This window comes from Amblyomma maculatum, chromosome 5, assembly GCF_055883805.1.
Source record: "Amblyomma maculatum isolate TAMU_Amacu chromosome 5, ASM5588380v1, whole genome shotgun sequence".
Classification (NCBI taxonomy): Eukaryota; Metazoa; Arthropoda; class Arachnida; order Ixodida; family Ixodidae; genus Amblyomma; species Amblyomma maculatum.
In genome coordinates this window covers 99570068-99642156 of record NC_139348.1, presented here as the reverse complement: position 1 = coordinate 99642156, position 72089 = coordinate 99570068, and the positions used below count along the sequence as shown (strand labels likewise).

General features: G+C 45.3%; 2 protein-coding genes across 4 annotated transcripts; both read left to right on the top strand.

Moving 5' to 3' along the window:
• Positions 1 to 24851: 24851 nt before the first annotated feature.
• Positions 24852 to 25682, top strand: LOC146189007 (uncharacterized). Its single transcript, XM_084605157.1, has one exon. The coding sequence runs from the start codon at positions 24852 to 24854 to the stop codon at positions 25680 to 25682; it is 831 nt and encodes a 276-aa protein (XP_084461283.1).
• A 7510-nt stretch (positions 25683 to 33192) lies between these two features.
• LOC146189006 (uncharacterized) lies at positions 33193 to 71177 on the top strand. Of its 3 annotated transcripts, XM_084603192.1 has the most exons (6): positions 33193 to 33297; positions 34340 to 34405; positions 46939 to 46980; positions 47608 to 47661; positions 51628 to 51701; positions 71043 to 71176. In XM_084603192.1, exons 1-6 carry the CDS (start codon positions 33229 to 33231, stop codon positions 71047 to 71049), a joined length of 312 nt encoding a protein of 103 aa, XP_084459318.1. In that variant the 5' UTR covers positions 33193 to 33228; the 3' UTR covers positions 71050 to 71176. The 3 variants fall into 3 exon arrangements, with proteins under 3 accessions (XP_084459318.1, XP_084459319.1, XP_084459320.1); XM_084603193.1 differs by lacking the exon at positions 51628 to 51701 and having other exon boundaries at positions 71043 to 71177; XM_084603194.1 differs by lacking the exon at positions 46939 to 46980.
• The last annotated feature ends 912 nt before the right edge of the window (positions 71178 to 72089 follow it).

The following is a 72089-nucleotide window of genomic DNA, read 5'->3' as shown; positions in this document are numbered from 1 at the left end:
TTGTACTCTGAGTCGGAATGTTATACAGTCACTAGTTACTTTGAGATAAATAACTGTGTTTGTTTCACACTTTTGCGGTAAGAGCATTCTCTTTGCAATATAAACCACTAGAACTCCCCCCCCCCTCCCAATTATTCATGCTTTTTGAAGGAGATATGTGCAACATATAAATTTCAGTATGCATTTGTCGACTGTAGCCACTCATATGAAGCAGCGGAGATAGCGATTTCCCATGTTTATATATATGATGAATAGTTTGAGCCCGAGGATATGGAAACAGTCTAAAAATATTTGCATTTGAAGTGTCAACACCCAAGGCTGTTAAAATGATTATGTAAGTTTAATATACCTAATATTCAATTGGGTAATTGAAGACAATAAAAACTGATTGGACAAAAAATCACGGGCATTCGTCACTTTTCTCAATATGACTGTTATCGCCTTTGCTTAAGTACAGGCTGCACCAATAATGGCTGCACTTCAATTGCGTAGTAAGTGCAACTAGTTACGCGGTTTCTCGTATCACCTTATTGATTCATTTAATTTTAAGAACTATGTCTGCCATTTGCACTAAACATCCTTGACGTATTCAGAAGAGATTGTTATTTCCAGTGCAGGCTCGCCGTACTTGGCTAAGGAATTGTAAGGTCTATGGATCGAAATTATTGGCAGCAGGATGAAGCGAACATGTCCCGCAGGTTGCCCGGACAGTCATGCATCTATGAAATTTGCGACAGCTCTTCGCGTAGGGATTGTCAGTCTTAGATAATTGAGTTCAGTGGTACTTGCAGCTAATTCGTGTAAGTGTACGACTCCAACAAAAATGTGGAAATGTTGGGTTTTCATGACAGGCTTTAACAATTTTATGGCGTAATTCAAGTGGAACAACGAGCAGCAAAGACCTCGAAGTGGCTGCGAAGTGCCTCACGTTTAGATTATTGTTGCGGTGACAAAGTGAGCAGCATGCGCCAGAAGACGCGTGTAACGGTGAGTTCTTAGCCTTCCAAATCTGCCATTACGTCGTAAACATGAGTGTAGAGTATCTGCAGAGCTTCCACATCAAACATGTTCATTGTTCCTAAAAAGGCATAAGCGTGATCGTTTTTTTTATCTCCAGGTGCTATTTCTATGGGCAGACACGAGAGGCAGTTGACATAAGTTTGACTTATGAAGCTGGTTTATAAACTATCGTTGTGTCGAATTCTAGCAGCCGAAATGCCCACAAAGCAAGTCGTCCCACAGGATCTGTGAGAGTGCTGACCCATATAAAAGTTGTGGTGGGTAGCCACCTGAAATTTGCTTTCGTATAAGTATGGCCAGTGCTTAGTAGGTGCTCCAACTACAGCGCAACATCCTTTTCCACTTGTCGAATTGTTGGTCTAGGCCTCTGAAAGTACGTGACTCCCATACGCGATGACATCCTCTGTGCCGTTCTGTTAGTGAAGACGCACAGCTCCGAGGTTCTTATTGCTGGCATACGTTTGAATTTCTGTTTGTGAATCCTGATCAACATGACCAAGTACAGGGAAATCTACAGACTCTTTTTGAGACAATGGAATATATGCTGCTCTTCCACAGACCACTGGAATGCGGTGTTCCTCATTGTGAGATGAGGAAGGGGGGCAGCAGCATGAATCGATGGTAGGCACAAAGTTCCATGAATCTCTGCACTGATTTCTTAATTTATGGCCTGAGGAACAAGGCGACAGCCATTCATTATCAACAATTGGACGGGCGCCCTCTGTAACAATGATGTGGCCAAGACATTTAAGTACGTCGCATGCAAACTAGCATCTTGACGGATGGATAGTCAGGCCTGCGCTCCTGAGAGCCCCTAGTACTAGTCGTCAACAAGCCTCAGTACTGCACATCGTGAAGGTAAACCATGCATGACTGCCACTTAACACCGGCCCGCACATTGTCCATAATGCATTGGCTTTAAACGTTTGCTGGTCCAATCGGAGGTCGAACCGCAGCCGCGGCAATAATGGCCAATTTCTCTTTATCGGGCTCGTCGACACTTATTTACCAGTAACCAAGTTTGAGATCTATGCATTTTACCCAGCGTGTTGTAGCTGATCACACGCGTCATATATATGCGGGAGCGGTTAGCCGACCTCCTTCAGGAGGTAGTTGAGGCGTAGACCCAGAACCCTTACGTATCGTTTTTATTCACTAGCAGCACCGGAGGGATCCACGAGCTGTGTGATGGTTAAACTATATCATCAGCAAGAAGTTTGCACACCTCGGTCTCAATAACTTCAAGTTCCTTCAAGAAAACCGGGTAGCGCGACAGACCAATGTGGCAAGCAGCAGCGTCTGTAATGATTGTATGTTTGGCAATGATCATCTGGCGAACTCTGGATGACGAAGACAACCATTAAAAAATACTTTGGGCAGTGCTACTACTTTGTCTTTCGCGTCCACAAACAGATTTCAAGCAGTACCTAAACCAAATGGCGCCTCTCTTTCCTGGGAAGTAGACGGAGAAGAATCATGTTCGGGCTGAGTTCTAACGTAAACTGAGCGGTAAAGAGCTAGATGTTATCGAGAGCTGCGCGTCTAGTAAGGTGCTGTAGGAGGTACTAGGTGGCAGGTAATTGACATGCACTTCGGGTTGTCTGACGTTCAGAGAACAAACTCAGAATATATTTGAGTTGACAGGCGCCACCAACTGGGGCTTCACTTCCGGGACATGAAGGTATTGGAATAGAGCGATGCGGGATCCTTGGGTTCCGAGCTATGACATGTTGCCTCCAAGTCTCACAGAAATGATTGTACTTCATGGTGAAAGCTGATATTAGTATCTCCCAGGCTCTTTTTGACGTAATGCGGTGTTTTACGTCTGGATCCGTATTCTTATAAATGTAATATTATATTAACAAAAATGATAGGTAATAAGTGAATAGTAAAGAATGGACAAGATAACTACGATCCACTAGGGGAGGCAACACAAAGCTCCATTCAGGCTAATCACTTCATGTACCTAAAGACTTTGTGATGAGTTGTTTATAGATTGTTTAAAAAGTACTAGAGGACACGGACTGAGAGAGCGAGCGAGTTTAAAAAGGATTAAAGGACACTTCCTGAGAGAGTGGAGCGAGACACGCCCATATTGCTCCGAATTGACAATTGAGATATCGTTCAGAAAGCGCTTCCTATTATTATACGGAGAAGAAACACTCCAAGAAACACTCCGGCCACATGTCATTTCTTCACCTGCTTCCTATCAAAATGACTATTTATTTGTGTTATGTGACATGGACGTTTTAATTGTGCTTTTTACTGTGAATATTGCAGGGTTTCATTCTAGACTCTAATGCACGCTCTCTACCCCCTTTTATTACAGATCTCCAGACATGTGGAAAACTCCTTTCCTGCCGCTCTTTCTTTCTTTGCTATAGCTTAGCACTCCTCCCCACCGGCAGGGTAGCCTACTGACCATTACCTAGTCGATATTTGTGTGTTTTTATTCTTCCATTTCTATCTCTTTTATTTGTTTTATGTACACAGATGGCTTAGCTGTGCATATTACGGTGCAATCAACATTCATCGTAACCACCATTTGTTTAACGTTTGGTGACGTTTTCAGCCCATTACCTCCGAATGTGGTTAGAATGATTCGCACCCATTTTCTTTACAAACAATGGGACGGTCGCAATCCCCTTTCCGCGTAACGATATTGTGCTTGCACAGCCGATCATTTAAACAACCCCCTTTGTAACCAGCATATGGTTTTCCACGTGTGAGTGGAAACTTGTACACAGCTCTTCCTTATTTTACCGTCAGCATTTTGTGCTTATATTTATCTTTTACCTTTTTATTTTTGGCGCTTCATACGTGGTAAGTTACTTGCACAATTTGGCCATTTCAAAATCGCAAACTCAAAAATGACCAACCATGCTACACAACTTACAACGTTGAAATCTGTAAAAAACTGGGGACATACCACGCCGTCATTTATGCTACGAAGCTAATCTTGTTTCTGGTTATAAATGGTGGAGAACAAAATCGAAATCTTTTCTTTGCCCTATGTACTGACAGAGATGTCGCGCTGAAGAATCAACATGCAATTTTTCTGATTGAAAACATCAAATAATCAATAACCCTATCTTTAGGGATTTGGATAAAGGTACGCTGTACGGACGCGGTACTTTTCTTCGACGTATTCGACGAATTCTTAGGGGCTTTGCGATATGCTCAGTGCCCCAGTATGACAGTATGCTTCCATCCACTAAAAGTCGTAACAGGGCAAATACAATTCATGTTATTTGCACAAGTGACGGCTTTTTTTGGCCGCGGTTTTTCCTTTGTATGCGCTAACCGAAAGGAGGCGATTGGTATCCGATGCGCGGATACTTCGAGTCTCCAAACAATAAACTGTTTGTGACAGTTCGTGCTCGTATAAACACTGGCGTGCAAAAAGGATGACTTTTCCATTTTTACGACTTAATTATCAATGGTCAGGGGGCAACAGCATTTGACAGACAAACCTACACTTACTCTTTTCGTGCCAAGACATCAATTTCTACCGCGCACTGAAATCCAGCATCAGATATATTCCCTCGTATGTGACGACGGCTGATTGGGCGCTGTTTGATCGGCTCACTCTAACCTCAAAATTCAAGTATACGAGAGAGAGACAAAAAAAAAACAAAAAAACTTTATTTGTCAGTCATTTAGATTGTTTCGGTCTAGGGTTCTACTTAGCTGCTCCATGTGGCCGGCCGTTGAAGGCTGTGAGCGACCTTTCGCGCTCTTGTCCAGGCCCGGGGACGGACGTCCAGGTGCCGGCTGGTGAGACTAGACTCCCATTGATCCATCGAGGGAGATGGTACTAGATCTGCCGTAGGCGGATGCTCCGCGCAGTCCCAGATTATATAGTGTAGGCGGCCGGCTCGCTGCGCTGTTGGCAGTACAGATTACAATGTCGGAAAAGATTTCGGCATGCGTCCAGGCAGCCGCCACTTAGCAGCCTATTGTCGGCTGAACGAAACGTGCGGAGGGGGCAGGCTTGCTATCATCTCCTTGTAGTAAGTGGTATGGCCTTGTACGTATCCAGTGCCTCACCAGGTCGGGCATCCCCCCCCCCCCCCCCCCCCACCTGCTCGGTTGACAAAGCCTAGATAATATTGGTGAGCTGCCTCGTCCCCGTGACGCCCGATTGCGCCAGGGCCAATACCAAAACCACTTCGTTCCTATCTTTTGGCAACGCGCTAAACATTGTGAATGTAGTGGCGGAGATACGACTCCCGTCAAAGTTGCGAAGGACCGTTTTGTAATCACTGCGAATGGTGCCGGTTCCGCTTTGAACAATTCGTAGGGCTACTGAGGCCTCTTCTGCCTCTTCTACTCGGCCCGTGACCAACATAGCTGCCACCTTGCGGGTGATTCTCCCCCCGCTCACAGCGAAAGCGTCCTTTCCTGTAATGTATTGTACCGCATCAACGTATGCGGAACTATCACCCCTTGATACTTTTTGCCTAACGTCTTCGCCCTAACCCTCCTCCGACTTTCGTGGCGATCCGCTTGCATGTTCTTCACAAGTAGTTTGAACCGAATGCGTTCCCGCATCTCTATCGGCAAATCACCTATCTTGAAGATGCCGCGCCCCTTTTACCTAAGCCTCTTAGGGCTGCACAGCCCCGCCTCACTCTGCAAGAGCTGTGCTCCTGCGATAGCAATTGTGCCTCAATGAGCTCTTCAGTGGGGTTTTAAGCCCCTAGCGACAGAAGACTCACGGTGGACGTGCTTCTGGGGAGACTGAGAGCCGCTTAGTATGCATGCCTTATCAGGCAATTGAACTTTTCACTTTCGGCCACATAAGGTTCAGGGACGGGGTGGCATACACGAGTATTTTAGGTCCAGGTACGGGTAGCATACACGAGCTGACATAGGAGCAAACCCTAAACTGACCGACATGCATCGCGCTCTCCTATACATTGTCGCCTAGACGCCATGCGCCTAATTAGCCGTATGGTCTGCTGTATCGAGGTGGACAATCTTTTCAGCTTAACCTTCTTGCGTCTATAAATATTCTAAGCGCCAATATTGTTTTTACCTCCAGGATATTGTTTCCGTGGATTTCTAGCTGTATCTTGTTCGGGTTTGTTGTACAAGCCCTTTCGTTAATACGGATAATCAACCGTTCAGATTTCTGTAGGGAGTATTCAAGTCTAACTGGTGGGCGTCCACGACGGCCGCCGCATCTTATAGGGCTTCCTCGATTAGCCCATCTGATTCCTGATCTGGCCCTGATCCCTGGTCATCAGTGTATAGGGATACCATCTAGACTCCAACCTTTTTGGGGAGCGTAATCGGCGCGGTGCTGAATTGAAAATGGGTTACCACCGTCCGCTGAGGCGTGTCCTTGTATCCGAGCGGTTGCGTTAGGACTTGAGTTCCTCTATGGTAAGCTCTGCATCCTGTTGGAAAACACTTTCTTATATACTCGATGGTGTGTCGCCCTACGTTTAGTTCCCAGGAGTTGGACAATATAGCCTCGTGGGAGACCTTTCGTGGGAGAGCTTTCTTTCTTCAAATCCAACCCCAGGATTGCCCGTATACCGTGGCCGTTTCACGGGTCTATGATTTCTCTAGAATGTTGAAGCTTCACGTCCTGCGGGGAGAGATGCAGCCTTAATCCGGTTATTGAGTGCGGCATGAGACGATGGATTTTTACGCAGTTCTGGAAACGCGTGAGAAACACGGCTTCTATGAACTGACCCATTCACGGCGTGAGAGTTAGGCCGAAGGTTTTCGACGTTGAGGCTCTTGACCGGTTCCGCTATAAACGTGAGTCTTGCATGTTTCCATGCCGATGGAAAGTTTCCCCCTTACAGCACTTGTTCATATAGTATGCAAAAGCCTAGACCACGTCGCCATCCAGATTTCTAACAATTTTGTTGCTATCCGATCCAACCCCACCACCGAGATCGTACGGAGTCTGTTCTCTTCCACGTGGGTACGACATCTGCCCCTATGCCTTATTCACCGCCCCAGCTTATCGAGGGGGTGAATTCCCGTGTTGTGTCGTGTTGAGGTTTGTACCCTTCAAGTCCTCCAGTAGTTTTTCGTCAGTCCCATAGCCCTTTTGTCTTGTTTTCATATTAAAAAATTAAAAACAGTGCAGAGTTAAAAACTATACGGCACATGCTGCGTATCCTATTATGCGGCAGACGCAGCGCTCATTGACAAAACATGTAATGCGCAGCTTAGATCGCGTATTTGTACTATTATGGTAAAGTCTATTGTGAATCTAGTAAAACTGTCACCTAAAGCCAGGCGAGCTAAGTCTGATGCATCCCGTTTATCAAAAATGCTAGTTAATATGAAGAACAAGAAACTGTTGTTCCCACATTTAACGAAGGACATTCGGCAGTTAAGAAAAAATCCAGCGGCAGTTAGTCGCAATATAAAGCAAGTTAAGCACAGTAAGCAGTCATTTTATTTGTTTTGATATGTTGAGCGACGTCCACAACCTGAAGACCTTTGCATCGATGTTGTTAAGAAATGTTATGAAATCTCTTATCTGATAATGAAGTTACTCACCGAGAGGTGCCCTACTGCGGCATTTCAGTGCTGTTTAGGGCGTTCGACTTCTCTGCCCAAGGATGCGAGACCAATGGCGGCCGCAGTGGCCGCATTTCTGACAGAGAAGAAATAAATTCGCCGGTGTGTATACTGTGATTTCAGTGCTGCCTGAAAAATCCCAGCTTGCCTAATAACCTTAAACCTTCACAGAGTCGTCTCATGCCCTGTGCCGCTTTGGGGCGTGAAACCCTAAAAAACTTAACCGAAAGGTATAACGTGGGGCTGAAATATTCCCATGATAAAAATGTCTATACATTTCATAGTAACATCAATATTTAAAAAGGTGAAAATCTAAAGAGTACGTTAGAATTTCAATCTCAGGTACCCTATTTCAGAAAACAAAAATACACTGTACACAACTGCATTCCCCAGTGCTTGCTAACTTCTTGCAAGCGCTTATAGTAATACTGGCACATAAGTACCTGAATGTAACAAAATCGAACACTGGCTACAGGCCTGAAATTGTTCCACTTTGGTTGGTATGAATGAGTTTTGGGCGCCGGTATTGTCATGCCGTTTTGTTGAATTAGAGGCCGCTGATACCAGATGGTGCATGTTAAGTACGAGACGCACCTATTTGTCAGAAAAATTGCATTTCGTGCAGGTTGAGAACCCACGAGTGTCCATTTATGTGCTGAGGCCTGCTCTAGTCGACCAATGCGACTTTTTGCCAATATTTTAGTAGATCTCCGTATATGCAGACAGTGTATGCATTTGGGCATGAAGTTTGACTCGCCCTAATCTTGGTGCGAGATTTCAAAATGCGATATCGACGTTTATGTCACATCTTCGTTATCAGAGTCAAAATATTTCTAACATGGAGAGCTTTTATGCGATCGACAAGAAACCAATATCATGTTAGATCATACGTTCCCATAGGGAAGCATTCCATAAAAAAAAGCTACCCTCCCTTTGAATTTTCAATGATAGGAATCTCTGGCGGGGACCACACATCTTCGACAGGAGAAAGAGAATAATACCGATTGTCTATGATATCTCCTTCCTTGCTGGAAATTCATGGGGCGCATCAGTGCCTTCGATGCCGCAGCTCTACTATTCACCTTAATGAACTGCGCATTGCTGCTGGCCGGCAGCATATAGATGTTTTGATGGGTATCCGATGTTGCTTGCTATGCAAGAAATAATTTTGTTGTTGGAAACTTGCTCCTTGCTACATACATTGGCACCATAAGATTGAGTATTTGGCGCCTCAGATAGGTCATCTGTTGTCACTTCAAATATCTTCCAATAGTTAGACCATACCGAATTCGCCAAAGGTACCGAAGCCTATTGTGGTTATCTTCCTTCGTAGTTCACCCCTGCTTCAAGCCCGTGCTCACACTAAGGTGTCTACATGAAAGTCTGGTTCACTTTTATATTCCTGCAATTGCGAAGAAAGCTACTACATCTTTGGCTGCTTTGAAACAAATGCCGTTGGGTCAGCTGCATTCTAGCGCAGGTATAGGATGTATGTCTACACATGCGGCTTGGACAGCTGGACCTATTCTACGAGGTCTGCCATGAAAGCAGGCAGAGTGGCACCTGTTACATAAGACCTGCCAATAACAGGCATATTTCTAATAATTAAAATTAAATTGCCTATCTCATATCTACAACTCTGCGTAATTAGAGGCCCGACAGGCTGCAGTTCTGTTCATTAGTGAAGGTTTGCAACAGGACAGCTCGAGTTTCACTGATTTTAAAGCATTCGTACAGGCCGTTCAAGTTGCGCTACATACGGGTCACGTGACTAATTTATTGAACAGATATGCAAGATCTACGACAAGGCCATAATGAAAGGTCTCGGCAACATTTTTCAGTGGCTGTCTGAACACTGCCTCAATAAATGAAACTCCTGTGCAAACCAGGCTCCCCGTTCTGCCCACAGCTAGGTCATCAAGTAAGCATTTCTATTTACGAGATTATGCACGCAGTGCATACACTCGGGCTCTGTTGAAAAGCCTGCTTTTTCAGCGTGGAACACAAGAGAGTTTTGCGACCATGACACCGGTGAACTAGATTCTAAAATCTAGTTCGTCTTCTGCATATCATGGCGAGTCGCGAGATACCAACACAGCGACTACTTCCAAAGCGGCTCAGGCTATGAGAGACGCTATAGCCGAGGACTACAGAAATTTGGAACGCCTGCAGGTCTATAAAGCGTACACGGGGGGTCTTGCTTTTTTCGCCTATCTATCTGTGTTACATTTTAAATGCTTTCCCGGCGGAGACAGCAGAGAGCCCTGCTTGTGAATGATGTTGTTCGCATGAGAAAATCAATCATCTCCTGTGCCAGCGCCCAGCCTTTGCAGGCGAGAGATATTAGGTAAATTTTGTGGTGGACTATCTTAATGCCTACCCTTTGATAGATGATATGGCTCCCGGACTGTGGCCACACTAGTCGACTTGAAAGACTAGAAGACAATGTATTTACCTGAAAGCGACTTTCTTGGGTGACAGATGCTACTGTTATTGCTCCATCTCTATTCCCTTTCATATCCCGTTATTCCTCTTTCCAGGAGGAAAGTAACCAACCGTAGCACCAGTTTGCTATACAAAACTGTCATTCCTTCTCTGTGCCTGACGTGATCATGATCACCGGGACTATACCCACTGCAGGGCGACGGCCTTTCCTGTATTTCTGCATCCGCTTAACCCCTGTGAACATCTTGACCTTCTTCGCCCAGCTAACTTTCTGCCACATCCTGCTAGACATTCACTTCACTGGAATCTATATTATTATCCTAAACGACCATAATTAGTCCCCAGATCGCGATGCATGTCCCTCGTGCCACTTTATCTTGATTTTCATTAAGCTATCTTTAACTCTAGTTGTTTCTTTTACCCACCCTACACGCTATCTCCTAAGCCTCCGCTTAAAAATTTCCGTTCCTGGTCTGTAATGTTTAAATTCCTTAGCTTTACTTTTCCTATAAATTATGAAAGGGGATTCTATCTTCACATGAATTTATTATAAAGCTAGCTAGGGTTTAAAGTGTCCCTGTATTTTAGCGTAAAAAAGCTGTCATATATATCCATCTATTGCTTCAAGCCGACAAGGTTGTTGCCTCATATTAGGATATCTTATCAAAATTACTTGTCGAACCTATTACTTTTCCAATGGCTAAACATTATCGCAGCTTTGAAGAGCGATGACTTGCTACAGCGTTCTAGTGACACACCAATATAGTTGCATCTCGGTTTTTCCATATTTAATTTCTAAGTGCACAGTTGTAACAAGTGGGCAAGGCTGCTATTCCACTATTAATGAGCTTTGTTCTGTTTGCCGCATTGAACTGCACTGAACATTTGGCCCCATCATGTAATAACTGCATTTGAAATGACAAATTTGAGGTAGTTAAATCAATATTTTTCACAAAATGTGGCGCTCTCAGTGGGTGTTCGAAAATTCGTCTGCTACTGGTTGAAAACGTCCTTGGAAGATGCCGCCACAAGCGAAATTACGGTGCGTGTTCTTGACAGCTACCGCCATCTATTGCATAAGCCTGTCACAAATAATCACTATACATTGCCTCCGAGATAAGCTACGGCTGCGTGCCGATCGCGGAGGCTAAGAACTGCGCATGCGCAGCTTGGGTTGGTGGTTTGTTTTCAACCAGGGGAGAGGCGCTCATGCGCAGAGCGGCCTTGTGAAACAGGCGGTATATACTGAGAGACGAACAGTGATGTACATTGAAGTTCCACGTCGGATGACGTAGTACACATCATCTAAATGAGTAAATAGTGGCCCTGTGCAGAACATAAAAAAAACATTTTATTGCCGTGTTAGAATGGTAGGGGAATGAACTTTATTTATCGTATGTATTTGATAAAAATTATTAAACATCACATCGAAAGAATGACATATCCAATCGCAACAGACTTTTGAAACAAACGTCATCATAAAATCGGATTTTAGAAAATTGGATTGGATTTCAAAATCATAATAAAATAATAATAAAGCAGTCTGCCCAATATCATGCTGATTTCGGCTGTAATTTAAAGTAGAGGTTTGGAGCATAATCCCTCATGGTGGGGTATATTCACTATAAGGAAGTTTTCAGTCTTTCGCATTGATTGTCGCTCAGCTGTACAGCAAGAGATGAAAAACTTTTTGCAGTATTAAATGACAGTCCGGTCCGGGTTTCCAACACTGATTTCATCGGACGGAGCGCAGATCATAACTGCATGTCTGTCCCTCGAACAGTCCTTTCAACCTTAAATACTTTCGAATATTATTCATTGCGCTTATCTGCGCAGCAAAATAAGCATACGATTAGAAATGTTTGCTAATATAAATCGGCCCCAACAAACATTCTGCACGTCCCCAAACAAGGCTCTAAATTCCCTACAAAGTGAGAATAATAAAACAGTAACTTGTGAAATTATTTTTCATCTCAGGCTCACTTACAGGTGACCAGTGCTTTTGAAATGGAGATAAAACAAGAAATATTAGGATGTGAGAGTCAATTTTTTAAATTTAGTAGAATGTATTGTATGCAATCATTTTAACTCGGCATATATTCACACCACAGGTACGTTTTATATTGTTAGGTTCGTTAAAAATATTTTGTTCCTTCGAGATGTTCGCAAATAAATATTGTTTATTCGTGTCATGAATTTCGTGAACACCATGTCTTAAGTATAAAAAGGTGTTTTAAATTATACTCCTTTATCTTACATCTTAAATAATTTGTGCGAAATATATACTTAGATTATCGTTTGAGACGTTTTTAAGATATCCGTCGTATTTTAGTTAAAGTCCTCTTAGAGTAAAAACTAAAATTAAATTTGAACATAGCATGACATGTTTTCATAAGAATTAAATATGGCGTTGAACCATTTGTAAATACCATTTCATTACCGTTTTCTACATTAATCTGCTTTTCCAGAATTGTGCTCGTTTTCCCGAAAATTTTCACTGAAATGTTTTTGTGGTGCAATATGTCATGGCTCACAACACATATGTTTGTGTAAGAAGAGCATATCAATACCTAAAGTGTGATATATTTTATTCAAGAGTTATTTAGGCTCTGCAATGTGAAACAAAATTCTCAAAACAACTTTGAAGATCAGTACTTGTTCACGGTCCCTAAAGAATTAAATACAGCGCAAGGGATTTAAATCCCATCACTGTAAACCGAATCAGCAATATTTGCATGGCAGAGTACCATAGGAAAGGGCGTATTGATGCAATTTGAGTCGCAAACCATAATTCGCGTTAAGATCAGGAATAAATTAGGAAACATTTTGTCAGAATTATTACCCTGACCCTAGTTTCTAAATATGAAAATTGGCACCGTGGTTACGACATCAAAAGTTATGGCAACGAACGTTCTCTAAATTGAAATTTCCATTTACCATAAAGTGGACTAGCTGCTCGAAATACGCTTGTCCCTTATAGTCTTCACAATTTGTCACACCTTTACTTGGTCCTTGTCGGAATACCAAAACAAAATGCACTACAAGGACAATTTACCTTCGATTGAAAAGCTTACTTTTCGCTTCCGATATTTGAACACACGTGCGAAAAAACCCTTTTTAAAACCTAGATTTATGTCGAGTTGTATCTGCACTCAGTTTCACAAAGCAATATTGTACGCTGAGTCCAAAACTTATAATAATTAGTTTTTAGGGATAAAGAACTCTTTTTATTTCACACTTTTATGTGAACATTATTCTCCTTGCAATATTGCCACAGACATCGCTTGAGCAACCTTCTCGCTAAACCGTGACGGAAACGTAGTGGGCGCGCTCTGGTGAAGGTGAGTTCAAGCTGGCTCTGGTCTTGGCGTATACGATTGGGTTTCGTCTGGCCTGTAATATGTGGTGGAGATCGTTTGGTATACTCGGTTGATACTCCACCCTTCCTCGCAGAGGTGAAGCACATGCTCGATTCCTCTTGTGAGAACCCCCGTTCATTCTGTAGGCCACAGGCTCCACAGCGTATCGCCGCAATCGGGGTCCTGCCTCAACAAAGCCCACACATGGCTGTGCCGACGCAGAAAAGTCAGACGTCACCCCCTGCCTTCCTGCTTCTTTTGTGAGTCTGCAAAATCTCGGCTCCCAAAATCCTTTCACGGAGGCAACCAGGAGGACGACCACGCCTGGCTTGATCAGTTCGAGCGCGTTGCGCATTTCATCGGTTGGAACGATAATGCTCGATCCAGAATGTCTACAATAGCTTAGAAGAAGCCGCTCGAATCGGCATGAAGACCTTGAGGAGCATCTTTCGACGTAGCAGGAGTTTTCATCGCCAGCTATTGGAAACTGAGACGAGCAGCGACTGCCATGAGCGGGCTGAACATGAATTGACCACTCGCATTCAGCTCCCACATAAAGACGTAGCGATGAACGTGGAAGAAGTGAAGTGCCTCTGCAACCGAGGGGAACTGTTGGGCGAGGTCAATTACAGCTATACACACTCTCAAGAAATTTGTTCCCATAATAATATCTCGAGTATCGTTCTGTTTACGATGAAACTGAAAAGGCACGAGTGGCTGTTAATCTCAACACGAACAGATCACCTGCTTTTCGGTTTCACGTGGTGGCATCCAGGGATGCTTATTTTGGGGTCTTCCCATGGGCGACATTACTTGATGAAGTCGGGTGCAAAGCTCTCTGTTAAAAAGAAATAGTTTAGATCGGGGTCGACGAGCGCCGTTTCCTCGCATAGTATCCATCAACAATATTATCAATATTTATGGCACTCTGCCGTGAGGGTCTTCGGAAAAGTCATAAAAGAAGTGGAATGCTCATCAAGAATATCATCTAGAAGTTCGTCGGGAAGGTCGTTGGTTCGCGAGTAGGAGCTGGGCAACGCCCATGCAGGCTCTTTAACTCGTGTAGGTTCGGGAAGGCCACCTCCAGGCGTCACGTGTCTTACATAGCTTTCCGACGGGAGGAAAGGCTTTGCAGCCTATTGCGACGAAGGGGGAATCGTACCAACAGGGCGGGGATGAGCGAAGGTCAAGAGGGCGAGCCTCTTGGGCGGTGTTATATGGTCCAGATATTTAAATATGTAATGGGGCGTCACGGAGAACTCTGAGCGGGGAGCATTCCGCTAGAAGCCACTAAGGCCAAGCTCACGGTAAGGGCCATGACAGTAAACGTGGTCGGATTCTCCGCAGTGGAAGCACAGCGGGCGGCCGTCATTTGTCGTTCTTAGGTCGGCCTACCATACCCTGTGCTATTGAGGACAAAGTTCGTACGCCGTAGTATGTTGCTTTGCAGGCGGGTAATACTAACGAGAAGATGGTGAGTAGAGCTGCAGTGGCGCGAGCGACGAGCAAAGGACTGGTACGCATGTGCGGGTTGCTAAAGCGAAAAACCATGAAGCACTGTGCATAGAGGGCACGTTGTACTTCTTCGCTGACAGCCTGCAAGAGGGCTCAGGAAGCCGTGCGGACAGTAGACGGGAGCTGCTGCCGAAGCTCATCCCCTACGACTTTGCGGATGATCTCGCCTAGGTTTTGTGACGTTCAAGTGGTCGGCCGGAAAACGGGCAGCTGAATACTCCAAGTGGTGGGAATTCCCGCAAGGCAATGAGAACGGACCGCCTCCATGTGGCTTGTGCTCGTTCGATTTTTACTGCATTGGTTAAAATTCCTTGCCAATCGGATCTGGAAGCTGCATGCAATGGCTCGATATATATTGAAATCATCATGAAAACTAAATGGATCTACATTTAGCAGCTCAAAGTATAGAAACATTGCAAATTTTTTGATTATGTATGTGCTCTCCAGTCTTTATTATTACATTTTTATTGGGGCCTGGGACGATTCCTCAAAGCAGCGACCCATTCGTTTCCCGTTACCATGAAGTTTCCCTCTACGGCAGCTGAACCGGTCTGCGTGGGAGAGAGGCAAATGGTAACGGGAACAACATGAGACAATGCTTTGAGGATTCATCACAAAACAATTTTCAATGTTTGCTTGGGAGTAAAAGCAGCTATACACGAAAAATGTTACTTGGAAGCCATTCAAGTATGAGAAAATGATCTAAAGAGCGTCGTTATATGCGGCCAAGAGCATTGTGGTGTTTTAACTGCAGACCTCCCAGGTTTTACGATATAGTTTGAAGTTTTGTCAAAACCACAGGTTTATCATTACACTAGTACGTATAGCAGTCAGAACACATCAAATGCCAGTTTGGGAATTAACGGTTTTTACAACTCAACCTCTGAGCATCTACTTTGGTCCCGTAATCTCTCCGCAGAAACCTAGTTAATGTACGCGAGTGATATTTGTTGTACGCACTTTTGCAAGCTGTTGTCCCGTTAACAAAATAGCAAAATTGCATATAAAGTATGTTCGCAGATATGAGAAATGTTGAAGAGCCTACTATTTAGCATTTTATACCAGCCGTCACTCCTCACTTTATTTGACTTTAAGGCAGCCACAAGGAATTCCTTATTGAAAATAACGCTGTCAATGCGGCAAATTGTGACTTGAAAATTTCAAGCCAAATATCTTTGTGATGTTTCAAGGTTTCATTTTCCCTGTGGCTCTTTCAAAAACATATTTTCGTAGAGGAAGATATTCAAGAATAAAACATTGCCGCCCATTTCTGAAGAAAATCGCATTGAGGTAGGCATTCATAGTCCGGTATGGTCAGACTCTACCATAATTGCGTAAATTGTGTCCAATTTTAAAACTTAATTTACAAAAAACCTTAGTCCTTGTTCTGCTGAAATAAAACAATAAGCCAGTCTCATTTCTAACGGACGTAGGTAGACTGGCGGCTGCTTCTACAAAACAAGTTCGTTCAAAAAATGACATCAGATTTTCAATTGTCTGAAGCAGCCGTAGATCAAAATAGCTTTCACAATGCCCTATTTTTAATTTTCCTGCCACTTTTAACTTACGCGGATACAATGATAGCTTGCGGTGTCAGCAAACTTTAATTAAGCTTTCCTTTTCGTTCCAACTGTATTTCAGCCCAGGTTTTGCGATATATAAACTGAACTGCACAAGCAGCATTTCAGTACACAGTTCTTGTGTGAAGCCATTTAGAAACGCCACCACCCTTTAGGTAAGTTTTACTACTGTTCATAATCATTCCTTTTCTATCAGAGTAGTTTCCGTCTATAACATTTACCGAACCTATTCTGAAAAGACGCACCGCTGAGAGAAATCGGTGCTGCTGGAGCCGGCTCCTTGTATCTTCTCATCTCACATTGGACAAGATTAGGAGGCTCAGTGTAGCAGAAAGAATTATCATCTTTTCAAAGCTGTTCCCATGGAAGCTCTCGCATTGTTTCTGGCTTTTTAAATAAAGATCTAATTTCTTGCTTTCATATGTCATGAAATTATTTCACAATTGCCTTCGTACACTAATGCTCGGAGATAAAAATAGCCATGTGTCTTAGAGTAAAATCTTTCTGCATAACTACCGCTACGCGTTCTTTATGAGCGGTTCAGATAACAATCTACATCTTGATGGTACTTTCAATCCTTCGCAGTTAGCCACATAACGTACGTGGCCGCCTTCCACAACTGGAGGCCGAGTGAACGTAACAAGATAGACGCCACCATACGCAAGGCATATAAGGCGGCACTCGGTCTCCTCGGGGGCACGAGCACCGAAAAATTCATGGCGCTGGGAGTCCACAACACGCTGGACGAAATAGCCGAAGCACAGAGAACGGCGCAACTCGAGCGTCTCTCTGAAACGAGAACCGGAAGACAGATACTGCGGGACCTTGGCCTCGAACCGAGGGAAGGCAAGCAGCAGAAAGACGTACCTATACCAGATAGCATCAACAGAAAGCTCAGGGTCTTCCCGATCCCGAAGAACGTGAACCCCGAGCACAACAGGGAGCGGAGGTTGGCGAGGGCCAGGGCTCTCGTAGACCTCCACGCCAGAGAAGAAGGCGCCGCCTACGTGGACGCGGCGGAGTATCGAGGGAACACCGACGCATACGCGGCGGTGGTTGTCGGGGCATCGACGGGTGCAACGAAGACCGCGGTGAGCGTCCGGACTCGAGAAGCGCACCGGGCGGAGGAGGTGGCCATCGCCTTGGCCGTTTCCGACCCCGGATGCACTACAGTGTTGTGTGACTCTAGAACGGCAGTGAAGAACTACGCCAAGGGTAGGGTATGTAGTGAGGCCGCGCGCATACTGCGCAAGGCCGAAGACATCGAACGCAAAAGTCCTGTGGTGATCAAGTGGTTTCCGGCCCACATGGGCAGTGACGTGTCGGAACGCGGAAACGTGAACCACAACGAGACGGCCAACTCGGCCGCGCGAGGACTAACCAACCGCGCGGCTGCAAGCACGGCCGACTCGGAGTCTTGGTCGCGGCGCAGTGCCAAGGACAAGATGACCACCTTCAACGAAATAGTGAAGTGGTACAGACTGAACAGACAGACTATGCCGCCACCTCACCCGGGGCTTACCCGGAAGGAGGCAGTGTTATACAGACAGTTACAGACAGGGTCCCTGCTTACCCCGGTGCTAGCTAAGCACATGTGTCCGAGTGTGCACGCGAGCGACATGTGTAGACTATGCGCGAAGGAGAGAGCCACCGCGGCTCACATCCTTTGGGACTGTAGCGTAAATCCGCGCGAAGCCAGCGAGAAGACGACGATCCCGCCGCAGCTAGAGGCTGCAACGAGGAGCTGTGATCAAGAGACACAACTCAAGGCCGTCCAGCAGGTCTCGGCAGCTCTAGAGAGGCAGCGACCGAGCGAAACCGAGGAGAGGGGGGCAGCACCCCCAAGAAGGGGGCGGCGGCCCTCTCGAACCCGCGGAAGTAGCGAGGGACGTAACAAGACCTCAAGGAGCACAACGCACGAGACTGACGTAGTGGCCGCGTCGCGGTAAAAGCTTGTCCTCCCTGCGTGGAGGGAGCCTAACCGATTCTGCAGGCATTTTAAATAAAAGTTGTTCTCTCTCTCTCTCTCATAGATAACTGAATACAAAGGATTAGAAACTTTCACGAATTTAAGTTATGACCCTTTTTTCTTGCAGGACTTGATTGCCATGGCAGGCCTTTCAGGATACATATTTATGGGGGCATTGCTGTCAGGTATGCGTCTTAGATATTTTGTGTTTAAACTATTAGTGTTAATTATCCAAAATTACGAAATGGTAAAATCAGAAAAACAGAGGAACCTAATGTAGAGCCGCAAAAGGGACTTGCTGAGAAAGAAGCTGTTTGAACATTCTTCCTTCTCCAACCCAAATGGCACGAAAAGTGCTAGTCGTGGAGCATGGTTCTTTCCTAGCACGCAATAACCGAATGATACGAACTTCTTCAAAGAACACAATTACCCATGCCAAATAAGGTTACCCTTTTCTGTCTGACTGATATTAACAAATAAAAACAGTACAGAGTATAAAATATTTCTGCCGCATGCTGAGTACCCTACTAGGCGGCAACCGTAGCGATTATTGGCAAAGCATGCAACGCGCAGCTTATCGCGTATTTGTTCTCTTATGGTGAAGCCTTTTGTGATTTTAGTAAGCTTTTCACGTAAAGCAAGGCTAGGTTCGTCTGGTGCATCATGTTTGGCACAAATATTTGTTAATACTAAGAAGAACAAAGTGCTGTTCCCAACTTTGTCGAAGGAACGTCGGCAGTTAAGAAAGCACATAGCGGCAGTTAGATGCTGTCTAAAGCAAGTTAAACACAGCATGCAGTCATCTCATTTGTTTTGATATGTTGAGCAGCGTGAATTCTTTTTGTGGAAGGATTTCTTTTGATTAGAAAGTTTATTCCGAAAAGGACTTTGTGGAGTTCGTTTGAATATTCCGAACACTCATTAGATGGTACTAGTTAGTGCATTGTGCAACGCAATGCGTTACAAAATTGCTATGTGTCTGATTTATGCAAGTTATTCGTGAAGCCCAATGACCCCTCTAAATTTGGAATATAATTGTTCTCTCTTGCTGGGTGTTTTATGAGGGCTGATTGATATCACACTGCAAAGTATTCCCTTACAGCTGCTTTCTGTGCATGTGAAGCCACTTCGCACACGATGCAATGCAGTGCACAATGCAGTGGTGCGGCGCAAAACGAATGTTTTTCTTTTTTCAGCGGTTCTGCTGCAGTCACTTGTGGGGGCATCGTACTGGGGCGAGGAGCGGAGCTCCCCTGAATTCCAAGAAAGAGTGGACCATGTTGACACTATGTAGGATTTCATCTCCTAAATCTTGTATCCCGGACAAGCTCCAGCTCTGTTTCTGCGACGGCATGTGCTGCCTAAGATAGCGCCTCCGTTTTCTCGACACGGCATGCGCTCACTCTGTTTCGGAAATAAACAGTCTACTATAAGCTGCTGGCCCCATCTATTCGTTCCCTTGTCCCGAATACCGAAAATTACAGACGACCGGCGAGGACTCCCGTGTAGTTTTACGTTCCGAGGACCACGCTTTCTGAATCATTAGATTGGTAGCATTGCCGCTTTCTTAGGTGTTGCTGCCTATTCTAGACAAACGTGGAGTAACTTGGCGACAGTGGAAACTGGTGTTGAACTATCTAGAAGTGGCTGGAGGTGACCACTTGCAACCGAAGCATGGACATGCAATACTTATCAGTACCATCGGTGTCGAAGACCAACATAGGTACTGAAGCTTAGGCTTGTTCGTTTTGCGTGTTCACTTTGACTCTGTCCCTTACTATGGCTTGAACTGGCAAAACTGGGCATCAAATGGCCACGCTCTTCTGCTACTACAGGTACCGGCTGAGATTATCACAATTATTCTAAGATTATCAGATTATCACTTGTAATTTATGATTATGATCACATTATCAGTATCACTTGTGAGTTATGGATATGATGACATTATCAAATTATCACTTTGAATTTACAGGCTTCTGCGTGATCGCGTAAAAGCGGTGCTGCGTTATACGTATACAACAAACGTGCCATGGTAGTGATTTTTATTTAACCCAAGAAGGAATGCAGCGGGCGGTCAAAGCCGCCTTGGGGGGCTTCGAAACAGTAGACATTTGATAGAGCACTATGTACGTGTGGTAAAAACACTAACCACGACCATGAAATAAAGCAGCACCGGCTAAGGTTACAAGACAGCCAGGTGCTTATTAAGTGCCGGCTTCAGGAACTCTGTCATATACGAGTAGTGGTCGTTCACCTTAAACGTCACAAAGACTTCGATCAGATCACTTACTGGTGCACATAGCGAAAAATTAAGCTGAATACTGATAAGTATAAAACTGTGTCTTTTTCCCTCAAAACGAAACCTTCAGCTTTCACCTACTCATTTACTCACTCAACTTTAATCCTTGCACACACGTGTCCTCGTATTCTTCTAGGTGCTCCTACTATCCGAAATCTAACTTATCAGCCATTTTTCGCTCGCAACTTGAATTGGCCTCATCCATCTGGTCACCTCATCAAACCTATTTACTACAATAGCTCGAACGCATTCAGAATCGCACTGCACGTTTTATAACCAGGAAATATGAGCCACAAACAACCGTTCGTAATATCAAATTATCGCTAACAGCCCAGACGCTAAAGGTGCGTAGGAAGATGGCTTTGCTTTGTCTATTTTTTTAATATAATTCATAGTCAGGCTCCTAGCACTCACCCCTTGCCGAACCACATCGCATATCCAATGGCCTTTGTAACCACCAGAGCTTTAGGCACATAATCGGTGGAACCACAGCTTTTAATTCATCAGAGCTACTGTGTGCCTTAAGCTACTGGAAAGATCTTCCTAATCGTAATATTACCATTCATGACACGGCAGTTTCCAAAGAGCAAGCACTGCTATGGGTTTATTTGTTGTTTTATATGCTTCATTACATTTTATTATTCAACGTTTTGTAACAGTTGGCTGATGACTTTCTTAGTATTTGGCACCTGTTATGACTTACCGTCTGCTTTTTGTATCCTTCGCTTCTTGTGCTCGCCCTCCTTTCACAATACTCCTACACGTAGCCTGTTTATAAGTTGAATAATCAAATATTTATTGTACCGACTACCAACTCGCGATTCATGGGCACCACGCTGGTTCGCACCTCCTATAAAAGGAGTTGACCAGCAAATGCCAGGTTGTATTTACAATCTTCTCCCGCCTGAAAGAAAACGACCATCATAGTCGCAGGTTATCGATGAATTTTGGTGGATAAAGTTTCAATCGCGACACGTGCGCTACCGTGGTGCTGCGACATCGACGGTCACGAATAGGAGATGCAGGGACGTTTGGATAGGTCACCAGGGATGCTTGCTCTAGAACCGTGTAGAGGTCAATGAAGCGGGTCAGAAAATTTTCACACAAGCCGTGGATGCGAGTGGGATTCCAGTGCAATACTTTGTCGCCAGGTTAGAAGGAAACTGAGCGATGGGTCGAATTATATGTGCTTCTCTGGAAGATTCAGTAGCTCCATTTTGAAGGGCGGGCAAGTTCACGGCAGGGAGTGATACGAGAAACGAACTGTTCGTGGGCAGGTTCATCAGAACTTGTGCATGCTGAGAAGATTTCACTGAGAAGGTGGGGGGGGGGAGGGGGGAGGGCGGCCATAAGCAAGGAAAAACGGAGAATAGATTATGGTTCGTTGAACGGCGGTGTTGTAGGCAAAGGTGTGAATGGGGAGTATAGTGTCCCAGTTGTAGCGATGAGCGTGAATGAAAGTGGACAGCACGTCAAAAGGGTGCAATGAAAGCATTCTGTGAGGACAATGTCTGCTGGTTGTAAGTGGACGTACTTATCCGCACCGTGCCTGAAGCATGAAGCACTACTGCGAGTATGGAGGTGAGGAACAACTTCCGCAATCGCTGAAGGGAAAATGGGGCCATGGCGAAGAAGTACGGTGTGGAGAAATTTGCCATTGCAGAAGCAGAGCCGGAAGGAAGATCTACTGTTTCAGCGTGTCGAGTGAGGCGGCTGACCACACGTTGCAGCAGTTGCCCGATGTTGTCGAGGGCAGGGGCTCAAATAAGTCGATGCCGGCCACTTCGAAAGGCGTGAAAATACACCGGAGAGGCGAAAGGAGACCGACCGGAGGTGCCGTGGACCACCTGCGTTCTTGGCAATGGTTGCAAGACGCGACGTATTTCAATACAGAGGTTGAGAGGCCAAGCCAGAAGAAATGGCTCTTAATGCGGTCGTAGGTTTTCTGGTAGCAAAGTTGGCCAGAAGTGGGATCGACGTGAAAGGCCTGCAGAGTATGAGGGTGCAGATAGCGCGAGATTTTCTGAAACCTTGGCATGGCCCAGCGGGTAGTAGTTGTGACAAAATAGCGTGCCAACCCGTAACTTCAAAAGGTTGAGCTGGTGACGGAGAACGGCATATGGAGGTCTGGTAACACCACTTGGTCGATCCATCATTTTCGGCAATATGGGTTAGGAAGTTGGTGATGAGCGAGATCAAAGTCTATTTTTGGCGCGGGAACAACGGAAGCGGTGTTCAAAGGCTTGAACGGTGCTGAGGCGCAGGTGAGGAGCTCCGGAGGCGCAGAATGATCACATATGTCAGAACATTATCATTATTATTATTATTATTATTATTATCATCATCATCATCATCATCATCATCATCATCAGCCTGATTATACCCACTGCAGGGCGAAGGCCTCTCCCATATTTCTCCACTTAACCCGGTTCTGTGCTAGCTGCATCCACTTGACCCCTGCGAACTTCTTAATCTCATCCGCCCACCTAACTTTCTGCCGCCCCCTGCTACGCTTTCCTTCCCTTGGAATCCAGTTTGTTACCCTCAGCGACCATCGGTTATCCTCTCTTCGCACTACATGTCCTGCCCATGTCCATTTCTTCTTCCTAATTTCTACTAGAATGTCGATAACTTGAGTTATTTCTCTGACCCACTCTGCACGCTTTCTATCTCTTAATGTTACGCCTACCATTTTTCGTTCCATAGCACTCTGGGTTGTCCTCAACTTAAGTAGAACTCTCTTGGTTAGCCTCCACGTTTCAGCCCCATAAGTGAGTACAGGCAAGATGCAACTGTTGTATACTTTCCTCTTGAGCGATACCGGTAAGCTGCTAGTCATAATCTGCGAGTGTTTGCCAAATGCGGTCTATCCCAATCTTATTCTTCTTGTTATTTCCTTTTCGTGGTCCGGATCTGCGGTTACTACCTGTCCTAAGTGGACATACTCGCCTACTACATCCAGTATTTCGCTACCTAATGTAAACTGCTGTTCCTTCCCGAGGCTGTTGAACATTACCTTAGTCTTCTGCATATTGATTTTTAAGCCTACCTTTCTACTTTTCCTGTCTAGGTCATCAATCATTATTTGCAGTTCATCCCCCGAGTTGCTTAGCAAGGCAATGTCATCAGCAAATCGCAGATTACTGAGGTATTCTCCATCTACCCTTATCCCTAACTGCTCCCATTCCAAGTCTCTGAATACTTCCTCTAAACAAGCTGTGAATAGTACTGGGGAGATTGTGTCTCCTTGCCTAACACGTTTCTTTATGGGAATTTTGTAACTTTCTTTATGCAGAACTATGGTTGCTGTGCAGCCACTATATATATCTTCCAGCACTTTCACGTACGGCTCGTCTACCCCCTGATTTCGCAATGCCTGCATCCCCGCCGATGTTTCAACATTATCATGCTCAGTTAATTTATACGTTTCAGTGCATTAATAATCGCACCGTTACACGGTGGCCACAAGTACACATTTCTATCACGCGCAAGTGTCCGTGACAAGCAACAACGTTGCTGCAGCTTAACAACTTTAAGCGATACTTCGTCCAGGGACGCACGAACCAATTGATGCGTTGGGATGGCCTAGAAGGGAAAGGTATTATAAACATTTTTAAGGTCTGAAGATGCAAAGCAGAGCGCTGCCGTGAAACAATTTCTGCATAGTAAAGAACCACACACGTTTATGAATGATAAAGATCACTCTCGGGAGTTTGTCCGACAGTATTACACGGTGCTCAATAAGACTCCCCTACACTTGCACCGGTTTTACAGCCAGGACTCATCCTTTGTGCATGGGGGCCCTGAAAAGCAGGAGTGTGTCATGGGTCAGCTGGAAATTCACCAACGTATCATGCAGCTCAACGTCCGTGACTGTCATGCCAAAATCAAGCAGGTGGACTCGCTCACCACTTTGGGCGAAGGTGTAGTCATTCAGGTGACGGGAGAGCTGTCAAATGCAGGCCAGCTAATGCGTCGTTTCATGCAGACATTTGTATTGGCACCACAGCAGCCTCTCCTCTTAAGTACTATGTACGCAACGACATCTTCCGCTACCAGGATGAAGTGTTCATAGAGGAGGAGGAAGAGGAAGAGGGTACCTAGTCTCTGACATGGAGGTCTCCTCTCAAGCCTCACTTGCTACTGGTATCCCTCAAGAGCCACCATCTACAGCACCCACTGCTCCTACTACCAACGCAATGAACTGGAAAGATGAAGAAGCTCCTGCGCCACCTGCTGCTCCACAGGTCAACCACCAAGCACCTCCTGAGACAAAGACCTATGCCAACATGGTGAGCAAGAACTCGGCACCACTCTCGTCATCTGGATTCACGCCACTGAGTCCTGCGGCACCCTTTGGCGGTACACCAACTAGTGGAGCGGGTCACGGTCCATCGGGTGCAGGGCGCCCAGGCAGCCGTTTTGGAGGTGATCATCACATGGCAGGAAGCATGCCTGCAAGGCCGGACAAGAGGGGAGGGCCACAGCCACAACAGCAGGCGCGAACACAGCGCTCTTCACTAACACCAGCCCCCAAGCGAACAGAGGGCGGCCGCAATGATGTTGTGCTGAGTGGTGGAGATGATGGTCCTGCCCCACCACCCCTAAGGTTTGGTACCAAACCACAGTACCCTGACAACCAGCAGGTGTTTGTGGGAAATCTACCGCACACTATCCCCGAGGAGCAAGTGCGAGAATGCTTTGAGAAGTTTGGCTGTGTTCTTGAGTTTCGCATCAACTCCAAGACAACGGGCAAAATGACAACTGGTGGCAAGGCTATTCCTAATTGTGGCTTTGTCATCTTTGAAAATCCTGAAGCAGTTCAAGCGCTACCACAGAGAGTGGCTGCGGAACCGATCTTGATCGACAACACTCGTGTGAACGTTGAGAAGAAAACCAAGCAAAAAGGAAAAGAAAACCAAGACCCCGCGAGGGGTCTTTAAGGTAATAAAATTTAATGGAATATCCGCGACGAACCCTGCGCTAAGCTAGGTCCCGTGCTGTAGTAAGATTACTTACAGATAAAACTTGAGGAAGATACGTCGATTTGAATTACTGTCACTTGAGTAGAAGATGAGATATCTGCCAATTAAGCGACGAGATCGTGTGATACAAAGCCCGTAAAGCTGCAGGAAGAAATGTTGCGCAAAACGTTTTCTATAAAAGAGGATAAATCTGGCACCACCTAGCAATATGTTTGTGACTCTTTTGGAGTACATAAGCGCCAGGCGCGAAAATGGAGGCGCCATGGCACAGGCGCTTCGGTACACCAGCTTGCGAGAGTTCTGCTATGTCGGCTATGACGCAACTTGGAGGCCCGTGTTCCTCGAGGATCTCTTCCACGGTATTAGTATTGTTAAAGTCCTATCTTGTACAGACTCCTATCTGGTTTGTCTTGCAGGTTATGCTTAGTTTAACCTTGGTAGGGCTTGAAGGTAAAGTGTGCAAAGCGAATCTCTATGTTGTACCTAGAGCGGTAGAACTTTCGCTCAAATAATTTTAGACATGATAGCTTAAATTCTACTTTGTTTTAGAGAGCTGCCACATACGACGTTTGCCGGCTTCCCTTAATGACACTGCTATCCGCAGCTCAGAACAGTACTACTGAAGGCAGAGAACTGGCCTAGCTTGCCAGTTCTCTAAAAAAAAATCCGCCACCTTGTGACTAGGACAAACAAACTTTTGGCAAAGAAACCGAAAGCGTTTGTCCAGTTTCTAGGTGAGAGGCATCTTAGTATTTTCTTGCCATCCAGACGGCCAAAGAATCCCGTATAGGTGCAGAGGGGAGTGGGCTGTCAGCGCGGTTTTATTGTTCAGCGCTTCGAGTTCGATGCCAGTGCTTTCTTTAATACGCACAGCACCGTCTAAATATGCAGCCATGCTAATGACCATAGAGAACAAGGGACTTAGCAGCCTCCAGCTGCATAATAACCTTTTCGTCCTTGCTTTGCGAAGTACAAGTACATCAAGCATTGATTCCTTCCCATCGCTGTCAGTGTCGCAGAAGTGGGAGGGTTTCTAGGGCTTACATATCTATGTTCTTGCGTTCACCTTCTACTTTGAGTACACTCTGATTAGATTCTTTACTTTTTTATATCTTATAACTGAGGGATTACCGATGTGCCGATCATACCAAAACACCACTGATTTTATTTTATTAATGGATATATGTTATCCTTTCTTATGCAATACAGCTGAGAACTGTTATAAAAATATCCAGAGGGGCTGGTATACTATAATGAAGTCAGTGTTCAACTGTGTGGGAATGAAGTCACGAGAGCATATTCTAATTTTATCTTTTCATTCAACCAAACTAGAAAAAGCTTGCGTTTGCCCATATTTACCGTCGTGTACAGGCAACGAGGAAACTAAAATCTGTGAGATTAACTGCGCGCACTACGCGTGTCTCGAATGGTGTAGATGTACCCGGCCTGCTCATACACTCATGTTTATGTTCATGCAGGTGCTGGTGAAGATCGTTGCTCGCACCTCACATACCTCCACATAACGCAGTCTAGCAGAAGTATGACACAAACGCGTAGCTGCTGTGCTTTGGTCTTGTTTCTATGCACCATAGGACCCGTAGGTACCTGCGATGCTGATCCGAAAGATAGTAAGTATAATAAAGCCGCCATTTATGTCCGATACATGTGATATTCCAAGGAGATCAATGACTAAACTACATGTCTCAATGGATAGAATTTACCGCACCATCAGTGTCTGCCTGGCATTTCGGAATGTATGTATATTTCCTGGTAACGGCAGAAGATGCCATATTCTTTACTCAAGTGAGAAATCATCTTTCAAAACTCTCTTATATACGACCACCACTTGCGAACAATTTTTTCCCATTTGGGTGCCTTTTTATTTGTCTATCTTATCCATTATGAGGCCGATACCGGTATATTAGGAAATATTCCGCTCCTTTTCTGGCCGAAAGTGCGATTTGTTAGCGGATATAATTTCTTAAGAGGAACATATTCGGTACCTAAAAGCAAAAAGGTAGCCGTCTAGCCAACTACATAAAAAGTTTTCAACAAAACTTGAATTCAAAACTGGTTCCTGTTTCTGAGATTCAAAGGACTTGTTTTGTTACACACACATACAAAGCACTTTTGGAAAGACCGCAATTTTATGCTCAGACTTGAAAAGAAACTGCTGTACCAAATATTCTATTGATTCCTGTAGTATTGTAGTGAAATGAGTACAGGGATGAGATATCACAAGGCTGAAGCGTCGAACAATCTAGTAAAAGTGTTTCAGATTCTTGTCACTTGAAATGGATGCCTTTGTATTTGTTCTGCGCTGTAAACATTGAAGAATATCATGAGATCAGAAACCTGCGGCTTGACTAATTGACATCATGATGTAACCGTTGGTATATGGAGTTTTAAAAATTCCCGTCTTCTTCGTGTAACTAACAAAAACGTTCTGTTTCACTTTTCCTGCGAGATCAATGAATATCCAATAGTCCAAGCCGACGAATTTAAATATCTTGGTGTCACGGTCAATAGCCATTTCAAATGTAGTAGCCACATTAGCAACATTTTTGCGATCGTTTTTAGAGAACTAGCTTTTCATTACAAGTTGAAGATAGCCCGTTCAATAGTAAATGCTTTCGTATAATGCCTTTAACAGCCTAATCTGGACTATTGTTACATAGCATGGGATTTCTAATTGAGAAAAGGCGTGAATAAAATATAAATGGTTCAGCAAAAAGCCATTGGGTTTATATAGAATGCGTATTGTAGAAAAGGTTCACCCCTGTCTCTCATGTTATCAAAATACATTTTCACGTTAAAAAATAGCAGATTGCTTCCTAGACTGGGATTCCCGAGTTTCCTCTACAATTACCAACTAGGTATTAATTCGAGATGGTTCATTCATCCACGCGTGGGTCAACCACCTCAGCAGTCTCATCTCTACAGACTGAATACATTTTTAGAGCGTTCTATCTGTTTTTAAAGATCGCTATTCCTTTATCACGAATGCATGCCATTCGAATAGCGTTTTTTTTGCCAAAACGTAACTATTTTTTGAACAGCGAGTGCGAAAGGTACAGTGATGATATTTCGATTTTCTGTTTTGTTTTTGTATCATGTTTTTTATAATGCATTGCTCCTTGCTTTCTTCATTTTATGGCTTGTTAATGGTGACGCTGAGTTTCCTTTCCTTTGACCAGTATTCCCCCTTGCCTGGTCTATATTGAATGCAGTATATATTAAAGAATGCAGTATTTATTAAAGAATATGGGACGAAGATGGCGGACATCGCCTGAACGACGGTACGTTTGAAGACATAAAATGCTTGGGCAGTCCGCCGCGATTCGAAGGCTATGACTTGTTGATATCCGGCCGCTGATGAAGTTGAAAGTTGCGTCATACTGTTTTAAAAAGTCAACACCTAGAATTATATCATCCGTCGAGCGAGGACGCACACCATAAAATCAGTTTCAAACACGTGCAGCAATCGCTACATTCACATAACAAATACCAATCGGAACCAACGATTCTCCCCCTACGCCTCGATATATGAGTGTTGTCCGAAGCAAACATAATTTTACGGACCAGATTATTCTTATAATAAAAACTCATCATGGACACTGTAGCACCAGCATCCACTAAGGCCATAACGCAAATACCGTCCACTAACACTTCCGTGCGGTTCTTTAGCATATCGACAGTAAAGGAATCGGCAACATCGATGACCTGGGGCCCGCACCTCCATCGGCCGCACACGCTAGTTTCCCGGTGGCGGCGTAGAACGGCGGAGAGAAGGTGGCGAGAAGGCAAACGTCTGGATCGGCGGGCAGGGGGAGTGGGGCTCCTGTCAGAAGCTAGGTTTCGTGATGGTGCGTAGAGGTAGGCGCCCGAAGGAGGTGAATAGGTCGGGTCATGGACTCCTGGACTCACGTTATATAGATGATTCGACCAAAGGCGGTGGTATCGTGGAACCGGGTTCCGGTGACGGCAGATTCGGGATATGTGGCCGAGCATACCACAGCGCTAGGATAATGGGGGTTCACGAGCACTGTCCCGATAAGCCTTCGGAGACAGGATCAAAGCGATCAGCAAAGTTCTGCCGCTGGTGTCGTTGCGGAAAAGGTGACGCGTTGTATTAGGAGCGAGTCAGTAGGGAAGAGCCGCGAGAGTCGTTTTGGGGTTCACAGACAGCATGAGTGTGAGCGGTAGTGCCCCTAGAAGAGGAGCGCTGGGTTGGATATGCCTGCAGGGCGCAGCTGTCACAGGCGAATTCACTGCGGCTCACAACATCTTGATGCCAGGAGAGGTCGTCACGGACAATCTGACGAATCATGTAGGGTAAATTCGGAGGCTCATGAGAATGCTCATGAGAATTCACGCTTGCAACAGTGGTCAAATCAGACAACAGGCCAAACTTCTGGATTATGCTACGCAGCTTTAGAGCTTCGAACGTGCGACAGTGCTTGATGACGGCCGTTGCAGAACATAAGATACCTTGTGATCAAAAAGTTATATACGTCATCCGTGATGCCCTTTAAGAGGTGTCCAAATCTGCCTTCCTCATATATGCGAGGATTCATCGTTTTGCAGTTTCAGAACCTCTTCAAGGTATATTGTGTACGTTTCTCCAGGCACTGCGCTCGCTGGAGTAGTCTGGTCAGCGCATTTCCGTTCTGCCTTGGTATTCCCAAACGAATGGAGAATCTCTTTTTCAAAGCGATCCTGGTCAGCGAAAGAGGCTTCATGATTCTCAAACCATGTCAGTGGTGTGGAGTCTAAGAATAAACTTTGGCCAGCTTGAATGTGGCATCCTAGCGACTATACTTGCTCACCCGCTGGTAACTGATCAGCCACTCATCCACGTGCTCGTCAACCTTCCCAGAAAAGATCCGTGGCTCACAGCAGTGTTGCCAAGTGGGTGTAGCAATGCCTGGCTGTTGTGCGTTGCTGTATTGGATCATTGTCATGGTCAAAAATGGTAGTTCAGAGAGTCGTCAGCTCCAACGAGGTAGAGAAGGAACCGTGGTGATCGTTCCAGTACCTACCACAACACTTAAGGTTTATTTACAAAGCGCGACTCCAACTTAGCCTGGTGCGCTAACGGACAGAAGGTGAGTTTCTTTCTCTTTCACAGATTTCGTTCTTCTGTTCTCAGTGCTGCCTCAAGATTTGGTACATTATGACTGCTTGTAAATATGTATTTGCGAGAATAAGCAGATAATATGTAGAAGCAGGATGTGCCATTTGCATGCAAGCACGAAAAGAATAAATTGCGTGAAATTTAAGCGAAAGCTCCAATTGCATTGGCATACTTAACAGCGTGGTGCGAGTTCAAGTGGCTATCTGCAAACGTGTACGGGAATGAGAGTCCACATAACGCGCGGCTTGCACAGCCATTACCGGTAACGCATAATGCCATTAGAGTGCCTTAAAGCGCCTCTAAAAGTCGCTTAATTTTTTAAACGGCGCCTGCTTCCGTCTCAAGTGCGCTGCAGAAATAAGCGCTGTGGACACAGGCAAGGGCGCCTAGTAGCGCACTTTTACGTCTAAAGATAAATGCGACATTAATGGCCGATGGTGAACTGCAGTTATTACCAGAGGAGTGGATGTTTATTCATGTCCAAAAAATTGCCGGCAAAACATAAACTGCTTTATTACATCAGCAATACATGCGCCAGGTTTCAGCCCATCGCGTCGTCCCGGGAAGGGCCACGTTTGACCTTGAGAGACACAAGTTGGCAGCTCTTGCCAGCCCACATATAAAGCCCCGCTTTAATCTAGCCGTATGACATGTCTTACTTGCCTATAGGGGTAACGTGATTTCCAGGGTCCTCGCAGGCTGATTCTGACATAACCGTCCCATGTGAAACGGGAGACCCAAGTTGGCAGCTCCTGTCAGGGGGCCACGCGCTCGGACTGGGAAAGCGTTAGTTCTAGTTTCTCTGGTTACCCTTAGTTGAATTGCGATGGCAACGGCGGAAGCTTCTTTCGCCTGCTGCATTATTCCCCTATCACGCCCTATCAGTGTAAGGTGCTACATTACTGGGGACACTTGCTAAGGTCATCCTTTAAGAGTATGACGCGAGAGCGTAGATTACCAGTCTTCTTCTTCTTCGTCTTCTTCTCCTCCTCCTCGGCTGTTCAAGGTCAAGCGTGGCCTCCGCCGGGACCACGCGATGGCTCGAAGCCTGGCGCAGTATTGCTGTCGCAATAAAAAGACTAGAGAAGGAGGTACACTGTATTCTGAACCATAAGCGCAGCCATGGAGGTATTGCTAAAGCAATTCAAACCGGTTTAACCAGAGATAAACCGCAGCCAATTACTTTTTCGCTTCTGATTTTAGCGCATCATAGCAGAAAAGAGGAAAAACACGGGCAGTGGCTTAGCTCGTCTACACCAGGATATACGTATACCGAGAGCTACTTTCCTTTAGTTTCGGCATGTTGTCCAACCTATTGATTAGCTTATGTTGATTAGCAATAAAGAGACATTGGTCATCATAGATGATTTTTCATTTCATGCACCGAAAGAGTAACGGCTCTGTGATCAGTATTGTGACACGTTGCAGTTTCGATAGAATGTGTGCAGAAATATGAATGTACGGGCTCCTCCATCTGTCACCGTCATCTGTGCCCCTTGATCTTCCGGAGGCTCCATATCAGCTGTTATGTGCAGCCTTTTATCCTCTGCATCCTGGCGTCTCCACTTGACGAGACATTCTTCTCTCTCTTCAGGCGTCTCTAGTGCTCGCTTGGCCTTTCGGTAATTCATTGTTTCTTTGAAGAATGGTCAATTGCCAGGCGACAACTACTGGACTCGAGGAATTGATCCATAAGAGAGGTTCCTCTCCTCTCGATAGCGTCCCTGAGCAATGTGCCGACTCTTCTCCTCCATGCGAAACGACTGTCCTGCGGCGCAGTTGTCTCGCCTCCCATTATACACGCAGCTTATGCGCTGTTAAGCGCAGCTAGCACGTGGCTTCCGCGTGGCCCTCAAGTGCGGCTCTGACAGTGGTGTGGGAGCGCGGCCCCCATTGTTACGCCCTTCGAACCTGCTCCTCCTCTCCGCGGCGCATTCGACACTTTCCCGAGCGGTTCCACAGCAAAATTCTCGAGTAGTACCCGAATGTAGCTCTCGCTACAAAAGACGGTGGCGACCCTTTGCTCATTCACTGGTGCCTACGAGTGCATTGCGCAGTAACCGTTCTTTTAATGAAGTTCTTAAAATCTCATTTGGATTAAAATTGACATATATACACAGCCCACTCATTGCTCAGTCTGAACCGGCCCATAAGCCGATTCGAAAATTTACGCCCGCATTCCACCATTTACTAGTTTCAGATATTTTAAAGGTATTAACTTTCAAAAAGTGTAATATCGATATTTCCTGCGAACGTCTCTTCGTGTTTGAAAGTGTACTGGAATCCTAATGGAGGTTACTCAATCTTGAAAATATGTTTTTTTCAGACATTTTTCTAGCGACCGCTGTTGGACGTCTAATAAATTATATGATGAAGACGTGCATTCCTATATTGTGGAAAATGAAGCCTTCGCCTTCCGGAAGTCTCACCTCGCAGGTAAAAAGATGTATTCAGTTGCTTGTTCGGTGAGCAAAATATGTGTAATCCTCCTTGCCATAATAAAGATGCCCGTGTGGCTTTTTCCTTGGTAAAAATTCATCAACTTCTGGAAGGGAGGGATTCTTCATTAACGTTGAAAACAACCCCAGTCGAAAAAAACTACAGAACCATGTCAAAGATACGACAAAATATTCTGTAGTTCTGTCGTAAACGTGAACTTTTCTTTAGTTCTGTAGTAATTTTCTGTAGTTCTGTAGTTTTTCTGTAGTATATTTCTGTTTTCTGCAGTTCTGTAGCGCTTTTCTGTCGTCACTACAGAAATTTCTGATGTTACTGCAGAACGTTCTGTTGTCACAACAGGTTTCCCGCCGAAAACCGCACAGAAATTCTGTCATAACAACAGAACATTTTCTGTAGTTTTTCCGGACAGGTACAGAGCTGTTTGGGGATTGTATTTTCTTCTCAAAAAGGTTTTGATGTCCAAGACCCAGTTTCTACAGACTCTTATGTACCTCAGGCGACGGGTGTCAATGCTAGCTCTATAAAGCAGCAGAGGTTTCTAACATCGTTCGCAGTTTCTCGACGTGCTCTGTGAGAACTATTGGCAAAATCTATGGCAAATTTATTTACACCTTCTTTTGGAGGTAGTTAAAAAATATACTCCGAATAAAAGAGAGGAAACGAAAGTTTATATAGCGACAATTGTCAAAATCTGCTTTGTTCCCCAGATCTCAGTGTCAAAACGAAAAGGCCTCGCAGTCCCTTATTTTTTACTTCTACAGAGTTATGCGCATATCCTGGATAACAGCTTACTTGCTATAGCCCTTCATCCATCTTATTTGTCTGCCGAATTTATCGCCCCTAACTTTTCTACGAACCTTGCTGCCAAAGTAAAGTATTCTCACAGCGACTGCTTATCTATCTCGTCTTATGAAGATGCAAAATTGTCGTCATTCTCCGCCTCTCTACAGTGTGATACTTCACCCCTCTAATGTTTGCCTGCAGTTTAATTTTGATACACAATTTTATTTGTTTGCAGTTCGTAAAAAGTACCTGCGATGCGATCGATATCTGCGAAAAGTTGATTAAGGCCAACAACTTTCAGGTGAGGCATCGAGACATGAACACCAATTCGCGCGCTGAAGTGTTCACTGTGTACGTTTATCTATAGTAACTGTACCGTTATCACCAATTGCGCGTTGCTTCATGTGCTCTGGGGGTAGTTGAAGAAGTACGGTTCGCGTGATCACATCTTTGTTGCAGTTTTTATTTGCTATTATTCAACCGGGCGTAAAACTTGCCCAGGTAAGCCGTAGAAGGAATATTGTTAGCGCGTTTGTAATAAACGTTTTCCCGTACATGACAACAAGCGTTCAATAGTGTGCACGATGTTAGGATGATACGCTTAGGCACGAATTGTAATTTGTATATTTCCCTTTCACCTGTGGGCAACGCTACGGTCGCATATGATCAGCTGAGGCTGCTTTATTCGCGCAAAGATGGGGGGGGGGGGGGGGGAGGTGGAGCCTTCTCTTGCCACGTGGTCTTGCAGTCTGCGCGGGTCATCTGAATGAAACGATATCTCAGAAAGTTGATTTCGGAGTCATATGCGGACAGTTCTGCCCTACATTGTACGGCTGCGGTAGAGAGCAGGTTCCGATAAAAATCTCCCCGGAGGAAATGTCCCTGGAACAAACATTCCTGCAAAAAGATGCCTTTTTGGTAAGTAGGAAAATGGGCCGAACAGTAATGCCAAGTGTATTGTCACGTTACTTTTTCGCCTGACCTGGAGCGCGGCTTCATAGGGATGAAGAGCGTCTAAAACGGTGTTTGGCCTACCACAGTGTGAAAATGTCCAGATGTGAGCTTTTGCACGATGCATTAGCAAGTGGACACTAACGACGTCGCGCCTTATTTGCTTATTTGACCTTGCATCCCCTTTTATAATTTTAGTTGAACCTGCTTTTAATTTTTTTTCTCGGTGTGTTTTCTGGTTCCACGTGCTGAAGCTCCTCACTCCCCACCCCCTGTGGTTCTACTTGGTGAGCTGCAGTGATGTGTGCTCAAGCGAGACGTTCACAATACAAAATATAAAGATGATGGCAGCAGAAAAGAGTGACCAAGGGCAAGTGCGTACCTGGACCATTCGTCGCTTCAACAACTTCGCTTATCAAAGTGCCAACTTTAGTAGGAGTGTGCGCTTTTATGGCTTGCCCTGCACTGCATGATAGGGCAATGATCTGATACTCCGTTAGCGGTCTCGTATTTGTCTTGGTCGTGCGCTCACCACCGCCTTCTGCGGCGGACGGAGGAAATAGGGCTTTACGGTGATCGTCCTTACTTTCCTATCCCAACCGGAAGTGCAGGCCGTAGCCACTGGAACCATTCGTCACTGAAACATCAGCGAGGGCCTTTCGATAGCCCTTGCTCTTATTAGTGGTTACCCAAGGCTACAGATCAGGTATCAGGACGACCTAGCTCCGAAAAAATGGTTACATCTATTATCAAAGTCAGCATGGAATGCAAAAACTTCATTTTTATGACAAGTGTGCAAAGACGGGTATCTTGTCTGGGCAAAGTTTTGCCTTGCAGACCTTTTCTGCTGGAAGCAGAGCCGCGTCCACAGGGCCTTTCCATTCGAGGACCCTTTTCCGGGGTCGAATCTTTCGGGGGCGTTTTTTTCATGGACACTACTACCTACATCCGGTCGAGAAGCGATTCATAACCGTAGGTTTCTATACACACATGAGGGGCAAAGAAAAGTGCTTAAAAGCCCGTTTTGCTAATCATTCAATTATATTCTTAGTTTGCACATGGTAATCTGGTTACTTCAGTAAACGTGTCAGTATTTTAATTCGAATAAACGTATAGTTTATAATCCGTATTGTCACGAGGCAGAATTATGGAATTGGACTGAAAGACGACGAGACTGAAGTGTGCGCCGTTACTGGACGCACACAGGTAGATGTGGGTATGCGCCATTTTCTCTCAGGCCATCATCATCACAGGTAGATTGCTATGCTAGGTACGATTTCATTACCTATTCTTTTGCTTTTAATTTTTTCCAAATTCTAGTTAAAGATCCATATTAATCTCAATACTCCAGTCCTTGAACATAAAAATTTACAACCTACAATGCACCCTGGCCAATCCCCCGCCGTGGGTATGTGCCATTTTGTCTCAGGTCATCATCATCATCATTATCATCACTTATCGCGCCCAGCGTCGTGAATCGGCTAAGTATTGGGCGGCTGGTCCTGTTTTTTTGTTTCCCCCCCGCATTGGCGCCTTTCACCGTGTTGATAAGGCTCGCGGAGAGATTGCAGCTATAAAGTGATGCTTGCGCAGTTTCCCGTTCATGAGCGCTCTCCCTGGCCTGCTTTCATTGTGTCTCATGATCTACCTCTGGAAGCGTTCCAGCGATCTGGCGTTCGAAACATTCCTTTAGCGCTGGAGCCCAAGGATGGCGGATTTATTAAAATGACTAACCCTGGGACTGTTCGAGCTGCTCTGCAGGCAGCTTCTTCCTTGTATGACTCGATTACAGAAGTGAGGTAGTTTGGACGTGGCCGGATACTGTGCCGATCTGCAGACCTCGATTGCGCAAAGGATCTGCTTAAATGCAGTTCATTTGGATCGCGTCAGGTGAGCAGCTTTATCTTTTCTCATCTTGCATCCACAAAAGGATCGGTCCGAGGAGAAGACTCTTCTTTAACTCCAGCTGAAACCCGCGACTTTCTTTCGGCCGCTGGTTTGGTAGCGGTGTATTGTTGCAGCCGCGAGGTTAATAATACGCGGGTACGAACAGAGTCAGTGACTGCCACATTTGCGGGAACTTCATGCCCGTCAGAGATAAAAGCATGGCCATTGATCTTTGTTGTGGATCCTCTTGAATCTAAGCCACTGCAGTGCCCTAATTGCTGGCGATCTGGTCACAGTGCTCCAGGTTGTAAGTCCTCTGTGCGGTGTTGCAAATGTGGCGATGGTCACCATTCGTCATCATGTCCACAAAAAAAGACAAATGCTGCCGTTGCGGTGGAGCCCACACTGCAAACTCCTTGGATTGTTCATCTAGAAAACAGGAGCTTCCAATTATAGAAGTAGTAGACAGAAAACGCTGTTCGCGTCGTGACGCTGTAACAGAAGTTAAAGAGCTATTGCACGGTTATGCAGGTGTGTCAGCCCGATCAGGCGTGCCTCTGGATGTATCAACCTCAAAGGCGATAATGACGGCAGTGGAAGTCTCAATGACTAAAATGGTCGACCGAATAGTTACTACTGTCACAGAGTTTTTCTAACGTTCTGGCAGTTCAGCTAACGCAAGCCCTGCAATCAGGAACAGCCCCTGTCATAGCAACCATGCCTTCGGAAAGGTCTCAACTGCTTGAAAGCACTACCGTTGCTTCGGCTCATGGGACTACTCCTCCAGATGAGGATGGAGTCATTAATGACGCAGAGATTGTGGAATCAGGTATAAAAATTCTGAAACGCTGTGGGTCTCCCATGTCCAACCATTCTTCTCCGCGGTCCCAACCAAAATCAAAGAAGCATTAGCATGCATCAAAGCCAAAGGAGAATATTTTGGGGCAGGCAGTTACGGCTGCCCAGATTTTGCAATCATTGGAGCACGAAAAGTTATCCAGTTCAACTGTCTTTCAATTCTAACAGCTTCAACAGATTTAGTTTATATTTTTTCTCAGTATAATCCACATATAATTATTTTTTGCAAACAACTTGGCTAACAGGCGATAAGCATTTTTATTTACAAAGCAACAATTCATTCCGCAAGATCGCCAATCAAAAGGAGGAAGTTTAATTATTTTGTCTCTACAAAAGCCTGTCACAGGGCTAAGATTTCTTTCCAGCTATCTTCTCTAGATTGAGTTATTGTCCTTAGACTTTGAAACTCCTGGGCGCTGTCCGTTTCCCTTAGTGAATGTTTATTTTCCTAGCAGTGTACAAGATACAAAACATCTAGATCTACTATTAGTTAATAGTCAGAACTCAGTTCTTCTGGCTGCTGATTTTAATTCGCATTATGTCTCATGGGGCTACAAGACAGATAGTTGCGGCAAGCGTCTTTGGGATTGGGTAACACATAACTTTTCCTGTAGAAATTCTGGTTTGGCCATTTTCGTAAAAAGCACACTCAATCTGTGTTAGATTTACCTTTTATCTCTCCCAGCCTTTTTGTGAATAATTGGTAGACACTTAATTGTGGCACCTCTAGTGACCAGATACCGATTGATTTTGATGTTAATTGCCCTGTAACTCCAGTGACTTCTCAGTTATAGTAATTTATTAACTACAATAATTTTCAGTTAACGTTACACTCTAATCTTGAGTCAGTGACTAACATGGAGGAAAAACAAAAATCGAAACGCTTAAGGTCGGTGGTTGAGAATTGCCTAAGAAGTCAGAGATCTTGGTACGGAGCTCAAAGAGGAGTGCTTCAGTTGTTTGGTGGAATGCTGATTGTTCCCGAGATTACAGACGTAGAAAGGCGGCATGGAAAAAGCTTCTACACAAGTGCCCGAAAAACTGGTATAATTATAAGTTCATTGCAGCTAGTTTTGAACGTACAGTTGCAAAAGCGAAGGACGAGTATAATGTTAGTCATTTTGATTTCCTGCCCAAATCTGGCAACATAACTGCTCTTTTTGGTTTTTTTACGCTCGCGGAAAAAGATTCCGCAATCACAAAATCTACATTCTCTTATTTTGACTCCCTATAAAACAATTGTCCCAATTGAAACTATTGCCAAATCACTGAAGAAGCGTTTCTCGTCTACACTTCCTTTATGCTCGATATCTGTGATGCCAATGGATCCAGTTAATTATGATCCTCAAACTTTCGTTTATGTGCTTTCTCCTATACTTATGAGATTACCAGCCGCTGCTCCCGGTCCTGATAACGCAACTTCTTGACACGTTATTAGAGCTATTAGAGTCATCCTGACACGTTATTAAAGCTAGTAAATTATTTCATCAAACATGCTTGATACACCCGGAATTTAAACTTGCCAAAGCAATTCCTGTACTTAAGAACAAAGGCGGTGCCTTTTCCATAGATAACATTAGACCAATTGCATTAACATCAAGCATTGTAAAATTATTTGAGAGTTATACGTATTTCGGATTTCATGAACCAAGGAAATATCTCCAACCCCTGTCAAATTGGTTTTCATCAAACGTGTTTCATCTGGAATGCGCATGCTGACCTCGAGAGTCCGGTTCTTCTAGCGCGGCGCCAAAACATGAACGCTGCCTGGATAACGCTAGATACGTGCAGCCAATGTCTATAATAGTCTGAACAGCATTCTAATGCAAAAATTAAAAGCTCTTCTGTTTCCACATTAATTAGTAACCTGGATATCTGCATTCCTCCAAAACCGAGGTTTTTACTGTGCATTAAATGGCGCTCATTCGGGCAGACATAAGCAAGCCAGGGGAGTGCCGCAAGGAGCAGTCCTCTCACCTGTGCTTTTCAACATACTACTCAGCTAAATTCCAGTTAATCATCACGTTAGCACTTACGTATATGCAGATGATATAGCCTTTTTTGCCGCTGCATCAGATATTCAATCCCTTTATATCCGGTTGCAATCTTACCTAAGCTCTCTTGAGAATTGGTTCTGCGGCTTGCGTCTCAGATTAAATGTGAACAAAAGCGCTGTCCTTGTATTCAATATAAAATATCCTTTAAGTCTGTCTGTAAATGTATCAGCAACAAGTATACCTCGGGTTAAATCATTAAAGTATTTTTGGGTCACTTATGCAGATAACCTTTCATGGCAGCCCCATATTAACCATATTGCTATGAAAGGGACTAGGGCCGTGAGCATGTTGCGCCGAATTAGTTGTCCCCGGTCTGGAATACGGAGAGATGTGCTTTTAATGGTTTATGTTATTTATGTGCGTCCAATTTTAGTGTTCGGTTCAGTCTTGTCTTCTCGATCAGCAGCTTATAAAATTCGACCGCATGTTCTCTTGGAGCGAGAAGCGCTTCGGTTGTATCTTGGACTTCCAATATTTGTTGCCAACAATGTGCTCTACCTTGAAGCCCGGATTCCTCCTTTGATATGTCGATTACAAATTCTAACTGTTCAGACGTACCTAAGGATATATAAATCAGTTTCACCGATCTATGTCTATTTTTTTTCTGTCAACCGACCTCCTTTTTCGATGTCCATTGGCCTCAATTTCACACCCGCAGGTAGTTATGATCAAAAATGTGCTTGACCTTTTAAATGTTTCCCTTCCTAGTATTCTAACCATACAAATCAGTGGGTCGTCACTTGAAATTGTCTTTGACGACATATTCCCGAATAATACTAAAGACGTATCATCCGTTATTCTAAACGGATTATTAGAAGATCATTAATTAAGCCTTTCTGCTAGTTTACTAACAGCTACTCACGCCTCTCAGTGTAATGAAAAGGCGGATGTGGGTATATATTGTTCGCATTTAGACTGGTCTTTTTCTGTCCGGCTTCCGGACTTCACCCAATTTTTGAAGCGGAGTTTCTGGCTGTGGTACTCGCTTTACGGATATTAGACTCCTCTTTTTCAAAACTGGCTGTAATTTCCGACTCTATATCCTTGTGTTCATCCCTCTCTTTGTCAGTGGAGTCTCCAGCAGTAAAAACCTTTCTCTCCCTGATCCCTCGACATTTGAAACTTGTACATATGGTATGGGTACCAGTTCACAGCAATGTGACTTTAAATGAATGTGCTGATACTTTGGCAAAAGAGTCCCTTAACGGCCCCATATTATCTATCCTTCCGGCGACAGCGCACATCATCGCAGCGAGGTTTCTGAGAAACGTCCTATTAAATATGAAAACTTTCCAGCTTTTAGCATATGATGCCTACCTACATCTAAATTATTCTTGGAATAGGAAATTTTGTCATTCACGGCAGCTTGACATTTCTCTAACGAGGCTGCGCTGCCGTATCCCGCCTTTAAATTTATATTTTTACAGGCCTGGCTTAGCAGTTTCTACAGTCTGCGCATTTTGCTGAGAAAAGGAATCATTCGATCACTTTTTATTGTTTTGCCACCGCTTCACTTCGTTGAGGAGACAGTTGATGGAAAGGTCATTGCAAGAGCTTGGCCTCACTTTAAGTAGCCTGATATTGTTATCATTTGGCGCCACTATCCTTGGACACAGTCACAGGTCTGTTTTCACCACCATGCAAAATGTTTTACTGAAATCAAATCGTTTGCTTTGCTAAATATTTAACATCACTTGTTCCACAATTAAAGTGTCAATCTCCCTTGTGTGCATTACCATTTTTAATTTTATATTTGAATTATTTTTTCTTTTTGCTTCCCTTCCTATACCCCTGAAATCAATTTTCGTTTTTTAATGCAAGCATACTTCAAAACGTTTCTTTGCTACCCAATTCTTGGCCAATCCCCTTCTGTGGGTATGTGCATTATGTTATTTGGACAACAACAAAAACAGCAACAACTACTGTAATTCCCGCTGTGCTATATAAGGTGGACTAGGTTAACTAGCCATATATAGGTCCTCCGTAGCATGTTGGTGGAGGCTGCAATTCGATCCCTGTACCCAACGCTGAATCTCCGCAGCTGTCTTCACATTGAGTCGATCAACATGTGTACTGCTTCCGACCCACTAGCTACCGCATTCTCTCCAATGGCCCCACAAGACGTCGTCATGGTTAGGCCACTCAATTCTGGCCCATTCTGTGGCAGTGACGACAACGTCGACGTAGACGACTGACTCAATCTGTATGAGTGCGGCAGCGCGAATAATCGCTGGGATGCCATTCCGATGGTAGCCAACCTTATCTTCTTTTTGACTGGCACGGCGCGCAAACATAGTACGTCACAGACAAGCCCAGACTAACTTTATGGCAAATTTGTAAACAAAAGATTATGACCTCTTTGGTAAGCCCATTGCGAACCTCCTCGCCGCCAAAAAAGACCTGGCATCACGCGCACAAACGGCCACAGAACCGCACATACGTAGCCTACATACCAAATGTTCTCTTTGTGCCGCAAGGTTGACAAGCACATGACTGAAGAAGACAAAATTGCCAATATCCTCAAAGGTGTTGCCGACGACAACTGCAATCTTCGCCTTTGTAAAGTGTGCACAACCGTCGATGCCGTATTACAGGCCTGTAGGCTCTTCGAACAAGACAAACTTCTTCGAATATTGCCTCGTTTTGACTGGCTGCCAAACGCTGGTTCTAGTACCACCTGCATTATTCAGCGACTTTAAGGCATCCATCTGCAACAGATATCTGCACCCGCACCGTACGCCTAGAATTAGAGACACTGGTACCTGCAGTTCTTCCTGCCCTTCTAGTACCTTCTAACAACGCTGCCACAGTTTATTTGTTAAAAGAAGTCGCCCGTCAAGAGGCTTCTAACATGAGGATCTCCCCAGGGAAAACCATGACCGAACATCGCCCTGTTGCGGAACCTCCTGCGTTGCCGCTGCCACTCCCGGAAATAATTTCTATCATCGATACGGCTCTCAACATCCAGCGGTCTGCCGCTTTCCTAGAAATCGTCCCATGTTTTGTCTGTCAACGTGTGGGCCATACCTCCCATCACTGCCTTAACGCAAGCTCTTGACACTCAGCACACTACTTCTTCAACATTCGGTACGATGTTTTATCCACCACGCCATTCTGCATCGCATTTTCCGTCTCAAGCATCTTGCCAAGTAGCCCCCGCACCACCTCGAAGTCGCTCACTATCCCAGCAGATCCGTGGCTCCTGCTCTCCAGTTCCTCGCCGCAGCTCATCACCTTCTACACCGACCACTTCGCGGGAAACTAGGAAACGCATCTCCCGGAGCTGACACTACATTCTCGACCCGGACAGCAAATCCTCTACCGACCTCTCATGTCTCAAGTAACGTGATCATTATTTATGCGGATGGCGTTTCAGTTTTTGCTCGCATTGACACTGTTGCCCAAGTATCTGTTATGGGCTCTTTTCGCCATTGCCTGAAGAACGTTATAACTTCAGCTGCGACCTCCAATGTCCACGTGGCCGGCGGCTGTTGTGCCGCTGTAGCCGGCATGTTTACTGCCAGTGTGTTGCCGAACACCATACTTTTGTCCTTTTCACTGTTCTGCTCAGTAGTCCTCAAGAGGTAATTCTTGGGCTCGACTTTTTATCTGCTCATGCCGCCCTCATCAACCGTTCTACTGGTCTTCTGTGCCTCGACCTGCCTATTTGTTCTGAGGACCTATCAAGCCCACCACGCCTTAACTCTGCCACATTCTGTCGCCTACCCCCGAGAGCTGCCATCTATCTCCCTTTGGTGCCCTACCCAACCGCTCCTGACGGTGTCTATCTTGTCTGCCCTTTCACCGATGTCGTTCTTCAGCGCAATATTACACTTCCTCATTTTATCTCATCGTCCATGTCCGTCAAAGTCAAACCTCTCTGCCTATCCTCAACTTCAGCTTATCGCCACAAGCTCTCCCCAAATAAATTTCACTTGCTAAAGTGCCCTCGCTGATCGAATGCACTGTCTCTGTTCTCAAGCAAGAGTCCTGGTCTGAAGTTCCTAGTGCCCCAACCAGTCCAGCTGCAGTTCTCATCTCATCTCTGGGTTGATTGCCGCAAATCTACCATACGATCATGCATAAGTTCTGCACAACCTTCTGCTCACAGCGATATCTTCGACATTGGTCGCTGTCGGATGAGTCAGACAACAGCCTTTACTCACCGCATAGACTCCATTTACGCCAGTCCTGTCCACCAGTGCATATACTGTGCGTCTCATTCAGAACGTTAAGCAATGCAAAACGAGGTCGACAGAATGCTGGCCAACGACATTATCGAGCCTTAGAGTAGCACATAGGGATTTCCTATGGTTATCGCTGAACAGAAAGACAACAAATGGCGTTTTGCTTTGATTATCGGCGTCCCCACAAGATTATCAAAAAAAGAGATCTATCCTCTTCATCGAATCGACGATGCCCTTGACTGTTTACACAGAGCCAAGCACATTTCATCGATTGATCTACTGTCGAGTTACTGGCAGATTACCGTCGACGATTGCGACCGAGAGGAAACAGCGTTCATCACCCCTGATGGCCTTTACTAGGTCAAGGTGATGCCATTCGGTCTTGAAAATGCTCCTGCGACCTTCGAATGGGACGGGTGATGGGCTCGGTGCTTCGGGGTCAGAAGTGCACAACTTGCTTGTGTTACTTAGACGATGTTATTGCTTTTCGTCCGCTTTCGAGAATCACTTGGGTTGTCGTTTTACAATCCTCGCCATTTTCCGCTGAGCTCGATTTCAGCTCAACGCGAAGAAATGCCGCATCGGTCAGAGCGAAATTTTAATTCTCGGCTACTTGGTCAATACTGACGGCGTGCAGCCCGACCCATATAAAGTCCGTGCCGTCATTTCTATCCCAGCTCCTAGTTCTGCGCTTGATTTCCGAAGTTTCATCGGTTTGTGCTCCTGTTTCCATCCGTTCGTGTCCAACTTTGCAGTCATCGCACGTTCTCTCACCAACCTGTTGAAAAAGGACGTGCCCCTCTGCTGGGGCCCGGACAAGGCGGGCGCTTTCTCAGCACTTATTGCCACACTCACCGCACCACTAGTCTTGCCCATTTCTGCTCGTCCGCTCCGACAGACCTACGCACCGAAGCAAGTGTCGATGGCATTGGAGAAATTCTTGCTCAGTGGTAGAGTGGTCATTACCGAGTTATCACTTATGCAAGTCGTCTTCTATCCGCCCCAGAACGAAATTATTCCATTACAGAGCGAAAACGCCTTGCTCTCGTTAGGGCCGTTGCCAAATTTGGACTTCACCTTTTTGGACGATATTTAGCTTTGTTACAGACAACCATGGGCATTGCTGGATTTCTTATCTTAAGGACCATACGGCCGTCTTGGATGCTGGGCGTTACATCAGAAGTGCAGCTTCTCGATAACTTGTAAACACAGTCAACATCGTCGTGATGCAGACTGTTTGTCCCGTCACCCAGTGTCCTCTCGATTTTCTGTTCATTTGGTTAAAGGTAACGAGACCATTGGATGGATCTAGTGACAGACACCTACATTCTATAATTATTGACATACGTTTGGACATACAAATGTTGCCGGTTGGAACCACTGTCGTGAAATTGCCTCCAATGTGTCTAGCAGAGGCATGATGAATAGAAAAGAAAATGGCATAACACTACCATGAACTCTCACAAAGATGGCTGCTGACTAGCACCAGGCGCTAAATAGAAAACGAAGTGCTATTACGCTTTTTTTTACCCCTCCGGCTAAGACGCGAGCTTTATTTCAGAGTAGTTAAGTCTAGACTACAGTATTGTCTGCTTCTCTGGGAAGTGCTTGGGACAAATAATCATAAAAGCCTTTTGTTATTGAAGAACAAAAGCCAATCGCTTCATAGAAAAGTTATCAGGATACGACTCCATGTCTTCACATTTCAGGCACAACAGCATATTATCTGTACAAACATTGTTACGAACGACTGCCTCAGTAGCGTTCTTGTATTTCAGAGTTAATAAGCAGCTTTTGTTTCCTGACTACGCGACCGATCAAACCCGATATGACGTTAGCTACAACAATCCACAATACCAAAAAACAGGACAAATTATGGTACGCAATCGTTAAACTGGCAGATTCCAAGCCTTTTGAGATGCCAACCTGAGTTGTTGAACACAATAAAGAAATCTTCCTCTTTCCTTGCTTTTCTTGAGCTGGCGAAAAGTTACTTTCTAGAGAGTGCATCAGTGTTCATTTTTTGTTCTTTTCTAGTTCAAGAAAACGAACGCTCATTTATTTTTTCCTTTTTATTTACTGTTAATTTCTTTACATGTGCTTCATAAGTATTTTCTCATACACTTCATTGTTCTGTGACCGCTTTCGGCCTGTGCACCGTAAAATTATTGCCAAATTAGAAACTTGTGTACCACAAACATTTGCAATGCGTTTTTATATTATTTATGCGTGTTTATCTAAGTGCTCTCTATTGTTGTGTTCAAGTGGCGCTTAGGGCCTAGTCAGTCGGATTTATTTTCGCCTTTTGCTCTCTGCACCAAATCCCTCGGTTGTCTGAATTTTAAAAAGGAAAGAGCAGTAACATCTCAGCTCTGATACGAACAAATGTTGTAGTTTTGCCAACGTATTTGCCTCAATTATTTAAAGCTCATGGGAATCTCTGCACCACTCAGTACTGCCCCCCTTATATATGTCGTATGTTAGTCTTGGGGTCGTGTACCGTAATATGAGGCGTAGCATTTGAACATGGGATAATGATTAGGCTAGGCCAATTACTGTCAAAAACATGTATATATCATGCCTAAGAACACGTTTCACTCAAGTCTCTGCTACAGTCTCTGATCCATCCATATATATATTCTAAAACGCAATTGCTTGTTCCTACAAAAATGCACAACAATATCTTAGGCCAATGACTGAGCGTGTTTACGCGCGTTAATTAAGAAAAACTTCGGGCTATTTCTCCAAAAACAGGATTCCGAAATTCATTATGTATATGTTGCCTAAATATTATGGAGATACAATTTAATGTCTCGTTTGGCAGCTGTATATTAATCAAGTACCTTATTTAAAGTCGTCAAGTGCTTACAACAGAAATTTCGCTTCATACGTAGGAGAAAGTTCCCTGCATACAGAATTGGCTCTGGGCGTACTGGGTGAGTATGAGTATGAAGTGCTAGACGACGACACACTAAAATATTTATTCAGCTGAAATGTTTTTTATACACCAATTAAGGCACAGAGAGACTGATTCCTAAACTGGGGCTGTTAACGACAGGCTAAAATACAAATAAGCTTAAGATGTGAACTACTTTTGTAAATATCTGTAGAAATTAGCAAGTCGCACTGAGCTCACGTGGACGGAACATATTTTACAGGGGTGTAGTTTGTTCTCTTTGTGCTGTCAGTTCCTGGTAGTATTTTGCTCAAACGGCTGTTCGACATGCCTTGGAACCCTTTAAAACTAACAGATAGATGTATTTTACTGATAAGCCCTGATATAAGTTTGTTCGTGAAGAAAAAATTGTGTTACCGTCAGTTTGCCTTTGTAAACAACTGTAAGGAAATAGTTAAAGCGCAGCCTCATTACCACACGAAAGAGAGCAATACACTGTAATAAAATCCCGAACTTTCGCTACTGATCAAAGATACCAAAAATATAATTAAAATATTTTCTCGAAATATATTCTTAGCCGTTATAAAATTTGAACGCATACCTTGAAAGCGCGACTCACCAATAAGGCACTACCAACTCTAACACTTCGTTCCCTAATCCTTTACAGCTGGGCACAAATGTTGTTCCTGTTGACCAAATGCGCATTGTGGAGGAAGCATTGGTGAGAGCTGTTTCTGCAGATAATTTCTAAACGATAAGGTTGCATAATATATATATATATATATATATATATATATATCTACCCACCGATTCTCTTTTTTTTTTTTTCATTTATTTCCCCTTCCCCTCCCACACTCTGTCACCCTCATCCCTCAACCCTCATCAGGAGTAGCATGCTAGGCTTACCACCAGGCAGACATCTCCTGTTGCCATTAAAATATATTTATCTCTCTACCCAGTCCGAGTACCTCAAGCCCAGGCTAAAGTTTCCATCTTACATTAGGTGGAGCTGCAGGTTAAGATCTATACTCTCGCCCTGGAACTCCGCAGCCACACATTACCACTTCCTGCGATGCCTGAGGACGCTAACTACCAAGCCGTAAAAGCTGCTTCGGCCACCATCTGTCCGGGCTCCCTCCGCCAGCGAGGCCCTGCCATCTTCAGCGGTACTGACGACCATGACGTCGAGGACTGGCTCACATCCTACGAGCGAGTGAGCGCTTACAAGAAATGGGACGCGGAAACGAAGCTAAGCAACGTGTTTTTCTATCTCACCGGCGTAGCAAATTCATGGTTTCGGAACCATGAAGCGGACATTCCATCATGATCCATGTTCACAGCCAACTTCTCTGAAGTTTTCGGCCGTCCGGCTGTGAGGAAACTCCGCGCTGAACAGCGCTCGCGTGCGTGGTCTCAGCAGGTTGGCGAGAATTTTACGAGTTATATCAAGGACGTCGTCAACTTGTGCAAGCGCGTGAACGCACAGATATCAGAGACCGGCAAGATCAAGCACATTCTGCAAGACATCGATGACGACGCCTTTCAGATGCTGACGGCTCGAGATATCCGCACCATCGCACAACTGGTAACGCTGTGTTAAAATTATGATGAACTGCGCAAAAAAAGGGTCATAACTCGCTCGAACACCATGCTCTCTGAGTCGCTTGCTGGCCTGACAGATGCAGGTGAACATTCTGCGCTCCTGCCACCAATCAAGAACTTCATTCGGAAAGAAGTTGCTCGACAGCTCTCGCTTATGTCCTGCCATGAAGAACCTTCTTCACATCAAGCTCCCAGTTTGCGCCACATTATTCGATTACAGGTAGCTGACTCAGCGACTCTAACTTTCCAAGCATTAACTGGAACTCATTAGCCGTTCTTCTCAGTAACACTGAAGCTAATGCTTTTCTCCTCTCCAGTCTTGATTTTCGTTAACGCAGCTGGTTCATTTGCCTACGCGATCCTCAACCAGTTCTGCTAACATTTTGGACCTTGTGTTGTCAACCGATCCCGACATCTGCTCCGACTTAAATCACCTGGACGGGCTTTCTGACCATGCCATTAGACCTGGCAATCTTTCTTGCTCTTTCAACGAAAAGAACATAAGAACAAAACAAATCCGATGCTACAATAAAGGCGACTCAGTTCAGGCGTTCAGTCGTGTACGACTCTTCGTGACCCTATGGACCATGTCACGCCACGCTTTCCGGTCTCTCACTATCTTCATAACATCACATAGCTTCATCTGCAATGCCTCGAGAATGCCATCTAACCATCGCGTTCGCTGCCTACCCCTTCTCCGGTGACCCTCAACCTTTCCCAACATCAAATCTTTCTCCAGCGACTCCTCTCTTCTCATCAGATTACCAAAGTAGCTGAGCTTTAACTTTAGAATTTGACCCTCCAATGAGCAGTCAGGGTTTATGGTCGACAATATCGACTGATTTGATCTTCTGGCAGTCCAAGGAACTCTTAAGAGTCTTCGCCAGCACCACAATTCAAACGCGTCAATTCTTCGGCGGTCAACCTTTTTCACAGTCCAACTCTCGCATCCATACATCACAACTGGAAAGACCATAGCACGGGTTATACGGATCTTGGTTGGTAGACTAATGTCTCTGCTCTTTACTAGGCGGTCAAGGCTAACCATTGCTCTCTTTCCCAGAAGCAGGCGTCTCCTAATTTCATGGCTGCAGTCTCCTTCCGAGGTAATCTTGGCGCCCAAGAACAGAAAATCTGTCACAGCTTCCACTTCTTGTCCATTGATGCTCCAGGACTTGATAGGGCAAGACGCCATGATCTTCGTATTTTTAATGTTCAGTTTAAGCCCAAACTTCTCACTCTCTTCTTGTACGCGCATTGTGCCTATTAATAACAAACTGCATCTTTTTTCCCTGGAGTTCCTGGATGATTTGTTATCTCGCTCTGTTGAAGAAAATTGGACACTTTTCAAAGATACGCTCACTAACCCTGCGCACCTCTAGAGCTGCTAAGCGACAGACGACGCGTTTTCTTGAGCGATGTTGTGAAAGCCTTACTCACCAAGTGCAACATTATTCATAGAACCACCTCCGCCTATCATCCCTAGACTAATGGCCTCACTGATCGTTTCAATCGTACCCTTGGTGACATGCTCGCTATGTACGTCTCCTCCAACCACTCAAACTGGGACCTCGTCCTTCCGTATGTCACTTACGCTTACAAACCGCAACGCAGTCTACTACTGGCTTCTCTCCTTTTTTTTTTTCTCTTCTACCGCCGTCACCCTTCTGCTACAATCGACACCATACTCCCGTACCTGTCAGAGATATCCGAGTATATTCCTGCGTCTCCAACAGCCCAGCAGGCGGAAGACTGTCTACAAATTGCCCCCGTATTCCCGGCTAACACCCAGTACCCCCATAAATGCAACCATGACAACCAACACTCGACACAGGATTTCTCGTCTGGCGCTGTTGTGTGGCTGTGGATACCTTCCAATGCTCCTGGACTGTCTTCAAAATTTCTTGCTAAATACCATGACGCATACTGTGTTCGGGAGCGCACCTCTCCGGTTAATTAAGTGGTGGAACCTCTTACGCCGTCTCATAATGTACGCCGGCGCGGACGCGAGATTGTTCACGTCGAGCGCCTCAAACCCTATTATGACTCTGCCGCCTTGCTCACGGCGTAAGTCGCCAGGATGTCTCCTCTTTGTTCTGCGGGTAATTGTGAACAGGAAGAAGTGCAGGAGGAACATTCCAGTCAGTGGCATCGTGATCGCTGCGTGTGTTGGACCTGACTGTGTTCGCTGTCGCTCTGTTCGCCGCTAATCTGTCCAGTCCGAGTACCTCAAGCCCAGGCTAGAGTGCCATCTTACAATATATATATTACAATTAGGAATTGCCGAACGGCGGACTAATTCAGAGCACGCTCAGAGGAAACTATGTGGTATATTTGTTCATTGGTTAGATGTGATTCTGTTGTTCTGCGAATGTGAGCATGAGGAGGTCAAAGAAGGCGAAACCATGCCGTCACTTATCTTCAGGGTTAGAGCTTTTTACTGAAATGATGTTTCTATATCATGTTTTCTGTCGTAATATTGTGTACGCTGCATGAAGGCAAACCTTACTACGGGGAGTATGGATTAGAGCAAAGGTACACTCATTTGGGAATTTATAGAGAGAAATATAATCATGTCGGCGAAATAATTTACCATATTGCATAAAAATAACGACCAAGCTCCTGTTAGCCAGAGGCGTCACAAAGACCAAGTGTGGCAATGGTAATCTTGCCATACCTTTTGCAAGTCCCCTTAAATTTTTCTCTCGGGGGATACATTTTGAAGTAACTGTTCTTTTTTTTACCGGCGCATTAATCATGGGTAGTATTATTTTGTGCCTACATAATAACTCCACTAATCTGTATTACTTGGCATTATTTTAAGTACTTGGGTTGGAATTATGCGTTCTATTTTTTCTTTAAACCATGGAAGCGCCACCATTTTAAAATTAGTTCGTGCAGGTGTTTTCTCGCGTGATTAGAACTCAAACCCTCGTCACAATATTTAAATCACATGTTTAAATAGTTTTACATAAAACTATACCCAGGCTAAGCAGGCGCGGTGAAATCTCGCTTCAGGCACAGTATTATTTTAAAAATATCTATGTAAGAGGTGTATGGTTCTGATTGTCGTTTATTGTTGCAGATTTGTATCTCGGCTGGGGTGCCTTGTACCAGAGTTGCCAAGAACGCGATGGCCTATCTTGCAAAGATCTCAGGGTGACTAATACTGCTCTACGTTCAGTGCTACCATTATTGGTTTTAAATATCTTCATTTGAGACAATACGTTATGACCGATATCACCTTTACAGAAAATTTAGAACTTGACTGGCAAAACGCATAATTAGACCGGCGGCCAACTGAGCCACATCCTCTCACCAACTGAGCTCCATGGACGGCTGTCCAACCTTGTACTTGTTTTGGTAATAATGTTGCCTGTTAATACTCAAACAAATAGAAGGTGGCAGAGCTGTCGATGGAGCTCAGTTGGTAAGAGTACCGGATGCGGTATTCAGATATCGTAGGCTCCGTTCCCAACAATGGCGCGTTGCTTTTCCTTCTACGTTTTTTTTATTATTTCTCTCTGTAACATTATTACAGCACTACTTCTGGCCAATATCAACCAGATAAGTAAAACCATATATTATCAGCTCTTGCCATGGCCTCGCCGCCTTTTGGCATCTACAATTCTTGTAGCAAAACGAGCCACTTTCTTCCCTATATAATGTTACGGTACGCAGTGAAAGAGACGATGACGAAGTGCTGGGCTAGTAGAGAGAGTCCATCTGCCCTGGTCTCGAAGAGCGAGACTCTTGGTTCACTGCAGTGACTGACTTTTAGGGCACCGCTACGAGCAGAAGGCGTGATTCGGCTAAGTATTGGGCGGCTAGTCCTCTTTTTCTGTTTTCCCCTGCGCATTTGCGCTTTTCACCGTGTTGATAACGCTCGCAGAGAGATTGTAACTGTAAAGTGATGTCTACGCAGTCTCCCGGCCAGGGGCGCTCCCCCTGGTCGGCTTTCATTACTCCTCAAGATCTACCTCTGGAAGCGTTCCAACGATCTGGCGTTCCAAACATTCCTGTGGCGCTAGTGCCCAAGGATGGCGGATTTATTAAAATGAATAACCCTGGGACTGTTTGAGCTGCTCTCCAGGCAGCCTCTACCCTGTATGACTCAATCACAGAAGTGAGGCAGTTTGGGCGCGGCGGGATACTGTGCCGATCTCCAGATCTCAATTGCGCGAAGGATCTGCTTAAATGCCAATCATTTGGATCGCTTCAGGTGAGCAGCTTTATCCCTACTCATCTTGCATGCACAAAGGGAATAGTCCGAGGAGTAGACTCTTCTTTAACTCCAGCTGAGACCCTCGACCTTCTTTCGGCGGCTGGTGTGGTAGCGGTGTATCGTTGCAGCCGGGAGGTTAATAATACGCGGGTACCAACAGAGTCGGTGATTGCCACATTTGCGGGAACTTCATGCCCGTCAGAGATAAAAGCATGGCCATTGATCTTCCGTGTGGATCCTCTTAAATCTAAGCCATTGCAGTGCACTAATTGCTGGCGATATGGTCACAGTGCTCGTGGTTGTAAGTCCTCCGTGCGGTGTTCAAAATGTGGCGATGGTCATCATTCGTCATCTTGTTCACAACAAAACGATAAATGCTGCCTTTGCGGTGGAGCCCACGCTGCAAACTCCTTGGAGTGTCCATCTCGAAAACAGGAGCTGCAAATTCTAGAGGTAATAGATAGAAAACGCTGTTCGCGTCGTGACGCTTTAACAGAGGTTAAGGAACGATTACACGGTTATGCAGGTGTATCAGCCCGATCAGGTGTGCCTCTGGATGCTGGTTGGTTGGTTTGTGGGGTTTAACGTCCCAAAGCGACTCAGGCTATGAGAGACGCCGTAGTGGAGGACTCCGGAAATTTCGACCACCTGGGGTTCTTTAACGTGCACTGACATCGCACAGCACACGGGCGTCTTGCTTTTCGCCTCCATCGAAAAGCGGCCGCCGAGGCCGGGATTCGATCCCGCATCCTTGGGAACAGTAGTCGAACGCCGTAACCCCTGCGCCACCCCGGCGGGGCCTCTGGATGCATCAATCTCAAAGGCAATAATGACTGCAGTGGAATCATCAATGACTAAAATGGTCGACCGAATAGTTTCTACTGTCACAGAGTGTTTTTCTAACGTTCTGGCAGTTCAGCTAACGCAAGCCCTGCAATCAGGAACAGCCCCTTTCATAGCAAATATGCCCTCTGAAAGCTCTCAACCGCTTGAAAGCACTGCTGTTGCTTCGCCTAACAGGGCTGCTCCTCCAGATGACGATGAAAACATTAATGACGCAGAGATGGTAGAATCAGATGTAAGAATTTTAAAACGGTGTGGGTCTCCCATGTCCAATCATTCTTCCCCGCGGTCCCAACCAAAATCAAAGAAACATCAGCATACATTAAAGCCAAAGGATAATATTTTGGGGCAGGCAGTTGCGGCTGCCAAGATTCCACAATCATAGGGGCACTAAGAGTTATCCAGTGGAACTGTCGTTCAATTCTAACAGCTTCAACAGATTTAGTTTACATTTCTTCTCAATATAATCCACATATAATTATTTTGCAAGAAACTTGGCTAACAGCTGAAAAGCATTTCTATTTACAAAATTATAATTCATTCAGACAAGATCGCCAATCAAAAGGAGGAGGTTTAATTATATTTGTCTGTACAAAATTCTGTCACAGGGCTAGGATTTCTTTCGAGTTATCTTCTATAGATTGTGAGTTATTGGCCATAGACTTTGAAATTCCAGGGCACTGTCCGTTTTCATTAGTGAATGCTTATTTCCCTAGCGGTGTACAAGATACAAAACCTCTAGATCTGCTATTAGTTAATTGTCGAAACTCAGTTCTTCTGGCTGGTGATTTTAATTCGCATCATGTGTCATGGGGCTACAAGACAGATAGTTGTGGCAAGCGTCTTTGGGATTGGGTAACAAATAATAACTTTTCCTGTAGAAATTCGGGTTCGGCCACTTTTATAAGAAAACACAGTCAATCTGTGTTAGATTTAACTTTTACCTCTCCCAGTCTCTTCGTTAATAATTGGTCAACACTTGATTGTGGCACCTCTAGTGACCACATACCGATTGCGTTTGAGGTTAATCACCCTGTAACTCCAGCGACTTCTCAGTTGAGGTCATTTATCAACTATAATAACTTTCAGTCAACGTTACGCTCTAATCTTGAATCATTGACTAACACGAATGAAGAACAAAAATCAAAACGCTTATGCTCGGTGATTGAGGATTGCCGTAAGAAGTCTGAGATCTTGGTACGGAGCTCAAAGGTGAATAATTCAGCTGTTTGGTGGAATGCTGATTGTTCCCGAGATTACAGACGTAGAAAGGCGGCATGGAAAAAGCTTCTCCACAACCAGTGCCCGAAAAACTGGCAGGATTACAAGTTCATTGCAGCTACATTTAAACGTACAGTTGCAAAAGCGAAGGACGAGTATGATGCAAAGCATTTTGATTTCCTCTCTAAATCAGGCAATCGAACTGCACTTTTTGGTTTTTTACGCTCGCGGAAAAAGATTCCGCAAGCACAAAATCTACATTCCTTTATTTTGACTCCCCATGAAGCAATAGACACAATTGAAAAAATTGCCAAAGGACTGGAGAAACGTTTCTCGTCTGCACTACCTTCGGGCTCGATATCTGTAATGCCAATGGAACCTGTTAATTATGATCCTCAAATTTCCGTTTCTGAGCTTACTCCAATAGTTATGAGATTACCAGCCGCTGCTCCCGGTCCTGATAAAGTAACTTCAAAAATGTTAAAAATTCTTTTTGACGAGTCACCTCAGACGTTATTAGAGCTAGTAAATTATTCCATTAAACATGCTTGGATACACCCAGAATGGAAACTTGCCAAAATAATTCCTTTACTTAAGAATAAAGGCGGTGCCTTGTCTATTGATAATATAAGACCAATTGCATTAACATCAAACATTGTAAAATTAATTGAAAGAGTCATACTTATACGTGTTTCGGAATTCATGAAGAAAGAAAATATCCTCAGTCCTTGCCAAATTGGTTTCCGTCAAAAATGTTCCATCTGGAATGCGCATGCTGATCTCGAGAGTCGAGTTCTTCTAGCGCGGCGCCAAAAAATGCATGCTGCCTTGATAACGCTAGATATAGCCAAGGCCTATGATAGCGTTGAGCATAGCATTCTATTGCAAAAATTAAGATCTCTTCAGTTTCCACATTATTTAGTAGCCTGGATATCCGAATTCCTCCAAAACCGAGAGTTTTACTGTGCATTAAATGGCGTCCATTCTGGCAGATATAAGCAAGCCAGGGGAGTGCCGCAAGGAACAGTCCTTTCACCAGTCCTTTTCAATATACTACTCAGCTCAATACCTGTTAATCATGACGTTCGCACTTACGTATATGCTGATGATATTGCGTTTTTTGCAACTGCATCGGATATTCAATCCCTTTATCTCCACTTGCAAACGTACCTAAACTCTATTGAGAATTGGTTGTGTGGCTTGCGTCTCACATTAAATGTCAACAAAAGCGCAGTCCTCGTATTTAATATAAAAGATTCTGTAAGTCTGTCTGTAATGTACCAGCAACAAATAATACCACAGGTTAAATCATTAAAGTACTTAGGGGTCACTTATGATGATAATCTTTCATGGCAGCCCCACATTAACCATATTGCTACGAAAGGGGCTCGGGCCGTGGGCATGTTGCGCCGAATTAGTCGTCCCAGGTCTGGAATGCGGAGAGATGTCCTTTTAATGATTTATGTTATGTATGTGCGTCCAATTTTAGAGTTCGGTTCAGTCTTGTTTTCTGGATCAGCAGCTTATAAAATTCGACCGCTTGTTCTTTTGGAGCGAGAAGCGCTTCGTTTGTGTATGGGACTTCCAAAATTTGTTGCCAACAATGTGCTCTACCTTGAAGCCCGGATTCCACCCTTGATATATAGATTACAAATTCTAACCGTTCAGACGTACTTAAGGATATATGAATCAGAGTTTCACCGATCTATGTCTATTTTTTGCTGTCAACCGACCTCCTTTTTCGGTGTCCATTGGTCTAAATTTCACACCCGCAGGTTGTTATGGTCAAAAATTTGCTGGACCCCTTAAATGTTTCCCTTCCTAGTATTCTACCCATACAAACCATCGGTTCATCTATTAAAATTGTCTTTGACGACATATTCCCGAATAATGCTAAAAACTTATCATCCGTTATTCTAAACGGATTATTAGAAGATCATTTAAGAAGTCTTTCTGCTAGTTTAGTTGTAGCTACTGACGCATCTCAAAGTAATGAAAAGGCGGGAGTGGGTATATATTGTCCACATTTAGACTGGTCTTTTTCTGTCCGGCTTCTGGACTTCACCCCAATTTTTGAGGCGGAGTTTCTGGCGGTGGTACTCGCTCTACGTAAATTAGACTCCTCTTTTTCTAAAGTGGCAGTAATTTCCGACTCTCTATCCTTGTGTTCATCTCTCTCTTCGTCGGTGGATTCTGCAATAGTAAAAACCTTTGTCTCCCTGATCCCAAAACATTTGAAAATTGTACATATGGTATGGGTACCAGGCCACAGCAATGTGGATTTAAATGAATATGCTGACAATTTAGCAAAAGAGTCCCTTAATGGCCCCGTATTATCTATCCTTCCGGCGACCGCGTACATCACCGCAGCGAGGTTTCGAAGAAACGTTCTATTAAATATGAAAAACGGACATCTTTTAAGATCTGAGGACTACCTGCATCTAAATTATTCTTGGAATAGAAAATTATGTCATTCACGGCAACTTGAGATTTCACTAACAAGGCTGCGATGCCGCATCCCACCTTTAAATTTCTATCTTCACAGGTCTGGTTTGGCAATGTCTCCCGTCTGCGCATTTTGCGGTGAACAAGAAACATTAGATCACTTTTTATTGTTTTGCCGCCGCTTTACTACGCTGAGAAAACAGTTGATGGAAAGGCCATTGCAACAGCTTGGCCTTAGTTTAAGCAGCCCGACATTGTTATCATTTGGCGCCACCATCCTTGGGCACAGTCACAGGTCTATTTTTACCGCCATGCAAAATTTTTTACTGCACTCAAATCGTTTTCCTTGCTAAATATTTAAACATCACTTGTCCTACAAATATAGTGTCAATCTCCCGTGAGTGTTCCCACTTTTCATATTATATTTCACTTATTTCCCATTTTGTTTCGTTTCCTCTACCCCTCAAATTATTATTAATATATATATATATATATATATATATATATATATATTTCTTTTTATGCAAGTATATTAAAAAAAAAAATAAAAAAATTCTTTGCTACCCAATTCTTGGCCGATCCCCCTCTGTGGGTATGTGCCATAAGTTATTTGGACAACAACAACAACAACAACAACGACGCTGCAGCTACGTCTGGTTCTCCTGTGAGTGTGTCCCTGACGGTGAACTGTTGCGGCTACGACGTACCATCGCCTCCTAATATCTCGACGTGCCTCGTAACATCTTGGTGGAGCTGCTGGGTTAGACACCAATACCACAAGCTGGACCTCCGTAGTGGCCGCCAACTTGGTGCTAGCACTATGCAGTCCGACGCAGCTACCCCTACAGCGGCACAACCAGCGCCCACTGTCGTCGTTGCGCAGCCTCGTGATCCGGGAACCTTTTGCGGCACCGATGACATCGACGTCGAAGACTGGCTCGCTATGTACGAGCGAGTCAGTAAGCACAACCGATGGGACGCAACGTTGATGCTTGCAAATGTCATTTTTTACCTGGCTGGTACGGCGCGCGTCTGGTTCGAGACGCACGAAGAAGATCTAACATCCCGGGACATGTGCAAAGAGAAGCTTCGGGATCTCTTTGGCAAGCCAATCGGACGCAAGCTCGGCGCTAAAAAGGACCTGGCATCGCGAGCACAGTCGTCGACCGAATCATATATGTCGTACATACAAGACGTACTAGCTCTATGCCGCAAAGTGAACAGCGCCATGCCCGAGTGTGACAAGGTGTGCCACATCTTAAAGGGCATTGCTGACGACGACGCTTTTAACCTTCTATTTTGCAAAGATTGTACGACGGTCGACTCCGTCCTCTAGGTATGCCGGCGGTTTGAGCAAGCTAAACATCGTCGTATTGCTCCCCGCTTCGACCGCTTGCCAAACACAGTTGCTAAAGATCTGCCAACACTGCAGCAGCCGTCCCATGAGCCAAACTTGACCAGGATCGTTCGCAGAGAGCTGGAGGCAATGGCCCCCGTCGCATTCACACCTCAGCCGGCGGATGCTACTATAGCACTGATCCAAGCTGTCGTTCGGCAAGAATTCGCGAACGTGGGCCTTAATGCGAGCGTAAGCCACAGCTTTGGTCAGCCGTCCGCACAGCCATCTGTCCAGCCCTCCGTTCCGGTGGTAGCTGCTGCGGCTCCGACTGCGCCCTTCCCGACGCGATACCCCGAATCTACCCGACGCTACCGCAACCCAGAAGAATGACGGACCTTCGACAACCGACCGATTTGCTTCAACTGCTCACGTGCCGGCCACATTTCTCGCCATTGCCGCAGCCGTCGGGTTCCGCCCCCTCGACCTCGCTACTATCATGATCGTAGCACCGCCTATAGACCACACCCAACCTCTCTGCGTGATATGCCCTCTCGTGACTTTAACCCGCCATCCCCGCGCATGTCCAGCCGATCGCCGTCTCCCCAGACCCGCCGCTCCCGCTCGCCCCTACCTCACCGTTCCTCGTCCCCTCACTTCTCTGGCCCGCTCCCGGAAAACTGATCAATGCAGCTCCCGGAGGTGAAGCTGCATTGACGACCCGGCCCGAAAATCCTCTGCTGACCCTTGCTCATCGCCGCAATCTTCTAGATATCTGTGTAGATGGTGTGCCTGTTACCGCCGTCATTGACACTGGTGCCCAAATTTCCGTCCTCAGCTCTTCGTTTCGCCGCCGACTCAAAAAAGTTGTCACACCCGCCTCTTCATCAGCCGTTCGTGTCGCCGATGGAGGCGTCGCTGCCGTCGTGGGACTTTGCACTGCGCGCGTGCGCATTTGTGGTCGAACTACCCCTGTGTTCTTCACTGTAATTGAGCGCTGCCCTCACGATGTGATCCTCGGCATCGACTTTTTAACGGCGCACTCCGCCCTGATTGATTGTTCAAGTGGCCTCCTTCGCTTAGACCTGCCTTTCTGCTCCGACCGCACAGATATCAAGCCACGCCTCTGCTCCACCGAGTTTGTTCGCCTACCGCCCGAAGCTGCCATGTATGTTCCTTTGGCCCCGTTTCCTGCTATTCCTGATGGTGCATACGTCACTTGTCCAATCACCGATGTTGTTCTCCACCGTAATGTCAAACTCCCTCACACTGTCCTGACCATCACGGATAACAGAACCTATCTTCCCGTCCTTAACTTTAGCCGCTCTGTCCAAGTTTTGCCCCATGGCATTGCACTCGCTGACTTGCTTCCGTTGGCTGACTGCGAAGTTTCTGCCCTCAAGCCTGTGCCTCTGTCTGAACCCCCCGTATCAGCTTCTCGTTCGACCCTTTTTACTCCCATGATAGCGCCGGATTTGACACCTCAGCAAGCCGGTGCTCTCTCCGACCTTTTGCTTTCGTACAAGGACATTTTTGATTTTGCCGACCGACCTTTGGCCCAGACATCTGTCGTTACCCATCGCATCAATACTGGTGATGCCAGCCCTATTCACAGACGGCCTTATCGAGTCTCTCTTGCTGAGCGCCACGTGATATAGAAGGAGGTCGACAAGATGTTGACAAATAATATTATTGAGCCTTCCTGCAGTCCCTGGGCGTCTCCTGTCGTTTTAGTCAAAAAGAAAGATCAAACTTGGAGATTCTGTGTAGATTACCGCCACCTCAATCAGATCACTAAAAAAGACGTTTATCCGCTCCCGAGAATTGACGACGCCCTCGACTGCTTTCATGGTGCCAGTTGTTTTTCCTCGATCGACATGCGTTCCGGCTACTGGCAAATAGCTGTCGACGAACGGGATCGAGAGAAAACCGCATTTTTCACCCTTGACGGACTATACCAATTCAAGGTCATGCCATTTGGCCTCTGTAACGCTCCTGCGACCTTCGAGCGCATGATGGACTCGCTCCTCCGTGGCTTCAAGTGGACAACGTGCTTATGCTACTTAGATGACGTTGTCGTTTTCTCTCCCACGTTCACAAGTCACCTTGAACGGCTTTCTACGATACTGGCAGTCTTTCGCCGCGCCGGTCTTCAACTCAACGCAAAAAAATGCAGCTTCGGCCGCCGCCAGATCAAAATCCTGGGATATTTGATTGACGAAAATGGTGTGCAGCCCGACCCTGATAAAGTTCGTGCAGTCCGCGAGTTCCCTACACCACGTAATACAAGTGATGTGCGAAGTTTTCTCGGGCTCTGCTCCTACTTCCGTCGCTTCATTCGGAACTTCGCTGACCTAGCACGTCCCCTTACCTCCCTTTTGCAGAAAAACGTGAATTTCTCGTGGAGCCATGATCAAGCTCAGGCCTTCACAACGCTCATTGCCGCGCTCACCGCTCCTCCTATACTGGCGCACTTCGACCCGTCTGCGCCTACAGAACTGCGCACCGACGCTAGCGGACATGGCATTGGCGCCATCCTTGCCCAGTACCAGCACGGCCACTCTCGTGTGATTGCCTATGCCAGCCACCTTCTATCTCAGTCCGAGCGCAATTATTCCATTACGGAGCACGAATGCCTTGCACTTGTTAGGGCGTTGACCAAATTCCGCCCTTATTTGTTTGGCGGCCCTTCAGCGTAGTGACGGACCATCATGCCTTGTGTTGGTTGTCATCACTTAAGGACCCTACTGGCCGCTTAGGTCGCTGGGCCTTGCGATTACAAGAATACACGTTTACTGTTGTGTACAAGTCAGGCCGCCTACATCAAGACGCCGACTGCTTGTCCCGCCACCCCGTTGACCCTCCTGAACTTCCTGACAATACTGCTGACGACTGCGTTTTGTCCATTTCGAACTTTCTCCACATCGGCGTCGAACAGAGTCGTGATCCTTCCCTGCGCCCCATTATTGATTACCTGCGCAACGACAGCACCGATCCGCCCATCAGTATGTTTGTGCTGCTTAATAACACATTATACCGACGCAATATGCGCCCAGATGGTGTAGACCTTTTGCTTGTTGTCCCGACACATCTACGCTCTGCTGTTCTTGCGCACATTCATGATGCTCCTACAGCAGGGCACCTAGGAGTGTCCCGCACATACGACAATGTTCGACGGCAATTCTACTGGCCTGGCCTCTAGCGCTCTGTTCGTCGCTACGTCGCCGCCTGTGAGCTGTGCCAGCGCAGGAAGACCCCGTCTCTTCACCCTAGTGGATCCTGCAACCACTCGCAGTTCCAACTGAGCCCTTTTCTCGAGTTGGTCTCGACCTACTCGGGCCATTCCCCACATCGACTTCAGTGAACAAATGGATTGCCGTAGCGACCGATTACGCCACCCGGTATGCCATAACCAGAGCTATCCCCACCAGCTGTGCCTCCGACGTTGCAGACTTTCTTTTGCATGACGTCATCTTGCTTCATGGTGCTCCTCGTCAACTGCTCACCGATCGCGGTCGCTGCTTCCTTTCTAAATTTGTTAATGACCTTCTGCGCTCATGCGCTACGCGCCACAACTTCACAACGGCCTACCAACCACAAACGAACGGTCTTACTGAGCGCCTTAATCGTACCCTGACCGATATGATGTCAATGTATGTTTCTGACCATCACCGTGACTGGGACATCTCTTTACCTTTCATAACATTCGCTTATAACTCCTCACGACATGATACCGCCGGATACTCTCCATTTTATCTACTCTTCGGCCGCGACCCTCTACTTCCCTTCGACACCTTGCTGCCTCTTGACGATTCCTCCTGCAGTTACGCTTCTGATGCCATCGCCCGCGCTGATGCCGCCCGTCATATTGCTCGAGACCGGCTTCGTGCGTCCCAGCGTTCTCAAAAGCACCGTTACAATCTCCAGCACCGTGACGCCTACTACCCTCCTGGCTCCCTCGTACTCCTCTGGCTCCCTGCTCGACGTGTAGGCATGTGCGAAAAACTTCTGCCCCGCTACGTGGGCCCTTACCAGGTCTTGCGGCAACTTACTGACGTGACGTACGAGATTATCCCTGTGAACCGCCACTCTCCGGCAAACCATCATCCAGAAGCCGTGCATGTCGCTCGTCTCAAACCTTATATCTCGCGCTTACCTGTGTAGTCTACGCACCGCGACTGTGCTTCTTCTGCGGGGGGGGGGGGGGGGGGTATTGTTACGGTACGCAGTGAAAGACGATGACGAAGTGCTGGGCTAGTAGAGAAAGACGACGCTGCAGCTACGTCTGGTTCTCCTGTGAGTGTGTCCCTGACGGTGAACTGTTGCGGCTACGACGTACCATCGCCTCCTAATATCTCGACGTGCCTCGTAACAATATGTATATACGATTAACATTATAAAAAATTGACGCAAGGGGTCATGGCCTTGGTCTAGGATAGGTGAACAGGCATGCAGTTATGCATCTGTGGATGCACGGCTTGCTGTGCGCATCATACGGCCGTTTATTTCGCATACACTATTATTCTTGCCTGTTCTGTTATTTTCATAACGAAATCGAGACAATTACCAAATAAACGCCAACGACTTGCCTTCGTACGGGGACAAGTAATTCTTATGCAATATTATGCAATGAAACAACGTATTTATCGAAATTTCCCAGTGATCATTCGCTGTAGTGTCCTTGCACCTTTGGCGCCTTAATGTGTGAAGCAGAATGCGAGCACTTGAGTGTTCAGCCGGCGGCTCGGGGCGAGACGCTTCAGCCGGTGAGTTTACATTTCACCGGAACCAGTGATTCCTCCGTCCGGGGCCCCAGGCTCTCTAAAGACCGCGGCGTGAGAGAGGGACGCTACGGGAGTACTGTGCATTGCATCTGGTTGGACTTCAGTCGGGATGTAGGACTTGGGAGTGGCGGTGGTGTGTTCGCTAATCGTGTTTGCGTGTAGTACGTCAGCCAGGGGGCGTTGGCTTGTCGCAAATTGTCCGGCCCGGGGAGGAACTACTTTATTGCATGCCTGCATCCATATATATGAACACGTTCACACATGTTGTCAGTTGAAAGTCAGCGCTCGTCTTGTTGTCTTCCTTCGTCCCTGTCGTTTTTTTCGCGCTGTTCTACACAGAGGAACTACTCAGGCGAGCCGACATCGACGGCCCGACGCGCGCCTCGGATAGGACGCTTTACCCGCCCGGAGAGCTATGCACAAGCCACACTGGTCCTATTCGCGCTTGCTAACAGTGCGTGCGTGTAGTGTGTAAGCCAGCGAGCGTCTGCTCATCGCTAAGTGTTCGGCCCAGCGATTATTCATTCAGGCAAGTCGACGGCGACTTCACGACTCTCGCCTCGGATCGGACCCAACCGCCACGAACAGCTCAGCACTTGCTACACTGTCCTCTTGTGATTTCTCTCCTTATTGCGTTTCCCGTCATCGGTATTATTGGATGCCGTGCAGGTATGCCAAAATTTATTCTTATTATTCTGTGCCGCCTGGTTAGTTTTCAATTGGGATTGAACCGTTTTAGATGTGCCGATTTCCTGCAGCAATTAAATCTTTGTACTTTCATTCCCGACTCCTGTGGCGTGCCTTCGGTCAGTGGCTCATCAGGTGTGGATCTATCGCCGTTAGCCACCTGGTCCTTCATTAGATTTAGCGCTTGGGTAGATGTTTTTGTTTTTCTTACCACCAAATCTGGTAACTGAGAGTACGGGGAGATATTGGAAGTGGCCTTTCGTCAACGAACACTGTCTTCCAAACGTGACAAAGTGTACGTGCAATAGAAGACCGGTACGTAATTGATTATCTGCAATTATTATCAATTTTTCTAATCAACTGCTTACTTCTGGAAACTGTTATATATTTTCTATTTTTGATACTTCAATAATTTCCTGTATTTGACTATGGGAATCTACGGCCTTTGAAAACGCTTGCAGGACTGGTGCGTCCATGACCCTGTGATTGAGTTAGGTTGGTCGGCAGTGCGGCGTGGCGCAAGACTGCTTGGCTTGTAGTAACAAGCTTTCTTGTAGTCGTAGTTGTTGTTTCTCATAAAGAGAAAAAATAAGGAGGTTAAAGTAGCAAACCGCTGAATGGAAAGAGGAAGCCACGGAGCTGGTGGAATAAGGAAATCAGGGAACTCATTGAACAACGACGGGCCGCTTCAAGGAAACAAAGAGAGGCAAATAAAGTACATGTATCTCAGCAGGAAATAGACCAAAAATGGGAATTGTATACCGACAAAAGAAACTTGATGTACAGACCCTCGTCCAAAGTAAAATAAAGCAGACCACTGATCGCTGGATGGCTAAAATACACAACGCCACTAGAGGTAGACCGAGAATATTCTGGAACCATATAAGCTCGCTAGGTAAAAAGAATCAAAGGACGCAGGACCGGATTGAACATAACATGGGAAATTCTTTCAAGGGAGCCAACGCTGTCACCTACATTATATCAGTTATAGCCGAGTCATTTAGGAGCGACGATAGGTAATCTCCGCTAATCAGGAAGCAACACAAGAGAGCAGAATGCAAAGCAGCTTAGAACTGACCAATCTAAACATGAAAAAGGCAGCAAAAAATATTCCAAAAAATATTCCAGGATTAGATGAAAACAGGAGTAGATGAAATGCCTATCAAGCTGAATAATTAACTTAGTCCAAGAAGTGAGGAAACGTTGTTAAAATCTTTGGAAACAGTCAAAACGAATTAGTAAATTCCAGACAGCTGGCAGCAGAGTAAACACAATTTGATTTAAAAAGGGAAAGCAGATAGGATGCACAAAAAATCCTAAAGACCGATTACCATATAATCCAAGGTTTGACGGAACGCCGTCTGGTCAGGTAGTAGCATAGTTGAAAACTCTGTAGGGTCACTGACCTCTTGTCAAAATGGATGGGTGACGTTTCGGAAACCCTACGGGTTCCTTGTTCACAATGAAGAACCGGGCGATAGACGAGGCGCTTAAATAGCTTTAAAAAGGCGATGTAATGATTTTGCGTAGACGGGGGAAGGTTTCCCTTTGTTCTGCTGATAGTGTTTGCCGTTGACTGGATAATAAAAGATTCCAGGTGCAGTCGTGCTGACAGGTTTCTTTCGCTAGCGACGATTTCCACGTCATCCCAGGCAACTTCGTGGCCTTCCTTTTGCGCATGCTCTGCCACAGCGCTTAACGCTGTGGCAGAGCATCTGGTATATACAGGTTAGCCATGCAGGCGGTTAAATTAAAGATGCAATCATGGGTATAAAGAATATACTCGGAGGACTTCAGAACGGCTTTAGAAATGGTAGACGCTTAGATGATAGCCTGCTCGTGCTTACCCAATGCATCGTCAAGTATGTATCGGGTGATCACTGCGGCTGGGATGTTACTTTTCCATTTGTGACGTTCGCATACAATTCTTCCCGTCACGACATAATGGGCTACTCACCCTTCTATCTTCTATATGGCCGTGGCCCTCCCCTTCCGTTTGACAGCGTACTGCCTCCCACCATTAATACCAGTTCCTATGTTCGTGACTCCATATCTCGAGCTGACGCCGCTCGTGTTATTGCTCGCCGTTGACTAGCTTCCTCCCAAAATTCCTAAGAACACCGCCATGATTCTTGTCACCGGGACGTCTACTACTCTCCGGGCTCTCTCGTCTTGCTCTGGACTCCCGCTCGTAGAGTTGGCCTCTGTGGAAAGCTCTTGCCACGCTACGCAGGACCCTACCGTGGTTTACGGCTAGTCACTTCAGTGACATACGAGATCACCCCTGTGAATCCGCCGCAACAGTCCGCTATGACACGTACCGATCGTTCATGTCGCCCGAATGAAGCCGTACTACACCTGCAGTAGTTCGGCATAATGCGCACCGGGACTGCGCTTTTCGTGGGGGGTAATGTTACATATATGGCCTGCGTCGCTGGACGTTGAAGAAGATGATCGACAGTAGTGACACGAAGGAAGACGAAGCTGTAGCAACGGTAGCTGGTACTACGAGAAGGTTGGCGCCTACCCGAACATTCACTCAACTCGTAAGCCGTTACATTGTCGTACGCACATAAACGCTGCGTACGACAATTTAAAGAGTGCACTACTACGGAACACATTAAAAGAAGAATCTATCGGGCATGAGATAACAGGTTTCCTACAGGAAATATACCGGGATAAGTAGAAATTACTTGGGAAAGGATAAAAAGTACAGAAGCTGTCAAGGTATGCAAAGGATTAAGACAAGGTTGTCCACTATCACCGATGCTGTCCATGCTTTATATGATAAATATGCAACGGAGGATACAAGAAAGTAACCTAGGTCTTAACTTGTCATATAGAGTAGGCGGAAAGGTTTAACGTATCCAGACGATATTGTGCTGTTAGCAGATAGCCAGGAAGACTTGCAAACTCTTGTGAAATATTGCGGAGACGAAGGGGACACTCTAGGGTTCCGTTTTAGCGTAGTTAAGTCGGGTCTGAAAATTCTTGACGGCTGCACTAATCAGGATCTTAAAATGCAAGGCCATGAAATACCCAGAGTGACAGAATATAAATGTCGGGGGTATGGGTAAACGAAGGATTGGTATACACTGGAAAGCATGAGCAATCACTTAAGGCCAAAGGGCGAAGAAACGCCGGGATAATAAAGCATAGGGCATTGTGGGGATACAAGAGGTATCGGGTGTTGAGGGGTATTTTGAAAAGGAATTATGCGGTTTTGTGCTAAAAGCGGAGATACAGTCGACATTAGAAATAAATCAGAGAGCCATCGGATGATTAGCACTTGGTGCAAATTGAAAAACCACAAAATAGGCGGCACAGAGAGATATGGGCTTGCCATCTTTTGTAGTACGGGAAGATCAGAGTGAAATATTACATTGACAGATGCCATCCATAGACGACGACAAAGATTTGAGCGTGCGACTGGGAGAAGACGACGAAGCGAAACTGTGCTCCGCTTTCGTGCTGACCTGACTGGTTGTTGGTGTCCCTCGGTGCCAGAGTGCCTTCTGTGTAACGTTAGGTTACAATATGAGGAACGCCTTACGAAATTAGACAGTAACAGTTGGGCAGCTAAAGTGTTTAAATATCTATACCTAAAAGACGTTGACTCAGAGTGGAGGAAAATAACTAGGAAACTAACCAGTAAGTATGCCGGTCGCAAGGACAAACAAATAAGGGTCGTTAAGCAACCGGGGAAAAATAGCAGACGGCAAAAATGGGATAAATTCAATGTTTAAGAAAAAGAGTGTGGAGCTATACCACAAGTGGAAAAGGCAGATCAGGAAAGAAGCTTTCTTTGATAATTCAAGAGGCAGTGCCCTACGTTTTGAAGCTAGATCAGGATGCCTTAGGGCACGCAGCTACAAAAATAAAGTTAACCATAGGATGACGCATGTGCAGTAGGTAGTAAATTCACAGAAACAATTACCCATCTTATACTTGAGTGTGATGGTAACCATACAGAAGTCGATACAGGCGCAGTCACTCATCCTGAGGCCCTGTGGTTATACCAGTGGTCGGTTGAATGAAGCTGCGGTGCAAGTTAGCAAAAAGCGATTAGACGATTGGTGGCTTAAAAGCAGATAAGTGATATAATGTTAGTAATGTAGAAACAAAAATTTAATAAATAGAATGATGGTATGGTTAACCAATATAAAACAATAATTAAGATATAGGAAGGAAAATGAGCATGATAGCAACTGTTGCGACCTCGTTTCAAAGGGGACGCTCCTATATTCCATACCATTCATCCAGGGTGCCTTCATTCAGGCGGTGCGTCCATCGAGGCAACCATAAAGCCTCTCAATAAACTATTTTATTGGGGCTTTTAGGCCTTCTGGGAGCCGCAGCGACTGCCAACGATAGTTTGGGAGCATTTTACGGGCAGGGACTTGTTTATATTGGGCGCGCATACGGTATATTGCGCTGCACACGAAGCGTTTTTTTTTCACAAACTTTTCGTAGTGCGTCCTATGCAGCGATGCGTCTTGTATGCGTTTTTTTTTGTTTTAACAACGTTCTCAGGTGAACTGTACCATAAACAGTGGCTGTCGCAAGCTCTGACATTAAAGTACCTGCGCTCGCCTTCAAGTACCAAGAACATTAGTAATATAAAATTCGAAAAGAAGGCAACTTTCGCGCTCCTTGCCTTTGCCACGCTGCCGAGAAAAGCGAGGGGAAGCCGAAATATTTTGTAATTTCGATTTAAAACATTGCCTTTTTGGCAACTGAATAGCAACTTTCCCTCTTGTTCGTGCTTTGCGACATGCGTCTTAGCGCCCGAGCTCAAGGACTATACCAGTGATGTGATTATGAGCGGGAAGAGGATGGCCGAGCGCTGCCGCAAGAAACCGCCGACCTTTTTTTATAGCGCGTCCGAAGGTTGTTTTTCAAGGATTTAAGTAAGAATAAACAGTTGCTGCTCTAACTGTGTCAGAGTATTTTCAGGTACGAGCCTTGGCTTTTTTTTTTGTTCGATCATTTGTACGTCGAGCTTTCTTTCAGACACGGAGCACGTCAAGACAGTCACGCAACATGTATAGGCAAGTCTTATTGCCCTCACCTGGCTATACTGTGATGCGTCATATATGGTAAATGTTTTTTAAAACCTTTATTTTTGACAGGTGCGTTTTATGCACTAGAGGATATGGTAACTCAAACCCAGAGCCTAACGTTAGTTAGCGCGGATTTGCTCCGCAGAGCACCGCCGGTGCGCTGCTCACCGGTGCATTTGCATAGGATTCTTGCGCAACTAACCAAAATTATGGACGTGGATTAAACTAATTTCTCAATGCCATTCAATTTTGAGCCTTATAAAGTTTTGACAACCAACCTCAAGCGACAGAATAGAAACGTTTCGCTTTGACAGGGACATTGCATAGTGGAAAAACGACCTTGGTTAAACATTTCTCCAAGCACACGACATATTATATATTCTGCTGTACTTTATTTTTGGCGATTTCGTTAAGTATTCGATTGTTCTGTTATTTGACTTCATATGTGTCTGTGCACAGCCAGGTGCGACCAGCAGGCCATCAAGTAAATGTGGGCAGATCTGAGTTTTATTTCCTCTGTGTCAGTCTCTGCAAGCAGCACTTTCTGGCGACTGTTTTATTCTTCCAGCATTCTGCACTATTGCTTTGTAGAGAACAATAGCGTTAACTGGCGTGGTGTGGACTATTCATTTGCAATATAATGTGGAATTAGAATATATTATCATTATATACACAGAGATGGTAACTCATAATATAATCTGCCGCAAGGCGTTGCGCTGAAATTGATTACGTGAGGTAGATGGGGCCACTGACGGGATGCTGTTTATGCATTCTCGGGTTCTCAAGTGTTCTCAATTTCAGATTTAATATCTAGTTGGAGCGCGTGTTAGCTGGCTGTAAAATTGATGGCGACATTTTTCCGCTGAACATTCGGTTGACATACACCGAAAGCCCTGCTTTATGGCACCGAGGCAAAAGTCGGCAAGTTTTTTGTTGAACAAATTATTTTGCGACAAGGCGCCCCAGAAGTGCACATCACGGACAAGGGAACAACATGTACGGCACAGCAGACGAGAGCCATCTTGACCTACAGTCATACAAGCCACCGACGAGTATCAGGGTACCCTCCCCAGACGAACGGACCTACGGAGCGTCTCAATAAACCGATCGCAGATATGATCGACATGTACGCCGACACCGAACTCAAGACCTGATACGCCATCCTGCCGTACGTGATTTTCGCGTATAACACAGCCTCCCAGGAGACAATCAGAGCATCCTCCTTCAAGCTTGCGTACACTGTAAACTCAAAACCACCCAAAGAGGAGTAAATGGCCCTCGGCCTAGCGCAATCTCGAGAAGGTGGCTTTTACTCCTCAGAAAAGGAGTATCGGCTTTACTCTCGCGTGCGGAGAGGTATTTAAGGGGATCAAAGGAGTAAACAATTTACTTCTCTCAAGGCAGAGGTTATTTTTGGAGTATATGTCGACTAATTAAGGAGTTATCGTGGCATCTAATAGCAGTGTTAAATACTCCTTTGAGGAATATTTCTACTCCTTCCATAGAAGTAGTTTAAACAAGTAGTTTTAGGCGTAATTTTTACTTCTATAATGTGGTATTCAGGATGTCAAAGGCATAGTTCCCTTCATTAGGGAGCTCATTTTAAATGCAGCACTTCTACACAAGCCTAATGTTAGAGCTTTGTGTTCCAGAGTGGATGCATCAATGGAAATACAAACCCTGATTTCAATGAATGCTTTTATTGCTACAGGGCATTTCAGCCCAGTATTTGACAACTAGCTTTGCCAAAGGTGGAATGACTTCACCGACGATCTTGGGAAAGTCCGTCTGAATGTCCTGAAGTAAAAACAGAGATGGCACACTTTAACCGTGTACGACACCTTTTGTGTCATTGCTTGTAGACATTCAGGCACCTCTTGTTATCGCTGCTTACAGGAGATGACGTGTAAGAAGGCTCCTTCTGCAAGAAAGAAACAAAAACCACACTAAAGCAATTGCACGCATATAAACTGACGATTCAAATTCAGTTTGAGTGAAGTGCGAATAAACCAACCAAGAATATTTCCTAGTAAGCCCGCTATTATTGACTTTATTCTTTTTTTATGAGAAACCATTAGCGCCAGTACTACGTGGCAGTATTAATACTAGTCGGCTGAGAGCTGCTGAACACTTTTTTTGGGACATTAGGACCTTCACAGCTTCTTCCATGCCCACTGATGCTATGCGGTGAATTGAAACAAGCGTCGCATGAGGACCTTTTACTTCTGAAGAATGAAAGTAAAAAAAAAAAAAAATTGTTGCAGACGCACTGGTACTTTCGCATTTCTTTTGGCTGGTTTACTACACAAAAAGGACCAGTGTGACTGTTTTTGCACTGCAGGTTATTTCAGTTCTTCATGCGGTCTAGACGAACGTTTAAATTTCAACTGAAATGATAACATGTGAACGAAGACCCGCGTCTTGTCCACGCAGTGGATGATTGGGTAACCCGCTGCGATGTATCGTTGAAAGTGCAGCGTCGTTCCGTGTACGCGTCGAGGGGACAAGTATGGGGGAGCAAGGTTAATTTTACATTGTAATCCATTCCGTGTTCACTACGGCCCTCACATCCTCTTTTACAGCCCGCTTTCTATTCTACTCTTGCACTCGCATCCGCGGCTAGATCATGTGGTGTCGTTTTTATATTTTTCTTTGTTGCCTTCTCGGTATTGGCAGTTTGAATAGCAGCATGAAAGACCTCGCAAACCGGAAACGAAGGAACGAAGCGGAATACGCTCATTTTTGCCCTTTTGCGATGCAAGAAGTTTACAGGCTCAAAGCTGGCACATTTTTAAACAAGACGCCCAACCAACCAAAAAGGTAGCGCGCAATCTTTTCCACCTAGCTGAGTTTCCCCTTCCGGTGATGATGTTGGGAAAACATTTCTTGATGATGAAATCGGGTTTTCTTAATAGATTGATTGCTCGGACTCGCAAATATTCA

Coding starts and splice junctions, on each gene's coding strand:
- LOC146189007 (XM_084605157.1), top strand. CDS start 24,852: ATGGAGGTCTCCTCTCAAGCCTCACTTGCTACTGGTATCCCTCAAGAG.
- LOC146189006 (XM_084603192.1), top strand. CDS start 33,229: ATGATGAAGACGTGCATTCCTATATTGTGGAAAATGAAGCCTTCGCCT. Junction 33,298..34,339: donor CCGGAAGTCTCACCTCGCAG/GTAAAAAGATGT, acceptor ATTTGTTTGCAG/TTCGTAAAAAGTACCTGCGA. Junction 34,406..46,938: donor TTAAGGCCAACAACTTTCAG/GTGAGGCATCGA, acceptor CTTCATACGTAG/GAGAAAGTTCCCTGCATACA.